A 71,273-nucleotide genomic window follows, 5' to 3' on the forward strand; every position below is an offset into this window, starting at 1 on the left:
TTAGTAAAGTTCTCAAAATATGATGTTGTCAGCGCTTATTTCTTAATCAGTACTCTCACGGAAAAACGAACTTGACAATGACGTTGATTTGGAGTCTGTACTAACACAGCCATCAAAGATTAGACAACCTTACGACTTTCATTTCATAAACTGGTAAGTGATGAGAATATAGTGAGGAATACATGTGAGGTTCTTGAGGTTGTAAGGGGCGAAGAAAACAACTATGTGCAAGGCGGAAACATTTTCTGGAAAAATATATGATGGCAAATTTTCCATCTCACGTCACAATATTAATTCAATATACTTATATTAATAAATCTTTAAATCTGACATAAAGAGAATATAGTTGCTTCACAGCTTGTGAAGTACACTTTTAATTTCTTTGAGTAACGCTCCCAACTTTTCGATATTTGCTCTCAACGTTTTCAAATAAACTATACGTGAATTTAAATTCTAAGCTTAATTCATATTTATTAATATTAATATTAATTTATATTGACATATAGCAAAGAAATGATTTCAGTGTAAAAACTTCACAATGTCCTACTGCATGTAATTAATTGGGAGTATAATATTTTCTTCAACATTTGTGCTCCAATGATCACAGTGAATAATAATGCCTGACGAACAATGAAAGAGTAGGGTCTATTACTTTAAAATAATTAGTACCTAGTACGTAAAATGAAATACTTGTTCGTCTCTTGTTGTTTCGAATTTACTGCAATTTTTTTTCTTCAAATACTGTATAAAAATCATATTAATAAATTATGCTTTACAAACCACTACTTTCTGAAGTATAACTGAGTAACCCTAAAGTTTCTTGTATTACAATTGTCAAATATAGACACTGATAATAAGTGTGTGTTTTTTTCGTTCTGCTAAGTGTGTTTATAATGTCCAAATGCCTATTTAATCCAACCCTAGAAGCGCAGAATAGATTATTGTACACCCCTCCAGCTAAGAACGGGTAAGAGCAACCCTTGAATGATGCAGTCCGCACAGACTGGCGATCCGCGCACATTACTGCACATTCAGAGTCTGATTTCTGACATGCCTGACCTATGCATTAGACTACCCCTCACTCTCCGGAAGTTAGGTTAGGTTAGGTTAGGTTAGTTCATGTTCGCCCTGAAACCTTCCAACCACACTTCCTCGAGTTGCGTTTTGCTATGTGTAATATTTGCCGCAATTAAAAACGAAACTGTTTCTATTTGAGGAGCATCGTTTCAAAATGTATTAAGTCCCCCTGTGAACGAAATTAAATTTGTTACTTTCTATTTATTTATCTTTCATGCTGTGAAGTCTGATGGTTCCAAGTCGTCATATTTGTAAACCGTGAAACCAGTACTTAAAAATGGTTTTGTGTAGTGTTTTGAAAACTTCTCCGGTTTATGAGTAATCCAGTTTTTCGTCGGTCGTGTAAAAAATTGTAAGTTGCACATAATACGTTTTGAAACGATGCTCCTCATTTCCTTTCACAGACTGTTTACAATATCCACATACCCCGGTTTATGAGTAATCCAGTTTTTCGTCGGTCGTGTAAAAAAATTGTAAGTTGCACATAATACGTTTTGAAACGATGCTCCTCATTTCCTTTCACAGACTGTTTACAATATCCACATACCCCGTTATCTATTACCGTACTTGTCTCTTGTTTATGGAAATGATTCAACAAATAGCGAACGACTTAAGGAATAACCCGTAGGCCAAGCTGCAGCAGTACAGAAAGCTTCCCAATACCAAGACGATTCGTCATGCACCATGAGAGTAGCAAATTTCATAATCCACAAAATCTTTCAGAAACGTTTTAAACTCTAGCCACACGAAATTAAAATAACTGAAGGCATTAAAAGTAGCAGACAAGGAAAAAAGAACGATTTTGGTCGTGTATATATTGTACATAAGAGACAAGGCATTTTTCTTGCAAAGCGTGTTGTTTTCTGATGAAGTGACATCTTATTTGTCAGAATGTTTGGTCGTCAAATTTAACTCCACTAGATTTCTTTACGTAGAGATATGTAAAAGGCAAGTTCTACAGAACGACCATAAGGAATCTTCAGATCTTTACATCAGAGATGCCATACAAATCTCACGAAGTAATTTTACAAAGCAAACAGAATGGAAATATGTTAACTGGTTTCAAAGTTATTGCTACCAGTATGTATTTTTGTTACATTATTTTATGTACATGGTGTACCTGTATCATTCTTTCCGTCCACACCTGTGGAGTAACGGTCAGCGCGTCTGGCCGCGAAACCAGGTGGCCCGGGTTCGATTCCCAGTCGGGACAAGTTACCTGGTTGAGGTTTTTTCCGGGGTTTTCCCAAAACCCAATATGAGCAAATGCTGGGTAACTTTCGGTGTTGGACCCCGGACTCATTTCACCGGCATTATCACCTTCATCTCATTCAGACGCTAAATAACCTAAGATGTTGATAAAGCGTCGTAAAATAACCTACTAAATAAATCATTCCTTCCTAATGAAGACTGCAGTTAATTGTACAAGAATGGTGTCGAGAAACATTTCTGAAACCAGTTTTACAACAGGTTTGATGATGGGTTATGGAAATTCAAACTGCTTGTAATCTTGGCATGGCTGTAAATGTACAGCAAACTAACCTGCACTCTTGCCTCAAATGACGAGGGCCTCTTCTTCTATTTCTTTTGTGCTTTCATTCCTTCCATCATTCTTCCTTCAAATATTTCTTCTTCCTTTAGAAATTGAGTGTGAATTTCTGCATCTAGGAAAGAGGACCAAAGCAACGTTGTGGCGTTGTGTAGTCATTTAATCTCTTCCAGCCCATTTTAATGTGAGGTTTGTCGCTCAGGGTACCAGTACCTATATATACAAAGCAAAATTTGTTACTTGGATGTCTATCACGTATTTTGAAAATGTTTTGTGCATACAAAAGCGAAAATCCAATAATCTCAATAAGACGAAGTGATGAACATCCTAGTTACCACTTGTACATATTTACACAAACAGGAAACAAAACACAAACATACCGGTATTTAAATTAGAGGAGTGAATACAAGGAATTCGTCTACAGTGAAAAAATTATGTTCAATAAAATATTTTTAACTCTTAAATGATTTCTAGTTTAAAATTGTTAGTGCAAGTGGTAGCCCACTGTGTAATTCAGCTCCTTTTTCTGTTATGCAGGTTGATAAGATATTAAATGAAAAGCGCTGTAACATGAGAACTGTTTTTATTTATTACATTTCAGAAGGATGGAAACTTTGCCCACATTATATATTATACAGTTGGTGGGCCAACTACGAATTATCCAGAAGTTTTGTAAAGATAAATATCTATGCAAGGATATTCATGATCTGAAAGCAAAAATTCCCTCATCTTTTGAAACATTTACACGTGGGAGGGATTAGTCTCATGATGTGAATTGTGTTGTGTTTACAATGATGATGCGTTGAGGTATAATCTGGGCAAAATTTCCATCCTTCTGGAATGTAATTGAATCGCACGTTTTAGAAAGGAACTAAGTCAAAATTTGTCATTTTTATTTCTTCTGATGAAATGATTAATACTTGCAAGACGCAAAGATAAACAAAGGAAGGAACTTAAACAAACCTTTCCCTGTATCTCTGACATCGAGTTGATGTTTATATTACGGCACTGGAACACTGGTATTTATTCATGAAAGTAAGTTCTTTTGCTCTCCTGAAAAATAGAACATTTTGACTTAGTTCCTTTCTAAAAAGTGATTCAATTACAGATTACTGAAAATCAATAGCAACAGTTCTCATGTTCTGAGTTCTTAATATTTGACAAAACATATTTTACATGATAATCCAAACGGGATAATTCTATCTTGTTTCTGTGTTATGCTATGCAGTTGAACTTTCCGAGTAAAGTTCAGAAATCGTGTATTGTACATGAAAAAGAGGATTTGATGAATGTTGACTTACTTCCTTTTTCATGCACACCCACGAACTGTAATAGTGATTTTATTCTGTACTTCCCAAACAGATCAGACTGTGTCTAATGCACGTGCTTACCGTTGGGTTGGGCATCCTGCACTGTGGCTACGAGTATCAGGATAATTAAGTTTAAATTTCTTTTTACTGTTATGAATAAGAGATACTGATTCTAGGGCAGGCCTGCACAAGGTTTGCGCTCTCCGAGCCGGCTCACAGCTCATGAGTGGAATGCAGATATTAGCTGCGCTCTGTATAAGAGTGGACTGGAAGAAGGGGTGATCTCGTACAAAATATACACAAAAGGAAGTACTATTACGAGTGTTTATGAAATGAATTCCCGTTCAGTGTTTGCAAAACTATCTTGGACTATTATTAATTAATAAAGAAATATTTATTTTATAGAAGTAATAGAAATTATATAGCTACTTAAATGTACAATATCATTTTGTTATATTTTTATTTATCAGTACACGAAAACGGGGTTTTATGCTGTTGACAGCTGATAGGAAAAGTAGCCTACTGATCATAATGAAACATCAGTTACAGATGTTCGATGTCTGCCTTTAATAAAGTTGATTATAGAAAACAGTTGCTCACAAATATAAATGTTCAGCCAAACATAGCAATCATTTTCACAGCCAGCCTGTGTAGTCGTGGATATTATTGCTAATGTTTAGTCTTGTAAAACTCAACCAGGCTAGTAGTATTATTCAAACGATCTTTAGCGCTTAGGTCACATTGAAGATCAATAAGTTCGAGCTGTAAATCGTTAAATGTTAAGGGTGGTATTCATAGACATTTCGCAGCACGCGCTACGAGCGTACTAAGCTAGACCCGGCTATCCACTGGTTACTAGTACAGAATTCAAATCATATCCTATCGCTAACACTGGTTTATGAATACGAAAAACGCTGATCATCCACCGGAAACCCGCGCTAAAAATGTCTATGAATACGGCCCTAAATGTTATGTTTCGTCTTTTAGATTCCTCCATACTGTACTGTAAAGTAGGTAAGCAACGTGAAACAGTTACTGAGAATAGGCCTACACACTGCACTCCACTAGATAGCTGAGTGGTCGTTTCCCTCTCCTCTACCTATAGCAAGTCTATGTCATTCTGACGTATCTTCCTCTCCGTTTCGGCGAGCGGTAAACACGGCTCTCCCACTCCGACCTGTTCTAGAGGATCATTCAATTGAATATGAATAGACATTACTAAATCTTTCAGCTTCTACAGTTTTAAAGTTATTATGAATTGTTTCAGCACCGGGCTGGTGACCAGTAATTACTAGTCTTAATGTGACTCAGCTCAAATGCATCTGACATCTGTAGCAAGGAAAAGTGCTCTGTGTTTCAATATGGAGTGTGTATTTTAAACTGGACGCGACAACCCATACAGGGCAAAGACCGACTCCTAACCTCAGCAGAGTTGAACGAGCATCCACCCCACAATGATCTCCCAGCTGTTATAACTGGTTTTCAGAACCGGGCGTTCGATAACTATCTATCGCTGCTGCCCAAATTCATCACGATCTTGGGTGAGCACTGATCCCATACGCGCAGCGTCCATTTCGTAACGAAAGCCCAGGAATGATACCTTCGACTACGATGATATGCCAGGAATGTTTATTTTGCTGTCAACAATTCCTTAAAACTATATAAAATTCATTTTAATCAAAATTTATACTAAAACTCAATGGCCAGCTAATTGTACTCATTACAGCAATAGCAGATATTTTCAACGGATTCAAATAACAATGTCGCAAGCAAAATGCTGAAAAAAGAAGAATGGAGAAAACAGCAATGGGACGTAAATCAGAATTTGAATTATAATGTGCATACTCTTTAAAAAAGTTCACAGGGGACTTAAAACACATAACAAGGTGAAGTGATACAATTTTCTGATAGAGGAAAAAAATTGCACTTATTTGAAATGAAAAAAAAAAAAAAAAAAAATGGAATTTTTTTGTCCAAACTTCTCAAATTTGTATCATAGATATCCTTAAAAAGAGGTTCTGTTAAGAATCTGTATTGCTACTTTCACTATAATTTTTATACTTTTCTTTTGCAGTTTAAGGATACAGTGAGATGAAATTTTGTGAATTTTGTTGAAAAACTTGATTTTCCGTTTTTAACACTATAGTTTGGAGAACCGGTTGTTCTGTATGGTTGTGAAACTTGGACTCTCACTCTGAGAGAGGAACATAGGTTAAGGGTGTTTGAGAATAAGGTGCTTAGGAAAATATTTCGGGCTAAGCGGGATGAAGTTACAGGAGAATGGAGAAAGTTACACAACACAGAACTGCACGCATTGTATTCTTCACCTGACATAATTAGGAACTTAAAATCGAGACGTTTGAGATGGGCAGGGCATGTAGCACGTATGGGCGAATCCAGAAATGCATATAAAGTGTTAGTTGGGAGACCGGAGGGCAAAAGACCTTCGGGGAGGAGACGTAGATGGGAGGATAATATTAAAATGGATTTGAGGGAGGTGGGGTATGATGATAGAGACTGGATTAATCTTGCACAGGATAGGGACCGATGGCGGGCTTACGTGAGGGTGGCAATGAACCTTCGGCTTCCTTAAAAGCCATTTGTAAGTAAGTAAGTATAGTTTGGAGAACCTCGCCACAGAGTTTCACGCTGATAGGTCCTTCAATCAGCTGTTTCGGGCTACGTGCTTTAAGTAGCCCTTTAACATTTTAAAATGCATTTTCTCCATTTGCATTTTTCTTACTACAAATGCCACGCCTCCAAATTTTGCACTATGTGCATGATTTTTATTGTAGGTCCTCTTAAAATCTGCATAACAAAACCTGTTTTAAGAATTTTCGAGAGAAATATATTTTTTTTCTGTTAGAGATCACAATGTTTACCTTTCTTTTGTTCTTAATATTTGACCATAAAAAATAATTTTTTTCTTAGCTCTTGAAGATTAATTAAAAAAAATTAAATAGAAGTTATGTTTCCGGGAACTTAAAGACATGTGGAGCAAGAATAAAAGAAAAAAATACATTCGTAGAAGGACTACTAAGTTTTCAAAATACAATTTAAATTTACACACGTTTTCGTAGTTAATTTATATTATTTTGGACCAAAATGAGATGACATTTTGTACATATGTGTATGAGTTTTCACAGCTCTAGCTCCAACATTCGAATTTGACTTCAGTGTACCATTAAGAATTTCCTTAAACCTGGATGTACCCTTCCCCAAAAAGTTATACTGCTCTGAGCCAAAACTGAATTAACACAACAGCTCTTGGAACAGGTATTTTTCCAGAAAAGCTAAAACAAAGAGGGCACAATATTCTTTCCCTTCACTGGCTTCTGCGAGCTTTAGCTACATACTGTATATTGATAAACACGGACCTAGTATCAGTCTGCAGGCACATGTATTTTCAATACGGAATAAAAATCGTTTAACGCCTACCTGTATATTCTAATGCACTGTTGTAGCCCCACCCCACTTGTTAATTAATTTATTTTATTGGGTTATTTTACGACGCTGTATCAACATCTAGGTTATTTAGCGTCTGAATGATATGAAGGTGATAATGCCGGTGAAATGAGTCCGGGGTCCAACACCGAAAGTTACCCAGCATTTGCTCTTATTGGGTTGAGGAAAAACCCCGGAAAAAACCTCAACCAGATAACTTGCCCCGACCGGGATTCGAACCCGGGCCACCTGGTTTCGCGGCCAGACGCGCTGACCGTTACTGCACAGGTGTGGACCCCACTTGTTAATTTACCAACATAACATGCGAGAGATTCAGGATGAATTACTGTATCCATGTGGTCAGTTTCCTTAGTATTGCTCCTGCACCTGTAGAGTATTATGTTTGTAACAACAAATTTACATATTTCTGAAAATTATAGAATTTAATGAACATGAATAATTGTTTTAACATAATTGCAATATCATTTTACGGTACCGGTAGGCCTACCTTAAAGTAATAGACAATTTCTCTCTGGATGGTTTTCAACAAATGAAGTAGGATTTCTCTTCACATTACTTTCAATTAAAGACAAAATAAAATTGAACTGCTCTATGGTAAGTATAAAATTTGATCAGTAGGCCTAAGTATATGTCTACAAATTAGCGCATTGAAACATCCTTCTGTACGTCTGGTATTAAACATATCATTGGTTTGGAGTCTTCTGTCTATCGGTGTATATTATATTTAATTTGATAATATTCTCCTTCCTCAAGAAGTAATACAGTCATTACTTTTCCCTATTTAAAGCCATTTTAACAACTTGTAAGTTCATTGTTAAACAGCTGGAGACTTAATCTGCGATGTCCTCGATCGACTGATTGTCGATTCTTAGAAATCGATTATTCTCTACAGCAAAGATGGCGATGTTCGCTACAAAAGGAAACCGCATAGCCGACGTTGAGCGATCATCGCCGTAGTGGAACCATAGCTTAAATGCATGCAGTACCATCATGGCCTAGATTCCGGACCAGACAATCTGGCAACAATGCAATTACGAGTCAAAACAATTGACACACCAATATGATGCCAATGAGTAACAATGTATCATTACAGTGAACTCGATTCGACTGAGAATTAATAACACAGTTAAGTACTTTAACACGAGAGAGTGTCAAATAAACTACCCGTGTTTATGCTCCCCGTATTTATAGGTGAATAATTTTTCATTATTAATTATCCTCGCTTTTAAAGTCATTGCACATATTAATAAAATCTTCTCGGTCTTTAAGACACGGCACAAACATCGAATGCAGAGTTACTTCTCATCTGAGTGCACCGCTAGAATATGTCGCTTGACGTTTCTGGAATCCTTAAACCGTTTACAACAAACGCCGCAGACGTATGGCTCCTCGCCCGTGTGCCGGCGCGCATGCACGCTGAGTGTTCCCGACTGCGCAAAACATTTTCCACAAACGTCACACTTATGCGGCTTCTCCCCGGTATGAAGGCGCAAATGCATTTTCAAGCCTCCGGGATGCGAGAAGTACAAACCGCACACATCGCACTTGTATGGCTTCTCGCCGGTGTGATGTCGAGAGTGAAGCTTCAGATTTCCCGACTGAGAGAAGCCTTTACCGCAGACCTCGCACTTGAAGGGCTTCTCGCCCGTGTGTTTGCGCACGTGCACTTTGAGACCCCCGGCCTGGGCGAAGCACTTGCCGCACTCCTCACACTTGAACGGCTTCTCGCCCGTGTGTTGGCGCGCATGCGCCTTTAAGGCCGCCGACACGGCGAAGGACTTGCCGCACGCGACGCACTTGAACGGCAGCTCCGCCGTGTGGCGGCGCGAGTGTATCCGCCTGCTGGACGAGCGGGAGAAACATTTGCCGCACACGTCGCACTTGAACGGCTTCTCGCCGGTGTGCTTGCGTGCGTGACTCTTGACGTTCTCGGAATATGCGAAACATTTGCCACACACGTCACATTTGTACGGCTTCTCGCCCGTGTGGTGTCGCAAGTGGATGACCAGCTTCTCCTTGGACGTGCACAGCTTCCCGCAGACGTCACATTGGAAGGTCTTCCGCTTCAACGTGGTGTCGGCTTTGCTCTTCAGACCTGCACGGCACGTGGCTGAACTGTTCAGGTTGTCGCCGACACTGCAGCAGTCTCCGTGGCCCAGAATGCAGCAAACTGACGTCCGTTTCCTGGTTTTCTTAGCAGTAACTGCAACACTTGAGTCGGCACTATTACATTAGTACGTGAATTTCTATGGCCGTTATTTTAGGTTATGTGGACTGACGATCGAAATGGAGCCGTCATCATAAATGGAAGTTTTCTAGGTTCCAAAGTATCAGTAATGAAAACAGTGACACATGAAGCAATCACGGAAATACTGCAACACATCGTCAGTTATAATTCTGAAGTTTAGAAAGCAAGCAATTGCTTTCTGATTAATGTAACATACAACATACAAGATTTCCAGTGGCGAGCCTCAGCCGGAGTGTGAAATGTGCCGTGTTCGACTTACGGTGGAACATTTTTTATTGCACTGCAGAAAATACGACCGTGTCCATTGGCAATATGGAATTCGGCCGACTCTACGTGACGCTCTTGGAAATGATTTTAATCGTACAAATGCAGTTCTGAGATTTTTATCGAATACAGGACTTGACAGGGTGATGGACTTTTTTAATGACCTGTTTTACTTATCCTCCGGACCCTTTACATCCGGAGGTTACATCTGTTGTTTAATATTTGATTTTACATTGTTGACATTTCGGACCTTATACATCCGAATATTTTATAAAATTTTATTGTTTTTGAAATGTGATACACAATTTATCTCTAGTGGCCTTAGTTTTATTATTTTATTGGTTCCTTTTGAACTCTACCTAAGGTCGTAGGAGTGCTCACTTTCATGATTGTTTAGAAATCATCTTATTTGTACTGCATTTGTGTGCCTCGTTTTACTGTGACAACGCTTTGTAGTACTTTTAGCTCCCGGATTATTGTATTATTTGTCTCTTTGTTTTATGACGAATTTTAGATAAGGGCGCAAATAGCCATAGCAGCAAAAAAAGAGGTTATTTTACGACGCTTTATCAACATCTTAGGTTATTTAGCGTCTGCATGAGATGAAAGTGATAATGCCGGTGAAATGAGTTCGGGGTCCACACCGAAAGTTACCCAGCATTTGCTCATATTGGGTTGGGGGAAAATCCCGGAAAAAATCTCAACCATGTAACTTGCCCTGACCGGGAATCGAACCCGGGCCACCTGGTTTCGCAGCCAGACACGCTGACCGTTACTCCACACGTGTGGACCCCCATAGCAGCTGACGCGCCCTTTTTAAACCCTACTACTACTACAAGAATTCCATCGGAAACAGTGCTCAAGTATTGACAGTGAAGAACAAATATATGAGCCAGGGCGAACTTCCTCACCTGCCAGTCAGGACGGCAGCCTCCTCTTCCTCCTTCACTGTGTCCACGGTGCACGACTGCTCCTTTAACAGAAGCAGAATACGGCATGGAGGAGCAGATCATAAATCAATACATAGAGACTTGCATGAGAAATGTGTTTAAGGTCGCAGCAAAGAGTCGATAAATAGGTAAAGCAGGGTAAATACATCACATTTAATGTACTTTCACAACATTAATAAAAATAAATTGCCTGTGATGTAGTAAGTTTCTGTAGATTTCCAAAGTTTCACATTCATGACATCAATTTTAAGAATGTGAGGAATACATAGCATTTCCATTTTATAATTTCAAGTGACTATTATGCTTGTACTACGTGATACTACTTTTGACCAATAAAACGGTAGAGAACGACGTGTTTCAAGCAATCATGGCTGCTTATCCTACAATTGTTATCCTTTTTTTAATTTTTTTTTAATTATGTTTTATTTAACGACGCTCGCAACTGCAGAGGTCATATCAGCGTCGCCGGATGTGCCGGAATTTTGTCCCGCAGGAGTTCTTTTACATGCCAGTAAATCTACTGACATGAGCCTGTCGCATTTAAGCACACTTAAATACCATCGACCTGGCCCGGGATCGAACCCGCAACCTTGGGCGTAGAAGGCCAGCGCTATACCAACTTGCCAACCAGGTCGACCCTTTTTTTAATTTTAATGTTGCTAAATTCTTTCAGGGAGATAAGAATTGCACATTACACACAACGCAGGCACTCACCTCATCCTCAGACTTCAATGCATAGAACTTCACTGGCCCTGGAGTTCCTTCAGACTTTATCTCTGATTTGTCGTCATAGCTGTCGCCCACACTCTCTGCTTTGATTCTGCTTATGTGCAGATTGAATATGTGTCCTTCCTACGCAACACAAAGAATTGCCAATTATAACATGAATGCTTCAATTCTGGTTCTGTCAGCATGCAGCAGTAACCATGGCAATGCTGCCATTCTCAAGTGAATATCTATCTTGGAGTCTAATTCGCATTAAACAAAATAAAATAATTTTTGCGATAACAAGGGCGCAGTAAAGTTGGATGTAACTATACAAGCAAAGGCTTTCAAAGCATAGCTGTATCTACAACACAATCACAATATTACATTGAAGTCTTCTTCATCAACTAGAGTTCAATGAGTTCACAAGGAAAATACTATGACTTATATATTGGTACATTAAAAGATTTCCTAGTTCTCAGGCTGAATTTTCTTTCGCCAAATCTTTCTCCATAGGCATCGTTTAAGTTTATTGATTTTTCTAAGTTTTATAATATACTATAATGACATAATTATACATCTTTATGAGAAACAGCCCCTTATTAGGCAAATTTTTTTAGCTTATTGATTAAGATTCATAATAAATTGTGCTGGAATTATCAATTTTCCCGAATATTTCCTCTTATTAAGCATTTTTTTTTAACTGACTGACTTTGCTAAGTTCGTTGACGCTATAATTACAGCTTCATATCCCTCATTAAGTCCATTTTACGTCTTACTGATTTATTGAGTTTCATCATTTTACTGAACTAATACAGTATTTTGCTGCGAATTTTCCTATTACATTAAGTTTTTTTTTCTTATTGATTTTGCTAAGTTATAACAATTGTTGTCGCCCATCTCTTATCCTGACCACTATATCAACTAACTGCTATCATTCACACGGTACATACTTCTGTATTACACAATACAATGCAAAGCGTTTCTCTCTTACAAGAGGGTAGATGTGGATCCACTGCTACTTCCTAACAGGTTCCGATCTTAAATGCCATGTACTGGCACATACATCTGGTTACAGTCACTGCATTGTTACATATCGATAACTACTGATAAATGTCTTTCAATTTACCTGTGATGGAACTTTATTTTCTTCAACATCTTCGTCGTTATCTCCTTCCAAAGCCAACGGGTCGACTTCCTCTGGCTCTGTCTTGATGACGTCCATCACAACTGACAGGGCTGGGTCAGAAGTAGCCATCTGCTTACACAAAGTGAGCTGCTATCATCGTAACAGCTACACCTTGTAGTTACTGTCTATCTCAGGTGAGTCTTTATTGCAAGCATAGTAAGCAGTCGAGAATGCTGAAATAAAACTACCAAAATATACAATATGCACGTTTTCGAAACTTTACTGCATCTCATAAAGGGAAAGAAAGTTGCTTAAATTCTTGAAAATAATCTTTAAGCAATGGCAAACCACTCCAGAGACACAGCGTGGTCACGGCGAAAGAAATAATCTCCAAATAGTTTCGATTCTTCTAAACTGAAAATGATGATTCTGTTAAGACGTTTCCACACACAGGATGTTGCACGCATTTCCTTGGTAAGACTTTCCTTCTTAGGATATGTACAAGTTGGAGCGACGATAAACGATAAAAGAAGCAGCAATGCTATATCAGAGAGAATTGAAGCATGCATTGTTATTGAGGTGTGCATATTGGAGTAACGATAAAAGCGACGAAAAACCAAAGTTCCATTTTCTTCGCTCTTGTCGTTCATATGATCTCTGATTAAGATAATATTAATCTGTATAAATACCGGTGGTTGTCAATATATCCGAATATTAATCGATTTATTATTATTTCGGCATATTAAATTAATTACTGTAGATATTGGCAAATTGATCAGTTGTGTATTTATTCATAATATGTTATGTGATCACAAGAACCAATCACAACACAACGAATTTATACTCTCTTTGGGATGAGAAACGGGTTCAATTTTGTACGTATTTAAGTTATATTAACCTTTAACTTAGCAGCCGATATTTCCTATATATCTTCTTTCATTAAGTGGATGTATAGAATATCTTCTACTGATAAATCAAAATGTTCGCTTCCCGCGTCCTCGTTGCTCCGATATGAACACTTGATTCCTTGATAATACCAAAGCGTCGCTAGGTCATTTCTCTTATCGTTTATCGTTGTTCCAACGTGTACGTACCCTTATGCTCCACAGTAAATCTATGTAGCAATAAACATACAAGGAACGTTTACCAAACGTGTTACTGATAACGAAAACTCGCTTATGGGCTTGTCCACAAGAAAGTGTCCTGTACACGTTTCTCTCTGCAGTGCACTTCATTGCATTTTATTCTTACGACATAGGTTTCATCTACTCGCACTTCTTTTAATGAAGGTACGTTCATAATTCAACATGGTTGCTCTGTTGAGCCTTTGCTTAGTCTTAGTGGTAGTGTACATTAGCGCATTTGCTTTTTTGTGTAGTGGTTAGGGAATTAACGTGGTTCAAGACTTTTCTGAATATTGACTTTAAACAAATGTTCTTTTAGAGATTTGTTGTTGTTGTCTAGTGCCTTGCATTTGGCAATGAAGCCATTAGCAGTCGTGCTTTCCAATACTTTTCTTTTAGAGATTTAATAAGTGGGTATTTTAACGTGTTAATACTTTATATGGACTTTGAAATAATCAAAAGTAATAGAAGAAAAAGTAGAAATTTTAAACGTTAACTGAACACGGTGTCATGACCTTGAAAACATTAATTTCATTAACTTATGTCTAATTGAAAAAAATTCGTACAACATTGAAAAGAAAGGCAAGAGGTCATTTATATGCAAAACTTTTAAGATGATTAGGATCGAAATTAAAGACAATAATAATTTTGAGATTGTTTCTTTTCTGAAATTGATCCATTCAGGCAGGCAGTTTACTGCAAAATCTGTAAAGAAAACTTCCTTCTGTTCCTTCTCCCATTGATGCATCTGCCGAAAATGTAACTACACACTTTGGAGAACAGTTTTCGTACGTGGATGGCAACAGTAAAATTGTCTTAGAAACTTCTAAAGCTAAAATAACTTTTCTCATGAATAATGGATGCGTCATTGTTTTGGCTGATGGTACTTTTCATAATGCTGTGAATCATTTCTATCAAATGTACACCATACATTCGTGTGATAATGCTTGCAGTATACCTGTGGCTACTTCTTTTTTTTTTTTTTTTTTTTTTTTTTTGCCAAATGCTAATACCCAAACATATAATAACATGTGGTGCTTCCTGAAGAAATCATGTCTCCAAATATTGGAAAGCAGTTAATCATTTAAAAAGTTTTCTAACAGACTATATGTGAAGTACTAAAAATGTGAGAAATAAAAACAGGAAGGACAGTAAAAAGGGGAATGGACAAACACGTAAGACACTATTCATCTTGAATGAGGATGAATAATATACTTCGAACAAGATATCCCATACTGTATACACGGGATATCAAGAATAGGTGAACGCACATTTAAATTTTCATTCCAGTGTTGCCATGCGACGAATTGAAAAATATTTATGTGCTTAAATAAAACATAACGAAAGTACGATTATTTTATTACACTTTAAGCTGGACACAATATATTTGAACCTCCTAGCTAGTTCTCTGAGCACGCCATTTTCATTCACAAAACTTGCTCATGTCAGGCAATCCATTAAGGTGCTGTTACTAAGGTATCTACGATTTCTTAGTGATGAAAATACATTTTCAGATGTACGAGTAGTTATAGGGAGAGTTGCCATTATTGTGAATTTCAGGAAATAAATCAGTTACAATGTTGCACAGCTTCAATATAGTTCTGAGGAGCTCTGAGTAGGATGAAGTTCACCGCCAAAATTCCTCTCTCTGCGCCAGTGTCTTATTTATGGTATGTTGAACAAGTTTCAGTAGTTTGCGGGACTTTACATTATATTTAAATGGCTGCAATCTTGAATTTTAATTCCATTCCAACTTTACAAGCTATTTTCTCAGCACATTTCGTCATGTTCACATTGTAAAGGCTCTTGCAATTTAGAGGCTAGGAACATGACACTTCTAGTGGCCTATTGGGCACGCACTGTTACGTATGTTTTGAATCCTGGTGCCGGAGAGAATTTTTCTCCGCTCCACCTACCCTTCACAATTGTATCATATAAGCATCCGACGGACGTTGAAACACATTTATATATTAAGGTAACGGCTTATCGGAAAACTCAAGATGTTAATAAAATTACCTACACTGACCAACTCTTTAATATGTTTTAAAACCAACTGACGTTCTAGCCTATATGAATTTTTTACATTCCAAATTATTGTTCCTCAGAAAATTAGACAATTTTTTACACTTTTTCGCAAAAAAAAAAAAAAAAAAAAAACCTTCAGTGTTGCGTCCTATAGAAAATCCCGGGAGCGTTCTGTCCCCACCAACAACGCTCATAAATGTACACTAATCATGTAAATGATTAAAGAACGATGTCTAACATACACCCTAACATACCTGTGGATGAAATACAATTGCACTTGTGCCAGAGAGTAAATAATTATCTTTCTTCGGTAGGGTGATAATTACAAAATCTGAAATAAAAGCACACAAATCTGCGAAGTATAAGGATATAATATATTATAACATCGTAAGGGGATTCCTGATTCCTCCACGATACTGATTTGCTAGAGACGAAAATTGGAATATTCACGGCCGTCTGGATTCCATCTGTGAAGAAATGTAAAATGTACGAGGAATGAACGAGCCAGAAATTCATTAATTCATTCGAGCACCCAAGTGGGAACTATGGATTTAGCCATATAAATTCTACTTTAGATGAAAAAGATTAAAATTATTAGAAAATCAATAATTGACGAATTATTTATATATCTAATAACTACTTAACATTAATTATTAATACACTATTGCTACTAAAAAGTGGGGCTCCACCTTCCTAATTAATAATCTTAATATTATATAATTTCAAGACAGACCTGTATTAAGGTATTATCTATTACCTGTATAAATAGGGAATAAATTAATTTTCTTCCTATATTTAATATTTAATTTGTATATATATTCTTTTTTGCTTGACAAAAACATTTAATTACCCATTGAGGGTAGCCCTTACGGACTCCGTATATCTTAAAAAAAAAATTAATATACATAAGTAAACTTATACGGCAATTTTTGTAGTTTAGAACCACTAAGAATTTGTCGCATTCTTTAAAAAGTTACTTTCGGACATCACTCACAATGACGATTTTCTGTGGTGAATATGATTTCAATGTCGCTTGGGCTTAAAATATGTAGGCTACTCACATATGTATCTTTAACCTTAATTACAGTATATACGTGAAGTATATGAAGTGTCGCAAAATAAATAAATGAAAAAAAAAAAAAAAAAAAAACTTACAATATTTCTGCCTGACGCACTTTTTAGAGCTTGGATAGGCCTATATCAGGGAATAAAATTGGAATCAGGATTTCGGGATTTCGAGAGGGAAATCATAGCATTGAAAGAAGGTAACTTCATCAGACCTAGGTATTTTATTTTCTTTCCGTTTCTCTTATTCATATAATTCTGTCAGTGATCTTGATTGCTTTGTAGACATGGCCACTGCTCTACCAGTCAGTAAAACATATTTCACTGCTTGTAATGAATCAGACGACTGGGATCCACCTTTCAACCTCGTTTTTTGACGTGAATATGTACGTGGAGAATCAATCAACAGAAATGCGTTACGAAATATCTAAGTGTGAGATCCATCTTCACTCCACTCTGTGTATTATGAGTGTCTGTGGTTTTTCGTACGCGCTAAAACAAATGTCAGAATGAGTCCTGTATGTTGTCGCACATAAATTTCGGCATTTTCCATATTATCTGCATGTGGCAGCCCCAATTTCCCTTGCAAGGATGTTGTTGGTGTAATTTTTAATCTATATCCCCCATCCTCTTTACTCCATTCATTCAATGCCGTCCATCTCACTGCTTTCTCTTGCATATTTGGAATCGTGGTTCAAAATCTCATATCTAAACATTAGAAACCACAGGCTAATAGTAATTATCTTACATAAGTATATCTATATCGAAGGTTCACTGTGTCTAAAAACTGATTTTAACAGAAGACATACCACGTCAAATTCTTGTACTGTCGATTTTTCTTCATAGCAAAATAGGAGGGAAATTTCCAATGATTGTAATTCGCTTTACAGCTCTTCTCCTCACATTAAATCAGGTGCGAGAGGTTTTAACATTACAAACTAATACAGCATTTCAGGCTCTCATAGTGACCAATTTTCAGGGGAATTTGAACCACGTGGTCACATATAATATTTGAAATACTGTTCTTCAATCAGTCTGAAAGGGGCAGGCAGGTCCATTATTTTACCTCAATAAATCGACTATTTATAATCTGGGGATATACATACGTACTGGCTTTTAAGGAACCCGCACAATACAAACAATACCACCTCCTTCGTCGACTACACACGCTATGATGGTGAAAATTGGAGGAAAGAAGTTATTCACAGTGGCGCTGATGCTAGTGTCAGTAAGGTTCTGCCACCTATCGACGTTCTCTCAAAACTCAATCAGTCCAAATTACACGCTGGTCCAAAATACACGGACTTCCCAATATTTGTTTCAGTGTATGTACCAATAAAAAAAATTCTTAGAAAGTAGGAATGAAGACAATTTCTTTAAAATCAATTTCATAATAATAAATATGTCCCCCCATTATACTTTAAAATATTTAGAAACCTTTAATTTCACAGTTAGTTTATAAAATCTGCAAACAAGAACTTCGAACATTCTTCAATCCTGACATACCAAGAAAAAACTAATGTGAACAATTATTTAAAATGTCCTTAAAATATGAAACAAAGGAGGTAATTTGTATGCCTTAAGTGGCATAACTAGTTACACGTTTTGGCAGTGTAAACATAAGCGCAAATATAAAACCTGATTTTTCCAAGCTCTTTGAATATTAAAAATGCATTTATCTCAAAAGTAAGATTTTGCACATTGGTGGTTTTGGCATTGGACTGACGTTCAAAATGTTTACAGGTTCGTATTGCTGCAGTCCTCGGCCATTTCCCTGCTGTTAATTTGGTTTCAACTTGGACAGTCAATAGCTTAAAAAAGGTCTGCAGACACTAAGAGTGTACACGGAAATTCTGAATGCTCCAAAACTCTTAATAATGAAAGTCATGTCACATCAGGCAATCATGGAAACAGTAATATTTGAGGAAAATGATCAGAGTTATAATTTTAAACAGTAGAAACCAAAATTTTCTTACAAGCTATAAAATAACAGAACAATTGCTTTTTGAAGAATGTACAACACAACAGTAATACAATGGCTTCATTTATACACAGACGGATCCTTGATCTCCAGAGAACAAGGTGCCGGTGCAGGTGTTACGTGCTGTCTCTTCTCACTTTATAGATCTCTTGGACATGGAACAACAAGTTTTGATGGAGAAATCATTGCAGTAAGTGAAAGTCTCAGGAATCTTCTATGCCACATCAATAAATTTAAGAATGCAGTTATATTGTCAGACTCCAAAGCAGCTATTCTATCAATAGTCTCTAAACACACACCTTCATCTCAAACAGCAGAAATAACTAAAATGCTCTCTCAATTAATATCAATCAATAAAAGAATTGTATTCCAGTGGATACCATCCCATTGTGTAATCCTGGGAAACGAGAATGCGGATGCTTTAGCAAAGAAGGGCAGCACTGCTACTTACAGACCTGTTACTAAATCTACGTATTACTCTGTGAAGAGATTTATTAAATCTACATACTTAGACTTCAACAAACAAAATTTGATAACACAACCCCAAGGGAAAAAATGGAACTCTCTGCATCATAATGCACAGTTAATTCCCGATTTACCACGAAAATCGTCTGTAGCTGCATTTAGATTGGCAACAGGCCATGATTGTTTGGCCAAACACCTGCATAGAATTGGAATATATCAGTCCCCTAACTGTCCATTGTGCAACTCAAACCAAGAAATGGATTCGGAACACCTCAAAATCTGTGCTTCAGTGGCTGGTCATGATAATATCTTTGAAAAATATTGGAGTGCAAGAGGTCAAATGACTTTATTGTCAAACACCTGGCATTAGAAAACAATAACAACACCAGATGAAACATTTCCATCTGAAAGAAGTGGTAAAGACAGGTACGACAATTTGTAATGGAAATTTGGACACGGTTATTGCTGTCTCAAACAACTGGTCCCATAATTATTTGTGTAATATTTTTTATGACTCTGTGGAGTTGTCCCAGACAGTTCGTACCAGTCTAATGGCCCTAAGGTATTTCGTAGAAATACACGCAAATAAAGAAGGTATTAAATATAGCGAGTTCATTTTTATAAGGTTTCCCGGCAATTGCGTATTGCAAATGCTAATATTCTGTCATAATTCTCTGATTTTTCTTCTTCTTTGGCGAACCTCCACGTCTAATACAGTTATGCTTCTTGCCACTGCCACGGGATGTGAAGCACATCTGAAATTACCGAAATTTCGGGTGCTTCGATGTACAATTCAATAACACAACAAAAATAAGTGGCTTTACAGCCAGAAACTTTGGAAGTGGCTGATGTGATATGTTTAAAGTTGATAATGATGGGAGAGTGGGGGGGTAAGCTGGCAGTTTCTGCCACGTGACCAACTGCAAAGATAAGGCACTGCACTTCCTGCACATTTGTAAGAGTGCTCCAAGTATTGTGTCAATGCAAGGGCAGTGATTCCTCTAGCTATGGCTGCAGTGCACAGCTTGTCACCTACTTTTGTCAACAAGATTATGAAATGGCAGCAATTAATGCCATGCGTGTCCCAGACTCACAGGCTGCTGGCTGTATATTTAATGTGGAGAGAACTTCAATACATAGGAACAGTAGAATGGTACATGTACTAAGGTTGGATAAAAAGTAATGGCAACAGTTCGATATTTCTGACATGGCTTTATTCACAAGGGTACAACATTTACGTACCTTCTATATAGTCGCCCCCCTTATTTATTACCTTTTGCCAAATGTTCGGAAGGCGTCGTACACCATCATCTTTGTTGATGTTCCATATTGACCGCCCTATAGCACGAATAAGTTCATCTCTGGTATTGTACCGGGTCCCTCGCAGTGGTTCTTTCACTCTGGTGAAAAGATCGTAATCGCATGGATCATATCGGGTGAGTACGGTGGATGTTCCAGTAGTCCGCGTTTGCCGTCTGCCTTGGAGGTACAGCGTGGTGCAGTATTACCCCATCAATGTCATGCGCCACAATGAACATCTCCTTCACAGCACTTTGGGTAGGGCGCACTTTCTTTGTACGAGGAGAACCGGGATGCTTCCATTCATTTGATTGACGTTTCAAGTTTGGTTGGTTTGTATGAGCGAGCCCAGGTTTCGTCCATAGCGACGATTCGTCCAAGAAAGTCGTCATCTTTCCTTTGGTACCAGTCCAACAAGGCCTGTGCGACTGAATAGCGGTGCCATTGTTAAACCTCGGTAACCCAGAATGTCTTGCAGAATGTGGAGCACAGTTTTGAGGCATACTCAGACTTCCGCTTCTAACTCACGGGCAGTCCATTGGCGATCAGCATCCAACAGGGGAGCATGGAGTTGAACTGTGTTGTCTTCCATGCGGGGTCGTCCTGTACGGAGGTTGTCCTGAATGGCATCCCTGCTTCCCGGAACACTTTAACCCATCGTACCACTGTGCGATATGGCAACGCTGCATCGGCACATGCTTCATGCAGTCCCTGAAAACATTCTTGTGCACTACGACCTTGTGTCACTTCAATTTTGATCCAGGAACGTTGCTCTAGTTTTGTAAACGTGGTCTTAGGGCGCTCGCACTATCCCTATGAAAGTCACGTTCTACACACTGCAGTAGATTGACAGAGTACTGTCGCCGCTGGCTGCACTAACTCATCCAACAGTTCTTGTTAATGTCCACACAGCTGGCAACTCTCGAACGCATCATCGTCACGTGACAGCAGTGTTGCCATTACTTTTTATCGAACCTATGTAATAAGAAAATTCAGATCTGCAATGCATTATCTTTCATATAGTACAGAAAATAATGGTAAGAAATAAAGGAATCAGCTACAACAAAGTTCAAGCAACACACTTGATCCCATCTTTCAGCAACTGGAGTCCAACTACATCTTAGAACATGGATACAAAAGCTGTGGAAGTGTTATGAGCCACAAATCTTGTTCATTATGATTTGAGCACTTCACGCCATTGACAGCTGAAAATTCACCTCTACTTTCATACCCACACTCTGTCTTCCTCTCATGGTCTCTGTTTGGCATAAGAATACAGTCTATACACTAGATTCCACTTCCTCTTTCTGGGGGTTGTGTTCCCTGAAGGATCCATCACTCGAGAATCTCACAGAAATGTTACAGTTCTCACAAAATATTAATCAGCAATGAGCACCTCTCTCTTGGCAAAGAAGTGCGTCACTTCAACAGTTTGGAAACATCCTATTTGACTGATTTGCTAGGATGAAGCTCTAAGCATGACAAAATATTATTCAGGTACGAAATGTCGCAGGTACGAATTTGCTGGTACAAAATGTCGGGACCCTGTGCTGAAGTATTGGTAGAAAGAGGAAAACGTTGAAGTGCATTACACAGAGCGACGCTTCTGATCTGCCAGTCAGAGACTCTTCTTCCTCCTTAACTGTGTCCATGTGAGATGCACGTTTATTAGGATATCACACGGGAGAGCAATCATCTAGATATTAAATATCTTTAAGATTGATGGTTAAAGACTTGCATGAAGAATATGTCTAGTTTCCTAAGCCATCACGTTCATCATGTCATTTTTAAGAATTGGAAAAAAAAAAAATTATAATAGCATCACCACTTCATAAAATATTTAAAACGATATTTTTTTTCACGGAGATGAAAAATGCATACTACAAAAACAAATGATAACAAATCGGCATCTGCACTCACAGACAACAGCCACTCACCTCATCTTCACACTTCACAGGGGACTTCACTGGCCCTGGAGTTCCTTCAGACTTTATCTCTGATTTGTCGTCACAGCTGTCGCCCACACTCTCTCCTTTGATTCCGCTTACATGCAGATTGAATAAGTTTTCTTCCTACGCAACACAAAAAATTGCCAGTTATTGTTTTTGGTTATAATATGACTGTTGAATTCCGGTTCTGCATGCCAGAGTGTCGGAAGTGACACTGTTGTTGTTGTGCCACGATATCTAGCTTGGAGTCTAATTCGTATAAGAGAAGATAAAATAGTTACTGCGGATAACATGAACACAGCAAAATTGGTAAACCTAGAATAGACTTGGAGTTACTGTAAATCAATATGCAGGCGATGATGTCAAGTAACGAAATAGGAGCCTCCAGTTCACAGCATATTCTGATCACCGTCAGAATGTTACACTGAAGCCTTTGTCATCAACTAGAATTCAGGAAGATCGTACAGAAGTGATCGCCAGTAAAAGCAAAAAACATAAACATAGATATCACATCACAGGTTGAGAACTGGGAGAGTAAGTGTAGGAAATTCGTTATTAAAATTTATACACTCAAATACTCGATACCACAACCGTTTTACTGAAGAAGTTCATTAAAGGATTCTACCTGTTTTAAAAGAAGTAATTTTAAATCTAGAAAATGTAAGATATCTCAAAAACAATACTGTTATTGCAAGTTATCTTGAACCTTACATCCCCTAAGTCTGTCTTTGGAACTGCTCGGTACGGCGTGTACTCATCAACGTAACGGCACGGCAAGGATGCCCCTCCCTCGGGTAGCGTGACTCTTTTCAGAAAACGTTGGTTCTTTTACCTTACGGCTCTCTACTGTAAAAGAACTTGGTTCAATACAGACATCATCTTCTCTCGATACTCCGGTTTTGAGAGGAGAACATAGTTTCGTAGCAAGCTTTAATTAACCTGTAATGAAGAAATATTTAAATATAATCGTGTGAACACTCCTCTCTCATCCGGGCTGGGGACCGGCAATGGAGGAGTTACTACAGCTACTTCTATACATTATATAGGCCCGCATGACTTACGCCTTTAGCTAATATGTACATATTCTTATAACAATATTTTACAGGCTTATTATTTGAATTTACATTATACACAATCTATATCGCTATCATTGCTGCCATCATCGCTTGGTTCAAAATTAATTATTATTTCGTCAATGGCATCATCCATTCGGAATTATCTTCTTAATCGTAGGTACTACTTTCTGAAAACGATAGAATTCTTAGATTGTATCCCAAATAACATGTTGATCGAAGTCGTCCACTTCAATTTTGAACAAGTCTAATTCTGGAATGAAATAATATGTTTAGTAGAACTATAAGAAAATAATAACTTACAACAGTAATTCATTATGTCGTTCACAGTACACACACTATTGTACATGACTATTATAGCAATAATTTCTAAACATTACATACCTATTCTTTCCCGGAGTAGTGTGAGGTTCATTCGGTTGTAATTCAATATTATTTTTAATTTTCTTCACGGAACTAATACTTTTCCCAGAGTATTTAGCCGCTCTCTCATATTCCTTAGCAAGAGGTTCCAGCAAATATATGTTTAATTTTTTCTCCTTGCAACGCTTACTTTTATTATATTTGCGATAATTTCTCTTTCTCCGCTGTGGATAACAGCGTTACTTTTTCTCCGCGGTGGTGTGATTTCACCATAATTACTACCCTGTGGTTGCTGCTCCATGGTAACACTACTGGTACGCAGTGAAGGAAATAGCTCTATGTTTCTTGACAAGAGGTTATGCTGCGAAGCATGTGCAAACAACTCAGTTGGCTCCACCCACGTTATGTGCTTCCTTCCCTCTGCCTCTCTGTCCCCACTCAGGAGGTTCAAGATAACTTGCATTAACAGTACATCTGATTGTAACTGGACTCAATTGTGATGCCTGCTAATCACAATAGACTGTGGATCATTTAAAAACGGTGGAGGTGCGTGTTTAACAAGAGCTGCTGCTTTTTACCAGTGATAAAATGTAGGCCTGTGGTGGATGTTACTCATACTAGGGCATGGATGATCAAGTTGAAATGAATGAATAAGACAACAATAAACATTTTTTAATTCTACAAAATAACAACAGCAATATCAAAACCTGAATGTTTCGTGATAAAACAGGCCTTGTTAATAACCCCATCTGTTACAGTACTAAGCTCGTCTAATTATACGATTGGTGAAGTGTTGCGTTGGAATGGAATGCACTGCACTTCTAAATCTTCAGCACCCACCCAGTACACTGATCAATGTCCTATAACTTACCTGTGATAAAACTTTATTTTCTTCAACATCTTCGTCGTTATTTCAATCCAAAGCCAACGGGTCGACTTCCTCTGGCTCTGTCTTGATGACGTCCAACAGGGCTGAGTCAGAAGCAGACATCTGCTTACACAAAGTAAACTCCTATCAGCATCTGTACAACACGTTGCCAGCACCATAACAGCTATGCCTCATAACTAGCGGGAATCCCATCTCATGTGGAGAGTAAGCAATTACCTATAAGAGGACAGCAGTGTCCTAAGCTAATGAAGAAAGCAATTAACGCACTTTTGCCCTTTTCAACATCCTATCTCTGCGAGCTATGGTGACGATAAAACACAAAGCTAGACTGAATAATAATGACGATTTGCGCGTTTCATTGTCAACTGGAAGGCCCGATATCATGTATCTGTGCTCTAAGCATCAATCACAAGTTTCACTGTATTATGTTATGATGTATGTCACTTATTATACCATCTTTCAAAAAATCAACATGTTAAACTACAATTTTTTTTAATTCAATGAAGGGTGTCTCAGTTTGTAATGTTATTCCCAAGGTGCCGCGAACTTCAAAAGGTTGGGAACACTTTTATAATTGTAGCAGAGAAGAGGACTGTGTGTCAAATTACGTACCTGGTATTGAAGAGGGGACAGTGCTCTCATTGTCCCAGTCTCGCTTGCGGTTTCTGTTGAACTCCCACTTGTAGTATCTGTGGAGCTGTCATCATCTTCCCAGACATTGGCAATGGACGTGTTGCCTGCATTCTCTTCATCGCTGCTGACCAAACCCACATCGGTTATTATCCTCTCTATTTCTTCTTCCATCAAAGCATCGCGATACCAATATTCTTCTTGTATGGCTTTAACTTTGGCACACGCTCGTTTCCAGTCCTGTTCCGTGATGTCACTTATACACTGGCTAGTCACTTCTCTGAGCTGCTTGAATGTAACAGAACTAACATTCTTGTCTGCAGTTCTTTGCTTCAGCAAGTTCCATATTAACTCCATAGGATTGAGATCGCAATTATGAGGCGGAAGTCTCAAAACAGTAAACCCATTCTCTCTTAATATTCTGTCCACCGAGTACACTGGCTCCAGCTTATTTGCCTTCACTATTTCCAGCAACTCCCTCTTAGTCAAGTCCTCGGCATATTTCAAACCGTTCTCTTTCAGCCATGCCACAATCTGTTCTTTTCGAGACGCCATGGTGGGAGCTCTGTTTTCCTGGACTGTGTGGTAAGGAGCATTGTCAAGGACAACAATGCTCTCAGCCGGAAGATTTGGTATCAGCTTTTCGCGAAGCCATCTGTTGTAAGTGGCGCTGTTCATCTCGTTGTGGCAATCATCCGTTGCAGATCTAGAATCGTAAATCAATTCCGCCCCGTGGATGAAACCCATCTCTCCACCAGCATGTACCACTATAGCTCTTTGTCCGGCACAATTATTCACCAACACGCCAGGAATTTCATCACGTTGCCAACACTTCTTCACTGTAGAATGGGTGTGTACCCACGTTTCGTCAGTGTAAACAATCGGTTTCTTAGGCCCCTTTTCATTTTTTCTCAAAGCCCGCAAATAGGCTGCTCTGCGAGCAACAATGTCATGGCGCTCTATTAAAACGTGTCGCACATTTTTACACTTTTTGAAAGTATAACCCATGTCTTTCAATAGTCGCCAAAACGTTTTCTGTCCACCATTGAAATTAATTTTTTCTTTTACGGCACTAAATAGTTTTTTCACTGTTGGGATTTCCCTACGCTCTGCATAATATTCTAAAAATGTTCTGCGAATGACACATTTCTCAAACTCGTCAAGTTCACATTTCTTTTGTCGTTTCCGATTTTTGTCGGGTGTTACAATTTGCGTGCCCGAAAGGCTAGCTTTCTCGCATTCTTTTGCTATATTTCTCACTGATTTTTCACTCTTTCCCACTGATTTCGCTGTTCTTTCCACAGCTCTTTTCAGAGGAATAACTAGACCATTCTTTTTTTCTTCTTTACAGAACTTAAATACATTATATATTAACTTTCTACTTTGGGAACGTATTTTTTCCCGCGGTGCCTTCCTAGGCGGAGTTTCCATGTTTCACAACTATACGCAATGCTACCACTACGTACAGAACGCTTCCGAAGTAACTTCCTTTCCGCAAAGAGACAGAGCAGCATCAATTTATTGTCGAGTGTACTCCCGACATCGCAGTGCAGTCGAGTTGGTTTATAAACAGACCGCCGGTAAAGATACTTCGAGGATGGAAAGACAAGAGAGAGCATAAGCTTCAAATGGTGGAATCAAAACGGTGTACTAGTATGGCCGTCAAATTACCCATAATTCATCTCTTTTTCCAGTGTGTTTATCAGCTATTTTGTTCGTATTATTACGATTACGAATTGTTTCGTGTTGTAAATATTTCAAAAGTGTAGTCAAGTTCAGCAGGTGTTATTTTTTTTATAAATAAGCTAATATTATGTTCGGCTCAACTGTAGAATATGTCCGTTGATAGAATGCCAACATCCTTCTTGATAGAAGAAAGAATGTGGAAATGAAGTGTTCACTCCATGTCACAGCCATAACATTTTTAATAAATATACAATGAAATGTACATTGATATAATAATATGCTAATACTCTGTTACCTCCACATCCCTTCTAAACCGTTTACGTATGAGCGAAACGGATAGTACCAATTGAATATTTGGCAGTATTTCGCGGATTATGGGGCGTAGATGGTGAGGTTGACGTCATATCCATCACACCGATTTCAAGCATATTTGCTTGGATTGCCACCTTCTCTCTTTTTATTCTCTCAGTATAGATAGCTGTCTCGAGTAGTACTTTCAATCCAGACTCCCTCTCGTGTTCTCTCGCCTCATCTCGCTCCACAAGAGATCCGTGTCCTGAAATTTTTCCAAAAAAATTATCTCCTATAGGCCTAAACTACTGAGATTATTCTGAATGTCGTTTATAAATATCACCTGGATTTTCACATTAAAAATATCCTCTAAAATAATAATAGAACGCACCATTAAAACATTTCTGACTTTTGTTTTCTTTTTGGAACTACGCCACAAATACTATGTTTGTTTTCATAATACGATTTTGTAACTTAGTTGTGAATTATGTAGTATATACTATGTCGTTAGGCAGAGTAGAAATCTAGAGTTGAGTTATTATGGTACCAGAAATTCAAAAGACCATGCCAGGTGCCACAGTAATTAAAATAGATATTAACAAGACGTACGGTACCTATGGACGTAGCTCTGTTCCACTTGTAGCGGATAGTAAATAATTACTGGTGTCTTTCTTCAGTAGACTGATAATTCCAGAATATGAGATACAGGCACACAAAACATGTATGAAGTAGATTGCTATATAATATAACTTATTTAGCAAAGGGATATACAAACATACTGCATGTTCCCCGATGATAAAATTTAATATTCACGGCCATCTTGATGCCTTATGTGAGAATTCGATGCGTCACAAATACGAGCTTTCAAATGGAAACTATGGATTTGGCCATTTAAATTCTGATTTATATGTAAAGAAATTAAATTGACATAAACTAAATGAATTATATTGGTTAAACTTCAGTACATAGATTTCTTTCTTTCCCCCTTACTTCAAAATTCCAACCTTGTGCACACAAAATACATTATTAGCACTGAAAAGTGCCTTTTCGTAAGTATGGTGATGCACAAACGACAAACGCAGACAAATCTGCCCTTTTTGGTATTTTAAGATTATAATTGTCAGTGAGGAACCCGTATACTGAAATTTTTCCATTATAGTAATAACCTGAACAGAAAAAAATTAAAAATGGCCACTTACTTACTTACTTATTGGCATTTAAGGAATCCGGAGGTTCATTGCCGCCCTCACATAAGCCCGCCATTGATCCCTATCCTGAGCAAGATTAATCCAGTCTCTACTATCATATCCCACCTCCCTCAAATCCATTTTAATATTATCTTCCCATCTACGTCTGGGCCTCCCCAAAGGTCTTTTTCCCGCCGGCCTCCCAACTAACACACTATATCCATTTCTGGATTCGCCCATACGTGCTACATGCCCTGCCCATCTCAAGCGTCTGGATTTAATGTTCCTAATTATGTCAGGTTAAGAATACAATGCGTGCAGCTCTGCGTTGTGTAACTTTCTCCATTCTCCTGTAACTTCATCCCTCTTAGCCCCAAATATTTTCCTAAGCACCTTATTCTCAACACCCTTAATCTCTGTTCCTCTTTCAAAGTGAGAGTGCAAGCTTCACAACAATATAGAACAACCGGTAATATAACTGTTTTATAAATTCTAACTTTCAGATTTTTTGACAGCAGACTAGATGACAAAAGCTTCTCAATCGAATAATAACAGGCATTTCCCATATTTATTCTGCGTTTAATTTCCTCCTGAGTGTCATTTATATTTGTTACTGTTGCTCCAAGATATTTGAATTTTTCCACCTCTTCGAAGGATAAATCTCCAATTTTTATATTTCCATTTCGTACAATATTCTTGTCACGAGACATAATCATATACTTTGTCTTTTTGGGATTTACTTCCAACCCTATCGCTTTACTTGCTTCAAGTAGAATTTCCGTGTTTTCCCTAATCGTTTGTGGATTTTCTCCTAAGATATTCACGTCATCCGCATAGACAAGAAGCTGATGTAACCCGTTCAATTCCAAACCCTCTGTGTTATCCTGATAAAAATGGCCACTTCTACAGAAAATCTGAAATGTGTATGAAGGAACTAGACTATATACTAGTGATAAAACGTGGTTTTGGTTTTCTATCACATATATTTCAGATATAGTTTGATACTTAAGCACGGTTCAGACGGTGCTAGTTTCTGGATGGATTCCAAGGTGGCTGCGCTGATGGCTACCCTACGTGCTCACTTGCTGGCTACGGTGATGGTTGTTGTTACTATTAGGCAGGGCTTCAACCCAGCAGCCTTATGGGCGCACACCGCCGGTGTACATCAATGAGCATTACAACCTCTTGCGTTCATCATAATGGCATTTTACTCACGGTACCGCTCTCGACAACAGTGAACAAAGTTGCACTAGGAAATTCCTTCTTATGAAGGAAGCCTCTTTATAATTTTAAGCGAACAACTAGTAAGAACTCTTTTCGAAACGGAAATCAAATTGTTCAATTACACAGTTAGCAACCGGAATTGTTTATCCTGACAACATTAAATTACGTCTTACATAGGCAAATTTGTCTCCTGTTGAAAGTAGACAGTTGATTTATTCATAGCACATGACCACATAACTTGACTTCATGCTGAAGCAGTAGCTTTTTCTTTTTAATGGATATCCTTACCGAGAAGTAATTTTTTCCGTATTCGTATATATTTTTTCGACGATTTTCAGTACTTTACTGCCTCCAAAATGTAATTTTCAAAGACATTGTTTCAGTACATGTAGTTTTCTCTGAAAAATAAATTGACGTAAGAGTTAAAATAAGGGTTACATGCTTTTCTTTCTCACGAAAGCAAATCGCAGTGTCCAGTGTACCAAGTACAACTGTGTGATAGCAAAGCAGCGATACAACCAACTAAACCGTACGCATTTCCAGGTACTAACAGAAGATAAGCTGTACAATCAAGACTCAATTAAAACACCTACCAACATATTGTTGAGAATAGATAGTGCAGTGCCAAAATTTTCTAACCAACTGTCTACTTTGTTTTCGAGAGTACCAGACTAGGTAAAATTGCGTGGAGGAACAGCCATGTGCAAATCTGATCTCACCATTACTGTGCTGTTATGTCAGCCGTGAAAACTAAGACCCCCCCTAACTACCTTCACACACCGCATGTTACTTATGCATGGTTTCACTTCTAGGCTACAGCACTCTATGCGAGATGTTCTCCGTAATATTTGGAACACTTCTGAATCTCGGTTGCTCTGAGCCTACTCACGTACTTGTCAACAGTAGTATGGTGAACCTGTAGCAATATCGGGCCCTATATATTATGTAATGAAGTCAAACCGAAATACATAGGAATCTGTACTGTGGTTATCTTATAGCAAACCAGATAAATTTTGGGACACAGAGATCAGTCTACTGATGGAGAGAGAGTGTTTCCATCACCCACTGGTTGAACCTGACATAGTTATCACGCAAATGTTTGAATATCAGCAATGACAAGCTCATAGCAGAGATGTTTCTAGGGCGGCAAATAAGGATGAAATATGTTGGAAATAATTTGCAGTCCTGTGAATTGGGCTCTTGACCAATGAGAAGAACCGACATCACAATAAGGTGGAAAGGAATCAGGTTCAGGTTGCCCAACATTGTTGAAGATGTGTCCTACAATGCCATCCAAATTTTCTCATAACGATCTGACTGACATGAGTGGCAAACATGAGCAGCTATTCTACAAGGGAACTGCGACAATAGAACGACTGTACTAAGGGAGATGGGACGTTTCAATAATGAGCAACAACTGCAGGTTTAAGAGGCAAGCAGTTCATCGTGTATGTGAATATTTCCATGTGCCAATTCTAAAGCACTAAAATTGTTCCTGAACATCCATGGGTCAAACTTTGTAGTGACATCCGTAATTAAGCTACAAAGCAAATGCAAAACAACCAAGACACAGCACTAGCTCAACAATGCGACATGAAACACCAATTATAAAAATTTAATTGACTTCAGATCCTTCGAACGACTAAGAACGGACAATATTACCCCAGCTGTCTAGTGTGACTGGCAAAATCCGGTAAGCAGTCATTTTATAAACCGTGCTCTCCTTTTTTATACCAAAAATTAAAATTTAGTTATCGAAGGAACAGCGAAACGAACCCTCTGACAAAACAAGATCACACAGAACAGTTGAAAAGTAAAGCATTTGTGGCTGCAAATAGTGAACCGTATCTTTGGAAGCCCAGAGATTTAGATGTACGAATATTTAAGGCCTTTAAGATACCTGTTTTCTATGGTGCTGCTATGAGTTAAACACTTTTTGAAGTTAAATGATGTGTACAGGTCGTTGGTGAGTGCAGTACACCCACACTAATTAGCTTTATAAATATTTTTATTAATGGCGGGTACTTTACTGGTCGTTATTCACACAAGTGAAGGCAAACTAAGTAACGAAATTTACAGAGAGAATTGTTGACCAGGAAGTGCCATAGGACACTAGCGATGAGATGAGTGCAAAGATCTTTATAGAATTACTCAGATCTAGCTTAATAACATATATCAGCAATAACAATATTATACTCTCTAAACCAGACGTGTCCAAAACCTACTCGCGAGTAAGCCCCTGAACAGAACCGAAGCCAGTACGTAATGAGCGCGCTCCGCCTCACCCATCCCCACCTGTATTGTAGTCAATGTTTAAGAGCAAACGGAGAGCAGTGGCGGACTCCCATTATCACTGTGTTCGTCGAAGTGTTCCACCGTTTCACAATGTCTTCTAACCATGGACGTAGTACAATCAAGGATAAATAGGAAGAGAAATTTTTTTGTATTAGTGGGGAGAATGTGAAATGCTTAATTTGTTCGAAAATTCTTAAGCGTGTGTTAAAATTCAACACGCGACGACACTACTCGACTCTTCACAAAGAATATCATACAATTACAGGCATGTTGGACATGTGAAAATAATTTATTTTGGGGCTATCCGTATAACTGTTCGTTATACATAATAATCAGTATATTACTCAGTTCAGCATGATAAACATATAGTTTTTCGTTTAATTCCAGGTGAAATGCGTAGGCCTATAAATATTTTGATAAATATAAAACAAGAAAATACAAACACAAATCACACACGTGTCCTCAGTCTTAAACAAAAAAAACTTCTTGCCAACTATGTTCTAGCTTCGAATATTGGAAAATCAATGAAGCCCTTTATAGAAGCATAATTTATAAAATCGTGCATACAGGACGTTGCTAAAATACTGTGTCCAGAACAAAGTCAGAGTTTAAGAAAATTAAATTGTTTCCAATTAGAGTTCAGAGAAGGAATTTCAAGATTGTAAATGTAATTGAATCTGAAGTCGAAACCATAATTAACCAGTTTGTAGCTTACTCACTTGCATTGGACGAAAGCACAGATGGAAATGACAAAGCTCACCTAACCATTTTCATCCGAGGAGTTAATGAACATTTACTGTGTCTGAATGTCTTCTAGATGTAATTACAAAATATAACTGGAGAAGATCTTTTCCAGACAATAAAGGTACCATAGAACAGAAGAGGTTGAATTTGCAATGGCTTGTGTCAATAGCAACAGACGGGGCTCCAGCTTCATAGTATGTCAAAATAATATACAAACGTATATTTCTTATTCTTTTGATGATATTGGTTGTAAACATAAACAGATCGTTGCAGTGAACCTTCACTGATCACTCCCATCTGTTGAGGTACGAGTCTCTCCCCCTTCTCTCGCCTTACAGCACACTGTGTTCGGCGGGCAGCATCGAGAGCACGAATGACGACACGCTTTTTGGAGACCTCTGCTCTAAACGTTCTAATACGAGTCGTGTTAAAAGAACTTATAGAAACTGGATATTTGAATAGAAACAATTGTAAAACACAACGCTTTTGCACATTACACAAAGACAAAAATATTTCACATATATAGAGTGAAAAGGACCAAAACTACTTCATTTGCAAGGTGACAGTCACTCTGTATGTAATCGTAAATGCACTTTTAGGTTGCCGGAGAACGCAAAGTACTTGTCACAAACATGGCACTTGTACGGTTTTTCGCCCGAATGGATGCGCAAATGTAATTTTAGACTACTTGATGCGGAAAAGCATTTACCACAAACCTGACACTTGAATGGCTTTTCGCCTGTGTGATGACGTAAGTGAACTCTAAGATTTCCCGAGTCATAAAAACATTTGCCACACACTTCACATTTGAATGGCTTCTCTCCTGTGTGCTGCCGTGCGTGAATTATGAGATCCCCGGATTTCGAAAAGCTCTTCCCACAGTCGGTGCATTTGAAAGGCTTCTCGCCCGTGTGGGTGCGGATGTGAGCTTTCAGCGTTCCCGAGCTGGAAAAGCGCTTTCCACAGATATCGCACTTGAATGGCATCTCCCCCGTGTGTTGCCGCGCGTGGATTTTCAGACAGCCGGATTTAGAGTAACTCTTCCCACAGTCAGTGCAGATGTAAGGCTTCTCGCCGGTGTGGCTGCGGATGTGACCTTTAAGCGTCGCACAGTTCGTGAAGCATTTGCCACAGATATTGCACTGGAATGGCTTCTCTCCGGTGTGTTGGCGAGCGTGGTTCTTCAGACACGCCGAATCTGAAAAACTTTTCCCACAAACTTCGCATTTGAACGGCGTATCGTCCAGGTGCAGGAGAGCGTGACGTCTGAGGTATCGAGATTCTCTAAAGGTCTTCCCACAAACTTCGCATTTAAAAGACTTCTCGCCCGTGTGATCGCGCTTGTGGGCCTTCAGTCCCTGCGATCGTGAAAAGCTCTTACCGCAAGTGTCGCATGTGAAGGGTTTCTCGCCGGTGTGGGTCCGCAAATGTTTGTGGAGGGCGTCCAAGCATGAGAAGCACTTCTCACACACATCACACTTAAACGGCTTCTCACCTGTGTGAGTTCGTGAATGTCTTCTCAGAGAGTGAGTACTTGCTAGAACCTTGCCACAAACGTCGCACTTGTTGGCATTGTCTACGCCACTGTCTTGTCTTGTAGCCAAGCTGTCAACAGAAGACGAAACATGTGCAGCAGTGGTGCCCTCGTGTATCGGATCACAGTACCATTGTGCGGGCACTTCGTTGTCTTGGTTGACTGGAGAACTATGATAGAAATGCAGCAACAAATTATACAACACTGATAGATGTAAGGAAAGTCACCGAAAATTGAATTCCTTTGAATTAAGATAATTGCAATTGCTGCGAAATATAATTAATAACTCAAGACCTGCGTACAGAGACAACAGACAGGAGCTGGGGACCGTTAGACTTTATGTAAGTAACATCTCTGTGAAGACGCGCGACTAAATCTATATTGCAGGAAGTGACGGGAAACAGGAATTCTAATTATATATCAAGCACAAGTGTGCAGATGCGATATCTCTGGTGCTAAATGATGTTCTCCACTGAAGTGGGCAATTATTACAAAATAGTTATTATTCACTTAAGCGATGGTAATTAAATAACTGTATTTATCTATGAACATAAGCACAAAACATTTTATAAATTATTTTAATGTACCGAAGTACATATGATATTTCCATGCAGATATTCTGCGTCATCATACGATGAAAGAGTAATGGAACGAAGAAAAATTCTCCCCGGCGCCGGGACTTGAACCCGGGTTTTCAGCTCTACGTGCTGATGCTTTATCCACTAAGCCACGCCGGATACAACCCCGACGCCGGTTAGAATCGTCTCAGATTAAGCTCCAACTCTTGGGTTCCCTCTAGTGGCCGCCCTCTGCACTACGTCATAGATGTCTATGAACGCAGGACCGAAGTCCACACATGTGCTGAGGTGCACTCGGTATGAGTGACTAGTTGGCCGGGATCCGACGGAATAAGCGCCGTCTTAAATCACGAAGTGATTTACGCATATCATATATATTATTTTAATGTACCGAAGTACATATGATATTTCCATGCAGATATTCTGCGTCATCATACGATGAAAGAGTAATGGAACAGAGAAAAATTCTCCCCGGCGCCGGGACTTGAACCCGGGTTTTCAGCTCTACGTGCTGATGCTTTATCCACTAAGCCACGCCGGATACAACCCCGACGCCGGTTAGAATCGTCTCAGATTAAGCTCCAACTCTTGGGTTCCCTCTAGTGGCCGCCCTCTGCACTACGTCATAGATGTCTATGAACGCAGGACCGAAGTCCACACATGTGCTGAGGCGCACTCGATATGAGTGACTAGTTGGCCGGGATCCGACGGAATAAGCGCAGTCTTAAATCACGAAGTGATTTACGCATATCATATATATTATTTTAATGTACCGAAGTACATATGATATTTCCATGCAGATATTCTGCGTCATCATACGATGAAAGAGTAATGTGTGGACTTCGGTCCGATGTTCATAGACATCTATGACGTAGTGCAGAGGGCGGCCACTAGAGGGAACCCAAGAGTTGGAGCTTAATCTGAGACGATTCTAACCTGCGTCGGGGTTGTATCCGGTGTGGCTTAGTGGATAAAGCATCAGCACGTAGAGCTGAAAACCCGAGTTCAAGTCCCGGCGCCGGGGAGAATTTTTCTCCGTTCCATTACTCTTTCATCGTACAAAACATTTTGCTAAGTAACAAAACATTTGTCGTATAGAGGAAGTTGACAGTTCCTGCAGGCTTTTCCAGTCTTACTTTTGCAAACTCTACAACTTTTCTTTACTTGACCCAATCCTGGGTATTCGCGAACAGGGAATGAGAAATCTACCAGGGGCTTAGCTAGATGCAATTCCGTACTGCACTTCGCGATCAATGCAGTAGCAGCAGGCCTATGGTGACGCTAGGGTTGTACGATCTTGCTAAGAGACAAGAATAGCTCAGCAACAAACTATACTTCCAAAGTATAAAATGGGAATATTCCATTTAGTGCCTAATATTGATATTCTATAAGCAGCGATATTGGAGACTAGTCATACTACATCAAGTAGGGGGAGTTCTAGTCTGACCAGTGAGTATGATGCTGAACCTCTCCACAAAGTGGAACAATATTGTTTTGCAGCCAAGGCAAGAGTCTGTAGTGACCTAGCATTGTAAAATAAGGAACATCGTACATAACCACCCGAGTGTATTGCTATTCAATACATCTGAGGTGAGAACAGTCGGAAATCTAGCATCCAAAGAATTATTTTCACGTTATAACTGAGGCAGAGGTCAGCAAAACTAATTGGTCGTATAACTAAACTATCAAAGAATCGAACCCAGGTTTGTAGACAGTAGAATATTTTCATAACAGAACAAACTGCTGACAGCTGCATAACATTAGCAGTGTAATGCTTATATAATGTACTGGTATGGTATCTCCCCAGGGATCGTTAGTGACACGTCAAAATACATGCCAGTTTTGTGCTCAATTTATAACTTTGTAATTTTGGACAATTACGCACAACTATTCCTAGTCCTTCGTGATTATATTACCACTAATGAGTATAGTCAGTAAATAAAATTCAAAATAAAACTTTCACTTCTTCCTTAGACTGCTACGCTTTGCAGTCCACAAAGGTACGGCAGCCATGCAATCGACAACTTAGACCAAAACTGGACAACATGATTTACAAGACTATTACACTCTTACTACGTCATACTACTTTTGGCCAATAAAACGGTACGAAAGGACGTATTTCAACCAATCATGGCTGCTTATCGCACAATTTTATCGCGTCCCTAGCATTTGTTTAATTTTATCGCGTCCCTAGCATTTGTTTCTTTGTTTGCCAACATTTGAAACTGCGCTGGTCTGGACGTCAAAAAAAAAAAAAAAAAATATATATATATAATTACAAACCACTCCAGTCGATGCACAGCAGTTTCAAATATGACTCGCATTGGCATTCAAGAACAAGAATTAATAATAAAAATCACTGATCATACCTATGCATCTTCTGAAATCCGATTTACAAATAAATGAAGAGCACCATTCGGAAATCCTGAATACACCATGTAGGCCTAAATCAACGAGTTCCACTTCTATTACGCACACGTCCAATATAACATCAATTGAACCACCAACCACATTGAAATTTGAAAATTGTACATTCAGTAATTATTCCTTTTAAAATTATTCATGTTTATTTTTTATGTCATCGTCGTTAATTAAAACTTTTCTAACACTTGTGTATATTAGTTAGGTTATGTTATAGCTTCTGCTCAGAGATAGTTTAATATTAAGATTTATTGAATAGTAATCATTACAGTGTCTGTATAAAGACACTACTGCCATCTAGCATGCATCTAGCGTAATATTTGTAATGTTGAGATGGTACAATAATACATTAGAAGACAGTTGTATTTTCGTAAGTCAATTAATATTTTATTGTATTGGAGTACTTCGTTACTTCTAATCTATATATACTTTCTTCTAATCGTGTAATAGTCAATTAAATCCCACTCGAGTTTTGATTTTCTCTAGATAAATCAAAACGTCTAGTGAGATTACTGTTGATAAATTGTGCCCAATATCAACTAAAGACAATAATTATTACCAACCTTAACAATGCATCGGTTTTATAATTTGAAACAATATATAAAAAATTCTTTGAGTGGGTCATTATCGACCCCTTGGAAGCAAATAAAGATTACCCAAAGGGATAGATAACCCTTATACTTGTTAGGTGATAAAAATGTTTAGATAGAACGGGTAAAGACTTCTATAATGTCATAAGCAATACACCCTATGTCTTCCTTATATATAATAATTAACATAACAAGTCCTCAACAAAAGATGTGTCATTAATTTTTTATTTTACGACGCTTTAACAACATCTCAAGATATTTATAGTCTCAATAAAATTAAGGTGATAATACCGGTGAAATCAGTCCAGGGTCCAACACCGAAACTTACCCAACATTTGCTCATATTGAGCTCAGGGAAAACCCCGGAAAAAACCTCAACCAGGTAACTTGCCCCTATCGGGAATCGAACCTGGGCCAAGTAGTTTCGCGGACAGACGTGCTAACCGTTACTCCACGGGTGTGGACTGTGTCATTAAAAAGATGCAGAGGCCATTCTGTTTGTAATATATAGGTCTACATTTGCAACAGCATATGACGCAGTGTATTACAAAGAGCAGGACTTCTTTCCATAGCTTAATTTTAAATGAATTGGCAATGTTTGGAAGGTAAGTTCTAACTTCGCCTGCAGGTGATAAAATGAGGGTGGGGAGGGTAGCGTACTCGTTGGGGTCGTTATTCAACGATAGCTTGCAGAGTGTAGATTATGCAGCTAAAGGATTGAAAATCAATTTGGGCATTCACAACAACAGAAATATAAGGAAATAATAAACTACGTAGGAACACTACCTATACACCATGTAGCACACAGGAAGGCTTTAGAGGCTTGGTATCCAAAAAGAAATATATTAATTGAAATATTTAGTGTGTACGAGATTGTTGGTAATGAGGAAAACCTGAACATAATTTGCAAGAGAACGAAAATTTTTAAGTTTGCAGAATTACGTTGAACCGAAGGTGCTTATACTGTTGCCCTTGTACTTGTAATGTTGGCTGTACATAATTTTGGTCACAGACATTTCAAAATCAGCTATTCAAGAAACGTAATGAAACATATTAAAAATATATTGGTTAGTTAATTAACTTAGTGGGGTTTGAAAAGGGCGCGTCAGTTACTATGGCTATTTGCGCCCTTTTAAAAATTTATTTTCTACATCATTGTTTGAATAAAGTGATGAAGAAACGGAAGGACGTGAAAACTCGTATACCACTCACCTCTCAGTAAAGACGTCATCATTCTCTTCTGTTAATTCCAGCTTCAGTTCTTTCATAATTATGTTCGTATCACGTGATTCCTCCTAAAAAAAAGAGTAATTAAAACAAAGATGAGAATGGAAGAAGTAAAAATTTTGGTGTAGAAAACGTTTCCCGCTCACAATATAGCTGAAGATTCCCATACTTCGCTGCAAGACTCTGATCAAAGTCCCTTCTGTGAAACAGACCGAATGGTATAGAATGTCCCGTGAAAACAGTAAACTATCTACTAGTAAGCACTGTTAAGTCCAGAGATGCTAGACAAACAGGGTTAGTATTTGTAAATCCACATCCATCTAAAATCATCCTCATACCTCGAAGGTTCTGCCTCTGCATTCAGAGTTTGTTCACTCAGAAAGAATTTCATCTTGTGGCAGAGCAAGGTAATGTGTGTTAAGATTTTATCGCACATTTTCGCTTCAACTCCGAAATCCGGCACATGTTTTGAAAAGATTTTACAGGAGAATGAAATAAGCATTGTCACTTTTAATTTCCTTGATTATCAAAATTACTTTCGGTATAATTTCAATAATTACAAAAAAAATTATGAAATTATACAGAGAGTAATTTTTGAAAATCAATTGAATTAAAAAGATAACAATGCTTTTTTCTTTGTCCTGGAAAATGTGTCTAAGAACACACAGAGAGAATATGGAAGATCTTTATGGGCTCGTGGAATAAAGGTACAGACATCTTCATACTGATATTTGTACTGCCACATGGCACCTACATCATCAGCTGCACCACGCATGCAGCAAAGGACAATTATCTCTTACAAATATCTGAACATCACCAGTAGAGACTCATATTGCAGCTTCACTGTCACATGCCTGTGAAATTAACTTGTGCTCACTGTCATAAATTCCTGTTCTTTCAAGATGGCATCGAATACAACAGTCAAAATGTTGGCGTCACGATTAGAATCAGCAATGAGTTGCAAAACCAGTCACCAGGATCACCGTTCACAATGTGTCAACGGTAAAAACTACTACCAACTAAAATCATTAAGACAGCACTGGCTTTGTTTGTGATGACAGATAAAAAGGGATCCTCTGATTTCTCGTTTTACCACTCTACTTCTTAACTCCAACATGATTTTTGGTACTTCATTATCCATCATTTTAGAAATCTTTTAAATGCAATATCCTTCTTCGTGAGATTCTTTATCGACAAATAAAATTATGCACTAAAATGAAAATACTGGAGTTAGGAAAGTTTCGCCCTGTTACACAATGCTAGTTCAAATGTGCCCAAAATCAAACGCAGTTAACGATATTCAATCTAAACGTACTACCCTTTATACTTACTGCGGTACATTTAATAACATACAAAGCGCTCGGTTCAGGACATCAGTCATGTAAGACTTGGAAAATTCGAACATTTTATTCTGTCCATCATGTGGTTGTATCAGCCACTCTCAATTTCGTTCACAGTCTGCTCAAGTGAGCAACAGACATGGAAAACTGAGCAAACACACAAACTTTCCTTAAACTGTCTGGTTAAAAGTATTTCTAAGCATTAGGTTACCAATATCTCCTCTGTACAATGTAGTGGAAAGTGTTTTAATATTATCCTACATCAATATCCAATAGTATTATCTGACATTGTCGAAGATATCAAGCAAACTGACACTCCAAAAGATGTCCTAAAATTCTTAGCATTGCAGACTATTCCATAACAAATAACAGCTTCATATTTTCAGTGCTTGTCCACTTTTCTCGCTTTATAACTCTCTATGTTATGGAGCTACAAATTTTGATGGCGAAGTTGAAGCCATCTACTCAATACTTCAAATTCTGTTGCAACTGACCCTTTATTTAAAAAAAAAAAAAACTGTTACATTCCGTGATTCTAGAGCACCTATTAACGCTGAAACAGCCAATAAGTCACCGAAAAGTAATGAAAATGATCATTGTTGCAAAATTATACATCGTCTGATAAAGCTTTCAACGGGTGTCATATTACTTAAAACAAAGACTACAGTAATAACAGCATTCGTTTCATAGCACGACGTGCATAGACTAAAGGCAGCAACAGTTGTGCAACTGACCAGAGATGTGATCAATTCAAGTCTTTCGGTGGCTCACCATCTGGCTGGCTTGTTTCTCCCTGTTGCACAGGAAAAATAGTGAAATGAAATAACTATGAAAAGAACTGGCGTTACCCAACCCTGCAACATGGCTAACTTCACCTGGAATCTGATCCATTCAAACGAATTAAAGAAATTAGCGGTGTTGTTTGATTTAAGGATATTTCAACTGCAGAGGCTATTGAGCATTTAAATTGAACGTAACATAATAAACGGTCGACTAGTTTCTTCTGGAGACAGTATGGACAAAGTTATCTGAAATGTATACGAGGAAGGGTATTGTATTACAAGTGCAGAAAAATCAAAATGCGCTTACTACAGTTTTAGAAAACAAGTTACTCTGAGATTTCATGAAACGTTATAATTATGGCAAATAAACTGCATATGCTAACATTTAGTAAATACCCACAGGCTATTATTTAGACACTTTGGTAAATTTGTGTTTGCTGAAGATTTCTTCACTTCAAAATTGATAATTCCCTCCCCTCACACAATGACTCATTTGTTGCCATGACTGTAAGGAAAGCTGCACTCACCTCAGGCTCACACTTGACCCCAAAAGACATAAATGGCACTGGAGCTTCCTCAACTCTGACGACTGGCAGCTCACACTTCTGGTCCACACACTCCGTTTTCATATAGAGACTCAGTAAGTTTCCTTCCTGAGAACACACGACAAACAAAACATACATATGAGCCGTTCAGAGCAGAAGTGGTGTAAGTCAAAATTGGGTAATGGGGTTTAAAGTAAACATTCTGTAAAATACAGCGCAAAGTAGCAGTTAATAATGCCTTCGTGCTATCAACTGACTACTAATAGTGTAAATAAATTGAATATTAATTTAATTATTAAACAAAAGTTTCCCCTTTTCAGCCACAAACCTGTCTGTAGGAAACTCGCGAACCCTTTGTATCGCAGTTACAGATGTTTTCGGTATGCTGGTATCAAATAGATGTGAACCCTTCTGATTCAGAGTGTGAACTGGCCATGAAACCGTGAAACTAGTACTCTGTAGTTATCTTAATTTTTTTCCTGTTCCTCACAGAACTACAAATATAACTTAAATTCTTAAGTTTGAAATTTCCCTAGTTGAAAAACTAGCTTCTCATTGTTAATGTATTTTTAATATGTTGGCCACAATTGTTATAAATTGTGCATTGAAGCATGCAGTTCATTTTCCAAGAATTATGCTCTATTTTAAATAGGCCTATTATGCTTTTATGTTTATTTTTAAATTGATTGATTGATGGTGTTTAAAGGGCGCGTCAGCATCTATGGCTATTTGCGCCCTTGAACAAGAGTCAGTACAACTCATTTGAAAGATGGTAGACGTAAAAGCGACATCAATTAAAATCTCGGTATTAAAACCGAAAGGTACAATAAATATACATATATATCTCCAGGAAGTCGGTTACTAAAACAGTCACCAGATGTAAAAAGTCTGGTGACCAGAAATATTAATGCATAAAATGTAAGTAGTGTGTCCCCTAGATGTAAAGAGTCTAGGGGTCGATAAAAATTAAATGACGTTGTCAAGATATGTGCTGGATAAAAACTTTAAAACTGCGTTCACACGATTAAAATCGTTTCCAAGAGCGTCACGTCTATCGCATGTTGACGTCGAAAACGGTCGTATTTCCTGCAGTGCAACAGCACGTGTTCCACAGAAACTGGAACATGGCACACGTCACACACCGGAGGAGGTTCGCCATTTAAAAGATGGCCGTGTGTAAAACGGCAATGGCCAATCCTCAACCGCGTAACTAAAACTTCTTCGCGTCGTGACGTTCTTTTAGACGAATCCCATTCCCGAACACTTTCCTTTATCATTCGTAATTTATTCCCTTGTTGTGCAGACCATTCTTCCTCCCATTGCCGCCAGATTAAATGTTTCAAAGTGTTGAAGACGCCTCACCACCTCTCACGATAATACACCGGTGTACCATTTAGTGCTGCGTCCTTGGCTGCAGCATCTACCTCCTCATTTCCTGGAATCCCAACATGGCCCGGGATCCACACTACTCCGACTTCGGAACCCGTCGACAGGAGTGAGTGGAAAAGAGCCTGGGTTCGTAGAATAAGAGGATCGTCAGAGTAGAAGCACTGTAGAGACTGTATGGCACTTAAAGAATCGGAGCAGATAAGATATCTGCCCCGAGGTTCCCTGATTAAAAACAATAATGCCCGGTAGATAGCATATAACTCCGCGCTAAAAACACTGGTATATGACGTCATCTTAAACTTGTACGTTTGACCATTTGCGATGAAGGAGCAACCTACACAATCATTAACACAGGATCCGTCAGTAAAAATTAGGCTAAAATCTGGGAATTGTGATAGAAATTCATTAAAACGTTGACGATAAATAAAAGAGGGTGTAAATGATTTAAAACTTTGGCTCAGGCATAAATCAAATAGGGGACGAATCATAATCCACGGCGGAGTGGGAGGGCGTTGAATCCCCATAACTGTTGGGAGTGTGATGTCCAGATCAGAGAGAATGTCACGAAACCGGACACCAGCTGGACGAGGACGCCGTGGGTTCTCTCTGTACCGATAAGCAAACGGGGAGTAATGAAAGCTATCGAATGTATTGTGCTCAGGCTGAGTGAGCAGTTTTAGCCCATATGCACACAACAAAATGTTTCGTCGCCGATACAGAGACAATTCCCCAGACTCGCAGTAGAGACTCTCTATCCGACTGTTTATTTTTAAAAAGTATGCTTTATTGTGCTTCTAACATTTGTTTCATCGAGAACGTTTGGTAATTTCATAGAAGACGGGCACCTGGTTGGATGTACTAAGTATTACCAACTTTTTTACTTTAGAGTTAAATGTTAGTGATTTTTAGTGACTTTTATATGTTAGTTCTAGGTTTTTATACGAGGTGTCGCATTGATGATGTTTCAATTTGATTGGTTATAGTTGTCATTTGTTCTAGAATTTTCGTTAATTTTGAATGGGTAATGACGTTGTTGATTGTTCTTGGTTGTTTGAAGTGAGTGGTGTTATGCTGTTTTGCTGGCTAAAGCTATTGGAAGTTTGTCATTTTATGATTTTCCTTCGATTTCAATGGTTATAGTTGTCATCATGTGTTCTAGAATTTTCGTTAATTTTAAATGGATAATGACGTCAGTAAGTTGTTCTTGGTTGTTTGACGTGAGTGGTGTTAAATTGTGTCTGATGGGTAAACCTATTGAAAGTTTGTCATTTTATGATATTTGTGAAAGATGTGTGAACATAGAACAGAGTATTACATTTTATGTCGATTTTGGTTCAGTTCTTTCGCTGGTGAATAAAAATTGTATCGATTGTTGACGAGAAAACTGTTCCTGTGATTCCAAGGAATTGTTCATTGAATTCTCCATACAAGTTAAGGTGTAATAAGAGTTCAAAGAGAATTTCATTTTGTGTAAATACATGGTTTAGTTATGTAAACTTAACTGTACGACAAAGTGGTGGTTTAGTTCTTTGTTGGCTGCATGCTTTAAGTTCAGATTGCCTTGAAGCCTGTGTCATAATGCAAGTGAAGTGGTTGTCTTTGAAGACGTCAATGAGGATTGAATTTTGTTTGATTAGGTGATAAAATATTGTTTTGTTTTGTGTTTTAGTGATTTGTGGGGGTAAAGTGCGGGCGAAAACTGCCAGAAAAGTACTACCAACTATGAAGTTCAAATGCCACCAAACACCATAAAAATCAAAGATGAAAAATTAAACATATTTTCATTTTTTGAAAGGCTTTTTCTTTCTTAAAAATATGAATATATGTTTAATTTTCCATCTTTGATTTTGTAATGTTTGGTGACATTTGAACTTCATAGTTGGCAGAACGTTTTGGTAGTTTTCGTCAGCCATGTTGGATTTTGCCCGTCTTCTAGGAAATTACCGAACGTTTGATAACGAAAATCATGTTTGGGGCAGCAACCATGTCTAAGGTGCTGTTATGCTTTTGGGTTGCACTAGTTATATAATAAAACGTCAAGATCATCAGACATGAAATCTCCGGCAAACTAATATAACAGTGAATAAAATATTGAGATGTCCAAGGTCCGAAGTCTAAAGTTTTGGCGAAATAAACAACTGAATTATTCTTCAGATGCATATTGTCTGGAGGATGAATAATATGGCGCCAGGAATATTCCAAAGCATAAATCATATTGATTATTACCTTTACGTATACAAATCATATTGTCATACCCTGCGCAGTTACGTAGAATTATTTCTAAGGGCGTTAAATATTGTCGGCCATATTGCATGTAGATGGCAAGCACGATTGCATTTTCTACAACAGGCCTATTGTAAACAATGTAATCGACAGACGGTACAAACCACAGTCCAGTGGAAGTTGCCAGTAACAAGATGGCCACGTGTAGGACAGCAGTGGCCCAACCTCAACCAGGTCATTTGCTTCATGATGCTATCATGGACAAATCCCATGCTGGTATTTTGTTATAATATTCTTGCCTGACATTTTCTAACTGTATGAGTAATAACGTGTCATCACTGGATCGTATTGAAAATTTTAACAAGTTCAAATCTTTCAAATTAAACAAGAATGCCATATATTAGCACCAACACGTCTGTTTGATTTCAGTTACATTGCCTTCACTCTCACCCACTATACTGACAGGTATAGTACATACCGATCACTACTAATAAATGTCTTTCAATTTACCTGTGATAAAACTTTATTCTCTTCAACATCTTCGTCCTTATTTGCTTCCAAAGCCACCGAGTCGACTTCCTCTGGCTCTGTCTTGATGACGTCCATCGCAACTGACAGGGCTGAGTCAGAAGTAGACATCTGCTTACACAAAGTGAGCTGCTATCAGCATCTGTACAACACGTTGTGCATACCAGGGTAGCTATGCTTTATTAGTTGGGATCACATCCACCACAGCGCTAGTGTGTGTGTTAAGAGCAGAGTAAGCAGAAATAACAATAACAGAATAGGATGGCGCTGTATACGAGTACGTTTCTAAAACTAATTTCTACTGAAAGTGCTACGAAATAACAACAAATAAATATTTATTTTTCTTCATAAATATTTCCAACATAAACTACGGTACAAAGAAATATTATAAAACACTGTGATGGCACAGAGGCGGAGCAATTGTCACGCTATGCAGGAGCAGCACTAGTAGAGCAGTATTTTATCAAACGATGCTTTAGGTTGAAGAGGTTATTCTAAATACAACGTAGAGAAGCAAGACTTGCATGGAGCCCTTAATTAGGACGAGAGTTGTTTCACGTGTTGTAACCTGCCAGAATCAATTCCCTCCCACAGAACTCGGTGAAACAGTAATTAAAATGGATATTAGTAACAACCTACCTATGGATAGATACTTGTAGCGGATAGTAAATAATTACTGGTGTCTTTCTTCAGGAGGTTGATAATTTCAGAATCTGAGATACACGGACACAAAATATATATGAAGTAGATGACTGTAATATAACTTAGTAAAGGGATACATAATACTTATAAACATACAAAAGTCGTTTTCGTTGACGAAAAATTTTACTATTCACGGCCATCTTGAAGACTTACGTGAGAATTAACTCCATTGCGTCGCAAACATGACTTGTTACATATAATATAAGCCTAATACTTTCCCTATTGAAGAAAACAAAAAGTTTACATATCCGTAATCATATGAGATGTTCCGTTTTAAAGAGAAAAGATAAAAGAATAAAAAAAATCCATTCAAAATTCGTACATTTATAAAGAATTACCAATGAAATTAAAACTATAATACAGCTTCTCAGAAAATCGAAAAAATTGGAATGGATACAGTTTGAATCGGTGTGCAGCCTGACAGCGTACAGGCCTACCATTTTAGATCAAACAATTATAAAAAAAAAAAAAGAGAAATACAAATTTTCACCCAAAATCCCATCTCATTCCCCATAATACACTTGTCTAAGCAGAAAGTGGACCCCTGGAGTGTCTGAGTGGCAGGCGCCCAGTTTGCAGTCCAGCTCAGATCTGATCCATAGCGACAATTGTGGCGGGCAAGATCGCCATTGGGGTTTCACCATTCCCCATATTAGGCAACTACATCACTCCGTCATCACTCCATAGAATATCCTGAACGCAACTGAGGGGGCTTGCCAATATGTGGACGAGGGGCGTTAAACCAGCGAAAATTAGTGTGAGTTACGAATGCGCGTAGTTGAAGGGTTAGCGCAATAGATCATAACAGGTCGCAGTGCTGGGCCATAATGTCCCCCCTCCCATAAATTTCAATTATATTTCAAGAAGAAATGGAGTCACAATATCCGTGTACCAAGGTACAACTGTGTGGTAGCAGAGCAGTGATACAACCAACTAAACTGTACGCCTTTTCAGGTACTAACACCTACCAAAACATTGTTGAGATTAGGTGGCTTGGTGGCAGTTTCTCTAACCACATGTCTATTTTGCTTTCGACAGCACTTGAATTGGGCAAATAACATGAGGGAACAGACATTTGCAACTGGGGACACAAAATGTGTCTTTCACTATTTCCTGTGCATTTATTTAAAACATGAAAACGAACTTCCGTAATATCTGCAACACTTGTGATTCTTGATTGTGCTGAGTGCGTACCTGCAAGCTTAGTTACGTAGCTTGGTGAACCATGTTGCGTTTGGTGAATAGCAATATCTGGCTCTGTAATGAAGTCAAACCAAAATCACAGGAAAATCAGGCATTAAAAATCAGATTAAACTGTACTGTGGTTGCATAGCAAACCAAGATAAACTTTGGGCTCCATTACTACACACGCAGATCATGGAGAGAAAAACTCGTTGAATCCGACGTAGTTATCCTGCTAGCATGCACTTAAGGGGAAAACGTTCAAATATTAGCAATGCCAAGCTCGCAGCAGAGATATTTTTTGGGTCGCAATTAAGGATGCTCCATCGTAACACAGATTTGGAATAAGAATCAAATCTGTTGAGTTGGCAGCGTGGAAATAATCTGCAGACCTCTGTACTGGGTTCTTGGCCAATGAGAAGAACCGAGATCACAATATCGTACAAAGGAATCAGGTTCAGAGTTGCCCAACATTGTTGAAGACGTGTCCTATAATGCCATCTAAATTTTCTCATAACAATCTGACTGACATGAGTGGCGAACATGGCCAGCCATTCTACAAGGGAACTGCGCAAACAGAACGACTGGACTAAGGGAGATGGGACGTCTGACTAATGGGCTGTAGGTTTAAGAGGCAAGTAGTTCATCGTACATGTGACTATTTCCATGTGCCTATATTGTTTAATTCAATTGGGTACCATATTCTCTCGAATTTAAAGCATTAAAATTGTTCCTGAACATTCAATGGTCAAACTGTGTTGTGACATCCGTAATTAAGCTACAAAGGAAATGCAAAACAACCAAGACACAGCACTAGCTCAACAATGCGACATGAAACACCAATTATAAAAATTTAATTGAATTCAGCTCCTTTGAATGACTAAGAACGGACAAAATTACTCCAGCTTTCTAGTGTGAGTGGCAAAATCCGGTAAGCAGTCGTTTTGTAAAGTGTGCCCTCCTTGTTTATACTAGAAATTAAAGTCCCTGGCCACATTGTGAGACACGCCTTGATTTTTAATAAAAATTCATACTTGCAGACTGAAACAAGGTACGAGCTATTATTTTCACATGCCCAAAAGAAGGCACTTAGTTTCTTTTATCTTTTGTGACCACCAGTACACAAATTTGGTAAAAAAAATAATAGGAGGTAAATACTAATTCACTGTAATACAATCCCTATATAAGCAATCAAATACATTTCTTTTAATTTTTAGTCAAAATACTTTTGGCAGCGAGTAAAACATTAATTGACCATGGCATACTATTATATTGCTTCTTTTGACAGAGGTGGTCGTAGGTGCCACCTCCGTCTTCATGAGCTACTAAACATTTTCACTCAGGTCGATATCTGGCGAATTTCCTCGCCAAGACAACATTCTTCCTAGAAAAAGGCTTTTATTGTTCGGGCAGTATCACAAGGCTCTGCATCTTATGTAAGATTCCATTAGATGAGGCAGCAGTCCTTGCAGTGATCCTGCCACATTGTGCAGAGCCTCTGCCACTTGTAACAGACCAAATCATAACAGAGACCCGATTGAAGTTCAATGAAACATATTACACACTCTGCCTGACATGTTCCACCACCGTGCCTTCACACAAACTGAGGATTTTTAACTAAGATTTCAAATGTTGACTCATCATTAAAACAAATCTGAACTAAAATGGAAAATTATGTAGTTCAGTTTAAGAGTGGACAGAGAAAAATAGCCTCTAATTGCATTTACCGATTCCAGAAATTCAAGATCCTTTCGTGGATTCTATCACAAAACCAATCAATGGAACAAGACAACTGTTCTATTTTCTCTTTATATAAGCAAGGTTTCCAAAAGTATCTCCTCCTACATTCCTCTTTACTGGAAGACTGAATAATTCTCTACAAAAATTGAGTGCATTAAGCAGCGCCACTGCTAAGTGACCTCGTCTGCAGGGACCCTGAGTGAAATTTGTAATTTTTTAAAATTTTCTACCAATTATTTTCAAATTTTAACCATTTATATATGTCATTGCCAGTAGGTTCTGTACAAAATTTTACGTTTCTACCTTAACTCATTTCAGAGTGATTGACGATTTTGTTATTTTTCAATACCCGACATAATACCTAACCTCTAACTATGCCAACTCTAACTCCTTTTTTTGAGATAAATACTTGTTTTGGACTTCCAAATAACACTGTGAGTGCTGTCATTAGCATTCTGAGTTCTACCTTTTGCGCAGCACTGGAGCCAAGCCTCTGGTGCACTGGCATAAGTTTAATTACAGCTTCAGGTGTCAGTGTTACTTTCATTTTAGTGTCACTCTCTGGAGTCTGACCTTGTGTTCGCTGTCCGCTGTAGAAGCACCAAGATGTTTTGCCTGCTGGACATTTCCCATGTTGAGGGTCGTCTTCGGTAGACATATAGGTAATGACCGATGGTGACATTTATGGCTGAATCATTTTCACGACATCAGGAGCATTGTCAGTACTTGCATTTCTATAACTGGTCAGCCTTTTAGACTTCTACCTATACATCCGCCCAAAATTACATTTTTTACTGTCCATTCTTTTACATGAATTTTGAAAACAGTTGCAAGCCTCTTAGAAACATAGTTTGCACTCTTCCTTTGAAATACAGATATCTGGACCAAATACTTTGATATCATCCAGGTGTACATGTATTTCGCACAGTAAGTGGGCGTGTCGGACATTTAAATGCCTGTACACAGCCCTTTAAAAATGGCGACACAACAACAATAATTTCAACATATTTCGATTTACGAAAGTCTAAATAATTTTTTACTGTAAACTTAAAAAAATCAGTTTTTTTTTTTTCAAGTAAAGTTATTAAATTTCACCCCTGTGTTCCCTTAACGCATTTAAGGTAAGTATTTCTTAATGTGTTGCTATGACTTGAATTTAAATGACTATAAAGATTGCTGGTGAATCCAATACACCGATGTAACTTAGGTTTATAAATCTGTCTATTAATGGCGAGTACTTTACTGTCCGCAGGGTAAACAGCAACGTTGACAGTAAGTGCCATAGGAGACAGGTCTACGCTATGAAATGTGTACAAAGATATTTACAGAATTACTCTACTCTGCCATGTCAAGTGTATTAGTGTCCTGTACCTCAACAATAAGGACACATAAAGGCTCTGTAATGACTTGTGTTAAGAGGATATAGAAACTGCATATTCAAATAGAAGTTAACTAAAATACATACATAACGCTTTTGCACATTACACAAAGAGAAAACAGTGAGAACTACAATAAGTATTTCATTTGTAAGGTCTTAATCCGTGTGTGTTCGTAAATGCGTTTTCAGTCTGTGAGACACTGCGAAGCACTTGCCGCAAACATGGCACTTGTGTGGTTTTTCGCCTGTATGCATGCGTAAATGTGTTTTGAGAATATTCGAGACAGAAAAGGATTTATCACAAACCTCACACTTGAACGGCTTCTCGCCTGTGTGCACACGTGAGTGAACTCTAAGATTTCCAGATTCATAAAAACACTTTCCACACACTTCACATTTGAACGGCTTTTCTCCAGTATGCTGCCGTGCGTGAATTTTGAGATCGCCAGACTTCGAGAAACTCTTCCCACAGTCACTGCAGCTGAAGGGCTTCTCCCCCGTGTGGCTCCGGATGTGCATGTTCAGAGTTCCAGAGCTCGAAAAGCACTTTCCACAGATATTGCATTGAAACGGTTTCACACCAGAGTGCTGGCGAGCGTGGATCTTAAGATAAGCCGGATTTGAGAAACATTTTCCGCAAACGTCGCAAGTGAACGAAGTCTCGGCGGAGTGCAAGAGTGCGTGAGTTCTGAGATGTCGAGATTCTGTGAACGTCTTTTCACAAACATCGCATTTAAACGGCTTATCGCCCGTGTGCTGGCGTAAATGGATTTTGAGATTTCCCGATCTCGATAAATTCTTCCCGCAAACTTCACACTTGAAAAGTTTCTCGCCGGTGTGAAGCCGTTGGTGGCACTTCAGTATCTGGGCTCTGGAGAAACACTTCCCACAAACGTCGCACTTGAATGGCTTCTCGCCGGTGTGCGTGCGTGTGTGGACCTTAAGAACATCCGAAGTCGAGAAACTCTTGTTACAGATTTGGCAGCTAAACGGTTTTTCGCCTGTGTGCGTCCGCAAATGTTTTTCCAGACTTTCCACAGATGAGAAGCACTTTGCGCAAACATCGCATTTGAACGGCTTCTCACCTGTATGAGTTCGTAAATGTCTTCTCAGGGAGTGAGCAGCTGCAAGAACCTTGCCGCAAACGTCGCACTTCCTGGAGTTGGTGCCAACTCTTGTAGGCAAGTCAACACGCCCCTCACAAGACGCAACCTGCCTTATGATGCGGGCCTTATCTTGCTGAGTTGAGTGGCATTGTGCCGACACTTCAAGGTCCTGGATAACTGCAAAGCTACAATACAAACGTAGCAACAACTTATACAACGCTGAAAAATAAATCACCAAGAACAGAGTTCCCTTGAAACTATTTCTTTATAATGTTCTAAAAAACCACAGATAATGCGAATCGAATCTAATATATAATTAATAAGTGGACATTTATGATCTACTTACTGAGAAAATAATCCGAGAGTTGGAAGGGTTGCATCACTCATTGTAGCTTATCTTCCAAAACATTAGAGAAAGTGAATTATTTCAAGGGAAAAATTGTTCCGGGGCCGGGCATCGATCCCGGGACCTCTGATTGAACATACCAGCGCTCTGCCAACTGAGCTACCCGGGAACTCCACCCGACACCGTCTCAACTTTTCCTTTTATATCCAACAACTCACGTGGACTGACGAAACGCCAGAGACCCACATCGAGTGCACACAATCTCTGTGTGGCTTGGAATTGTGGTTTTCTGTTAACGTACACAGTGACGTATATATTATGCAAATCTAGTCTTTCAGGTGAAGGTCCCTGTAAAGCAGATTTGAATAATTTCAAGGGAAAAATTGTTCCAGGGCCGGGTATCGATCCCGGGACCTCTGGTACGTACGCAAATCTGCCTAACAGGGAGCTTTACCTGAAACACTAGATTTGCATTAGAGAAAGTGGTTTTAAATTAAGCAAGTAGTTATAGATTTTTGGATAACCAAATGCAGCAGACCCAAAAAAATAGGTACCGGTAATCCTTTTACTCTTCATAAGTGACGAAAAGTTCTAGGTAGAAAGTGTAAAGAGTTCTATAATGTCAGAAATATTAAGTCTTATTTCTTTCTTATACAGTAGAACCTCTATTATCCGTGGTAATGAAGGGGATGGGCTGAACAGTTAATCGAAAAAATCGGATAATCCGTATCATAAAAGGTTTTCGTAAATTTAGTGAATAATATACTTTGGTAATTTCCTCTATGGACTTGTACTTAAGACGCAAGGCAGTGGATCACAATTGAAGTCTCGTTGTCAACGACGGGTTTTTAAGGGCAAGGAAACTCCTTGTAATGGCCAAGTGGGGAAAGATATTAGTGAAGATCCTGTATTCTGCACTTACATACTTTATGTACTCCAAACTGGAATTCTGTTCTGAGGTGAGCCACAGTTTCTCTTTCCCCAAACCATTCAATTATTTACACTTTTTTTTTATATTTAGCAAAACACGATTTCTTTTGACCCGTTGTGCCGTTTCTTTTCGGCACACAACCATTTATTTCAATTTTATCTTTTCCTTTCTATGCTAGTTAACTTTCCACTTTTGTTCTAGTTCCTCTTTCTCCTCATAGATGGCTCACTTCCTATCCATTTTCTGTCTTACCTTCTACTCTAGTTTAGTTGTTTGTTTTCTTTTCTTCAATTTTCACGTGATTGCGTTTTGATTTATGATTGGTCGGAGGCCAGTTAATATTTTTACGGGGGCCAGTTATTATTTTGTAATAGCGTCATTTGATTGGTTAAGACCGGGGCGCATAAAATATTTTTCGAGGGTGCATTAAATATTTTTGGTAGTAGTCAGTCTGCGTCGGACTTTCGTTGAGGAAGGTTGTGTAGAGTTGAGTCAATGGGGAGCCTTCGAGTAGGAAGGGTGTAGAGAGTGTAGTCTGAGACTACGACTCGTTGAGGAAAGAAGTGTAGCAGAGGGGTTTACTATGTGGAAGTAAAGCCGGGTCTACAAACAGTATCATTGAGGAAGGACGTGTCGTATACGGGAACCAACTGTGTGAGAGTGGCGCCAGATCTGGAGATAGTTAGAGTGTGGTAACCGTAGTTATCGGTTGCTAATAATCGTGACTGAGTTGCGAGAAAGTATATTTAAATATCGCGAGCGTCGTAATTGTATAAACATCGAACTGGGTTCGAGAATTTTTCAGGGGAGAGTGCAGCCAACTTGGACTAAATAACGGCGATATTAGATTTGTGTTCTGGCTCTAGCTGTGATGTGACTTTCGAACCAACTGGAAACTTGAAGCAGTGTGGGTTATGTGCGAGTTATTTTTACGAGTAAGATGGCAACAATGTGCAGTCTTTACGAATGTAAGGTAACAAGCTATTTCCTTTATTGATGCTATTTTTCAGTTACGAACATTTTACTGTGAAGAAGCAGCAGCGTTATTGTTTGGTGAGTATATTCTCAATAAATGTTTTATTGAGAGAGTGTGTGTTGTTACTCAACTACATAGACAAGCAGATTTCCATCCCGATCATAACGTTTCATGGCAGGGTTTTTCTGTACTTTATTACAACCAACAATACTAGATAGGCCGAGAACGCCTCACCGTAGAAGACATTTCATATAGAAGTTATACAGTACGACAATTCGAACAGTAGACCATACCGTGTAAGAGAAAGGACTTGTAGTAACAATCTCTAGATAAAAGTAACGTGCTAATACAAAACACAATATTTCATATATTTCTGAAGCAAAAAAAAGAAAGTTACGGATAATCCACCAATCGGTTAATAGGGTGACGGATAATCGGGGTTCTACTGTACACCAATAATTAATATAATCATATTGTCAACAAGATGTATCATTAAAGAGATGGACAATGTTTATGCATATAGGCCTACATTTTAGACATGGATTTGCAACATCATGTGGAGATATAGTATTACAAAGAGCCGGTGTGGATAGGCCTTCCTTCCATATCTTAATTTTAAATGAATGGGCAACGTTTTGAAGATAAGTTCTAACTTCGTCTGCAGGTGCTAAAGAGGGGGATGATAAGGTGGGGTCGTTACACTCACTCAACAATAGCTTGCAGAATGCGATTTATGCAGCAAAACGGCTGAGGGTTCACAAAGACAGATATATGAAGAAAATAATAATCTATGTAGGACAATAAAACAATGAGATACTTGCAGACAGTCTAGCAGCTCACATTTACTAAAGCTAAGAATAAGACCCAGTGAGAAGGTTCATAAGCCAGGTTCACAAGATTCCGCAATGTAACAACAGAGAACTTAGTACAAGGACTGGACTATGCATTTTCCGTTGTGTGTGATAAATTTTCAGCTATAAGCAAAATGTGTTGTGTCATTAATAATATACAGCTACATTATCTGCTTAACATTTGATCTGGCACACTGTCTACGTAACTTCACGCAATGTAATGCAAAATGAACAAATTTATTTAATGTAGCACACAGGAAGGCTTTAGAGACTTGATATGCAAATAGAAATATATTAATTGGAATATCTACTAACTGCGTGCGAGATTGCTGCTAATGAGGAAAACTTGAGCATAATTTGCAAGAGAACAAAAACGTTTAAGTTTGCAGCATAAGAAAATTATGTTGAACCGATCAAGCTAAACAAAGACAGAGAACGGCAGGTCATGATGAAGAATACTGGACTGGCCAGCTGTGTGGATCAGCCGAGACATGCAGGAGGATAAGATGGGAGCAGTAGTGGAATTATGAGGAGACACTTTAAGTGATAGAGGTGGGTATATTGTATTTGTAATGGTTGTTGTGCATAATTTAAGTCATTTCAGACCCCACAAAATATTGTGGTGTGTATTTTAGAATCAGCTGTTCAACAAATGTACTGATACTTACTTACCTACTTACTGGCTTTTAAGGAACCCGGAGGTTGATTGCCGCTCTCATATAAGCCCGCCATTGATCCCTATCCTGAGCAAGATTAATCCAGTCTCTACCATCATATCCCATCTCCCTCAAATCCATTTTAATATTATCTTCCCATCTACGTCTCGGCGTCCCCAAAGGTCTTTTTCCCGCCGGCCTCCCGACTAACACTCCATAAGTATTTCTGGATTCGCCCATACGTGCTACATGCCCTGCCCATCTCAAGCGTCTGGATTTAATGTTCCTAATTATGTCAGGTGAAGAATACAATGCGTGCAGCTCTGCGTTGTGTAACTTTCTCCATTCTCCTGTAACTTCATCCCTCTTAGCCCCAAATATTTTCCTAGGCACCTTATTCTCAAACACCCTTAATCTATGTTCCTCTCTCAAAGTGAGAGTCCAAGCTTCACAACCATATAGAACAACCGGTAATATAACTTTTATAAATTCTAACTTTCAGATTTTTTTACAGCAGACTGGATGACAAAAGCTTCTCAACCGAATAATAACACGCATTTCCCATATTTATTCTGCGTTTAATTTCTCCCTGTGTGTCATTTATATTTGTTATTGTTGCTCCAAGATATTTGAATTTTTCCACCTCTTCGAAGGATAAATCTCTAATTTTTATATTTCCATTTCGTACAATATTCTGATCACGAGACATAATCATATACTTAGTCTTTTCGGGATTTACTTCCAACCCTCTCTCATTACTTGCTTCAAGTAGAATTTCCGTGTTTTCCCTAATCGTTTGTGGATTTTCTCCTAACATATTCACGTCATCTGCATAGACAAGCAGCTGATGTAACCCGTTCAATTCCAAACCCTGCCTGTTATCCTGAACTTTCCTAATGGCATATTCTAGAGCAAAGTTAAAAAGTAGAGGTGACAATGCATCTCCCTGCTTAAGCCCGCAGTGAATTGGAAAAGCATCAGATAGAAACTGACCTATACGGACTCTGCTGTAAGTTTCACTGAGACACATTTTAATTAATCGAACTAGTTTCTTGGGAATACTAAATTCAATAAGAATATCATATAAAACTTCTCTCTTAACCCAGATGTTCCTGAATTATTTTTTTGTTTGAAATTTCGAAAGATGGTGTGTATATTGTTCATAGTGATCCTTAGGAATGGACAAGTATGTTTTTTAAGTAATAACCTTCCTAGGTTTTGCAGAAAAGTGCGTTCTTCTGGAAGGACGTCAGGATAATGACTATAATTTCATAAGAAATGTGAAGAAAGATTTTTCGTAATAGACAAGCGAATTTCAGCAGTTCGTACCACAAAATTATACTCGTGGTCCTTCAAAAACTATAAGAAATACTAAAAATAACATTTAGGGCCTAATAATGTTAAAACTATAGATATCATTCAGCACAATTACATTTATTGCTATTTATTTAGGAATGATAATATGTTGGAATACCACAAAACAATTGAGAACATGCTGACATAAATAAATATCGCAGAGTATAGCATGAATTAGCTGTAGATATCCAGTCACTCATGCTTATCACTAATCCAGTGACTATGTTTTTTTACTAATCCAGTAAATAATGTTCTTTCACCAATCATTTCACTTGATGTGAAAAGACACAAAACAGCTGACATGAAGAGGCAGATCATACTTGAGGCACATTGTGGTTGCTTTTTTTTGGCATATCCTGCATTTCAGTTGCTTCTTATGCGTATGAATGTCCACTGGCAGATCAGAAACGTAGTGGTCCCGTCCATCATACCAGGATGCAATTTTTGATACCTTGGAAGGCCTACCTTTGCTGGTGAGAATCCCTTTTGTTTGATTTCAGAATAGCTGTCGCAACTCGTCTCTGAAGAGACAGATTATCTATATTCTCTTCATTAGGCCTGTACAAAAGACAGGCGTTCTGTTCAGCGACATCTATAAGATGAACGATGATTGGAAAGTACCATTTCTTCCCTCGGATGGACGTCCGATAGAGAGACACGTTCTGGTCCCCACGATCGATGCCTCCCATATGATTGTTGTATGACTCAAAAAGACGAGGTTGAGGCACAGCTATCCTTAGTTTCTTCTCTCTTGAAAAGCGCCCAACTTGTCTCAGAGGAAAAATTTATCTAGGTCATCGTTATCACACACATACCACTTCATCATGATGAAATCGAATCTGTCTCTCGATATTGCTTTTGACACAAGTTCATTGTGACTGTCTTGTTCCCCTTGCCAGTACATTCTTCTTCTGGTAACTACTACTACATAACCACTAAGCAGGACTACAGCTAGAAACATCATCATTTCATTTTCAGAGCAGTCTCCTACTCTGTTCTTCTTTGCTGCGTACTGATTGATATAAGTGACCATCATGTTTAGAATTTCTTCATCGGGTTTGAGTGGTACTTCACACATCAGAGGTCATTCCGTGCTTGGAAGAGTTGAGTCTTCATTTTCAGGTTCCCTTGTAGTTTCTCTCTCGGCAGCTTGTGTCCCAGTAATACCTTCCTTGTTTGTCTGCAGAGTTGGAGGGACCAATGTAGAACTGGTGGTTGGGAGTGTTGAGCCTGCTTTTACAGATTCCTCTCTATCTTATTTCTTGGTAGCCTTTGTCCCAATAACGTCTTCCTTGTTTGTTTCAGGGCTGTAGAGGGCGTTGTAGATCTTGTCCTTCTACACTTTCTAGATAGCGGAGATGGACCAGGTAACAGACGGCAATCCTATGTCATATGATGAATCCTCACAGTCATTGTTGATAGCGATGTCAGTTACAAACACATCGGCACTCAGCTGGCTTGCTCTCAAATTATCTACACATGGGTTGTCTTCTGCACCCGAATCCTCATCAGTCAAATCATCATTTGCATTTAGAGGTAGCAAAAGTGCGACATCTACACCACTGTTTGGAATAGTTTCACTACTATCCATGATTTCCAGAAGTTCATGCAGTGTAATTTTTCTCCGGGAAACACAAAGAAAATACCATATTATCCTGACGTCCTTCCAGAAGGACGCTAGAAAACATAACGTTATTACTAGTTATGAATGTACGTTCATGCAAATTTCACATAAGTGTATTGGAAGCCCTAACCTTTGAGATACTGCACCATAAATTTCAAAAAAATAATCCGTAAATTACGGTAAATATAATTACCCATTTATAACAAGGTCAGTCAAATCAACCATCGCTACTGAAGTCCAACATTCAGGTCTTAATTTCTCGCTCACAACTGACGATTAACTTGCAGCTGCTCTGCAGTCGTCAACAATGGACATTCGAAAGGCAGCGTGACTAACAATAGTAACATTTGGAGCCTAATATTAATTATTACGTCATTATTTCTTAAGCCATGCATTCCGTCCTTCTGGAAGGACGTCAGGAACATCTGGGTTAACCGAGTCATATGCCTTTTTGAAATCTATGAATACCTGATGTACTGTACCCTTATACTCCCATTTTTTCTCCAATATCTGTCGAATACAAAAAAACTGATCAATAGTCGATCTATTACGCCGAAAACCACACTGATGATCCCCAAGAATTTCATCTACATATGGAGTTAATCTTCTCGAAAGGATATTCGACAAAATTTTAAACGATGTCAACAAAAGTGATATTCCTCGAAAGTTACTACAGTTAGTCTTGTCCCCCTTCTTAAAAATAGGTACGATTATGGACTCCTTCCATTGTTCTGGTACAATTTCCTTTTCCCAAATAGCAAGTACAAGTTTATAAATTTCGCTATATAATGCACTTCCACCCTCTTGTATTAATTCCGCTGGAATTTGATCAATACCTGGAGACGTACTTTTTTAGATTTTCTTTTGCAATTTCGACTTCAGAAAGTGTGGGTTCCGGTATAAATGGCTCAGCAGTTTGTATTTCAATTTCGTCCCAATCATTTCTATTTGGCCTATGTACATTTAGTAGTTGCCCAAAATAGTTTTTCCATCTGTTCAAGATTGAATGAGAGTCTGCAAGCAAGTCATCCTTGATCACGTTTACCCTTGCCTGATATCCGTTTTTAAATTCCTTTATACTCTTATATAAATCTCGAATGTTTTTATTCTTACTATTTGTTTCTACCTCATTAAGTTTTTCCTTCAAGTAATCTCTCTTTTTATTCCTAAGTGTACGACTTACTTCCCGTCTTTCATTGAAATAATTATCTCTATTCTCCTCAATTGGATTCTGTAAGAATTTCAATTTTGCCTGTTTCCTTCTATCTACTACAATGGAACAATCTTCATCAAACCACGGTTTCTTTTTCTTAGTTTCATGATAGCCTATGCTCTGCTCAGCTGCAATTTTGATATTATCTCGGATATTGTCCCACACGCTATTAACGTCTAACTTTTCCTCAGCTTTGTCGGAAGTTGCTAAAGCAGCAAACCTATTTGAAATTTCAACCTGATAACATTGCTTAGTTTCGTCGTCCTTTAATTTCAGAATATTGAATCTACTAATATTAGTTTGTTGCTCTACTCGCTTAGCTACTGATAGTCTTTCCCTTAATTCTCCAATTACCAAATAATGGTCACAATTAAATTTATATTCTACATCACCACAGGACTAAAGCGACGAAGAAACGGACGGAAGTGAAAACTAGCAAACCACTCACCTCTCGGTGAAGACGTCATCATTCGCTTCTGTTAATTCCAGCTTCAGTTCTTCCTTAATTGTGTTTGTATCACGTGACTCCTCCTAAAAAAATGGAAATAAACCAAAGATACAGAACGTCATGTTTGGGAGCAGCAATGAAATTCGAAAATTTCTCCAGGTTTCCTGTTCACAATATACCTAAAGATTCATGTCCTTCACAGCAAGAGTTGGATCAAGGTCATTTCTGTGAAGTAGACCGAATGTCATTTCTACATGTGGAAATATGCCATGAAAAAAAAGGGAAGTAGCCACTAGTATAGGCCCATTCACAATGAAAATTAAACACAACCGTAACATAAACACAGAAGTTTGCGCCCAGGCTACCAAATGGGATCATTCACAATGATTCACATAAACATTAACATAAACATTACCGTAAGATGTTAACATGAAAGTTTGCAAACTCCAAACTTTCATGCTTATGCTTACGTCATTTGCAAACAGAACACAATCGTGGAGCGCTGAAGTATGCGACAGAATATGAGGAAATGGCGTCGTTGTTATGTTTCCATAGTTACCAAGTATGACTGCTGTTATGTTTATGTTCCCATAATGAATGATGGTATGACTTCTTGATTTTACTGTAACATTTATATTCTTAAGTTAACGCTTACGTTATGTTTAATTTTCATTGTGAATGAGCCTTATGGGTTATGTGCCCAGATGATAGACAGTTAGTATTTCTAAATCCATCTTCATCTAAAATAACCCTCATGTAGTCGAAGATTTCTTCCATGGATCCAAAGTTTGTATCCCTCAGTGTGAATAAAAATTCCACTTGTGTAAGGGTAAGCATGCTTCTATGATCTTTGTGGTCTGGTACAGATATATAGCGAATCAGAAAAGCTGTACTGATGTTCGTATTGCACACGCAGCCTTCAACATCATGAGTGCCATGGCAATGCACGCATGCAGCAAGAGGACAATAATCTCTTACAAATATCTGAACATCACTAGTAGAGACTCATATGGCAGCTTCACTGTCACATGCCTGTCAAATTAACTTGTGCTCACTGTCAGAAATTCCTGTTCTTTCAAGATGGCATCGAATACAACAGTCAAAATGTTGGCGTCACGATTAGAATCAGGTACGAAGTTGCAAAACCAGTCACCAGGATTACCGTTCACAGTGTGTCAACGGTAAAAACTACTACCAACTAAATTCATTAAGACAGCACTGGCTTTGTTTGTGATCACAGACGAAAACGGATCCTCTGATTTCTTGTTTTATCACTCTACTTCTTAACTCCAACATGATTTTTAGGACTTCATTATGCATCATTTTAGAAATCATTTAAATGCAATACCCTTCTTCATGAGATTCTTTATCCAAAAATAAAATTGTGCACTGAAATGAATTAAACCCCTGAAAATACTGGAGGTAGGTGAAGTCTCACCCTGTTACACAATGCTAGTTCAAATGTGCCACAAAATCTAACGCAGTTAATGGCATTCAATGTATATGTACTGCCCTTTATACTTAGTGTGGTACATTTACTAACATACAAAGCGCTTGGTTCAGGACATCAGTCATGTAAGACTTGGAAAATTCCAGCATTTTATTCTGTCCACCAAGTGGTTATATCTGTCTCTTTCAATTTCGTTCACAGTCTGCTCAAGTGAACAACGGACATGGAAAACTGTGCAAACACACACGCTTTTCATAAAAACTAACTGGTTAACATTTACTTCAATCCCTTCACGGACTGATCCATTTGTTCTCGTCACTGTAAGAGAAGCTGACTCACCCCAGAGCAAATAGTTGGCGCTGCAGGTCCCTCAGATGTGAGGTCACACTTCTGGTCCTCGCTCTCTGCCTTTATTCCAGCCACATGGAGACCCAGTATGATTCCTTCCTGCAGAACACGTGACAAACACATTTATAGTTTGCAGAAGTCCATTTCATGCATTACTGGTGGTGCTCTGGACCTTGACTGTCTCTGCAGCAGCTATAAAAAACTGTGAGGAGCAGTAATACAGTGTATAGCCACGAAACCTTAACAGCTACATACACATTAGGGTGCAGTGGAAATATGACGTTTATGGAATGAAAATGTAATACCAGGGAAAAGTTGTGGGGTGATATCATAAAGAACAATGCAAAATATATTATTTTCTCTAGATTAATATTTAGAGGTGCCCCAGGAACATCATATGTTGAAATTTTCAGAAAATTTTGAGGTTCAGATTTTTTAGCGAGAGAACATTCTCCAGTGATTTAATCTGAACAGGATACCAGAACATGTTAAAAAATAAATGTTACAAGACTCGGCATATTTTCGGTCTCCTGTTGTTTCATCTTGAAGTGCCACAAAAACCTCAATTTATAAGAAAACTGGGAATCACAAAACTCTTAGGTATTATATATTATAATAAAATTAATGGAAATTCATTCTTTTTATGTTGCAGGGTATTTAAATCAGAATATCTCTAATTAATGCAAGAAATCTGACCTTCTACCTGTATTCGCAATGCCAGAGGGGCTGAACCCATCACAATTATCCACCTATCATGACGTAATGAAATATTACCTACGGGTCAAAAATGAATTAAAACCTGACTTCAAATCAAAAGAATCTACTGTTGGACATATTTCAGAAAGAGTTGCTATCAAACTAAGGAAATCCAGGTAAAGGCATCAATTCCGAAAGTCAGTCATACAGAATATTACAACTGATTCGTGCTTACCATGATCAATACACAAACTTAATGAAGCCTTGTAAGAAACGACAACTAAAATGACGACATTGCAAAATTCAAAGAAGCAGGAAACAAATTATTTGATAAATGCAGTTGCAAATGCAAAAAAAAATTAATACTGTAGGCTTAATTGCGATAAAGACTGCCGTGCTCCAAAACAAGAAAGAATACAGCAAAGAACAGAAAGAAGGATGATCATTGGACCTGTTGATATAGTTACCACTGAGAAAGAAATGAAAAAGAAAACAAGAATAAATTGTAACAAAAAAAAAAAATAAATGGGATGAAATGAAATTTTTGTCACACTTTATGTAAAAAACTAGGCCTATATATTGTGTCCTTTTGGTCCCGTCAAAAAATAGGCCTACTGTGTACTGCAATCCCAGTTTAGAGTGTTCCAAATAAAGTTTAAATATGTGATTTTACAGCAATTCATTAACTATGTAATGAAAAACAAAATAATAGAATAAAACTAAATTTTACGGGAGAGACAAAACACTATAGTAAGCAAGTTTGCTGTATCTCTCACTTATAGCAGAAAGCAAGTTTTGAAAAAACGATCACACTTTGACACACTGCAATGAGGAGAAATAACCCAATTTTACTACGACGCTTTGAACATCATGTAGAGGCCTGCCTTTTGTTAACGAATCCATCAAAATCTCAATTTTGCAAATTTTGCAGTTAGCAAGTTTTGCAAAAACGGTCCTCAATTGGACGCATTATAATCTGCGGCTATTTGCGCCCATTATCTAAGGTTCATAAAAATAAATAAATTTAACGGCAGCATAAGCGAAATATAAACACAAACCACAAACATATTCATACTAAACATCTAGACGCGAATTCCTTACCGGAAAAATGATTTGTTACTCATCATAAAAGGAAAAATTTAGTCAAAACAACAAAAAATGTTAAAATAAAACAGTGATCGCCAGACGTGAAATGTCCGACAATCTTATATAACAAAAGTGAATAAAATATTGGGATGTCAAAGGTCCGAAGTCTTAGGTTTTGGCGAAATAAGCAACTGAACTATTCTGCAGATGCAAATTGTCTGGAGGCGCCAGTACTAATATTCCAGATTAAACATAAATGTCATTTATTAGCACAGAGACACTTCTGAGATTACATTGCTTTAACTCTCACCCACTGTACTGATACATACTGTTAGCTGCTGATTATTGTCTTTCAACTTACCTGCAGTAAAACTTTATTTTCTCCAACACCTTCGTCGTTATTTTCTTCCAGATCCAACGGGTCGACTTCCTCTGGCTCTGTCTTGATGCCGTCCATCACAACTGACAGGGCTGAGTCAGAAGTAGACATCTGCTTACACAAAGTGAACTGCTATCAGCATTCGTACACCACGTGTGCGTGTCATGAGCAGAGTAAGCAATTACTAGTAGCATCAGCACATATTACGGAACTATACACAATGTAGGCTATACGTTTTCTCAACTAATTTTTACTAAAATTGGTATGAAATAACGATAAATAAGTATTTACAACAGACACATTATAAAAAATTGTGTGACAACTGGTTACAACACAAGCATGATGGTGCAGAGTCTAGGAGTAGGGCAGTATTCTATTACACGAAGAGGTTATTTTGTATCTAAATCCAACACAGATGAGATATGGTCCAGAAAATTTACCCAGAGTCCTCTGGCAGGAAGAGGGTTGTTTCACATATCGTAAATGTCACAACTTCACTTCCCTGCCACACAGGGTTGCCATACGTCTCGGAAAATCGGGACTGTCTAGGTTTCGAAGGTTGGAAGAAGTGTCCTGGGCGGTTTGGTAAAAATCCCGGATTTACAGAATATATCTATTGTCTAGTTCAAAAGTGCGACCACTCAAAAAAACATGTTTTGAGATATCTTCAGTTGAAAGTTTCAAATAAATCACTTAGAAAGGAACGGAGTTCCGGTTCATAACCACGACAATTAGAAATGAGTCAATATTCAGGACGAGTGTATCACAAGCTTCCAGTTCATTATTAATACATTTCGAAATGTATTAATAATGAATTAGTAAAGTCCATAATTATAATTATTTCTAAAGCAGTTAATTTAGTTTCATTTTTCTTTTTGGTTGTAAATATGACTTATCTCAATACTGAATCGGAAAGAGCTCCGAAAGGGGCTTTCAGTAGTATAAATAACTAAAAAATGGCAATTTTTTAGTTGTCAAGCTTTTGAACTGGTCAATTGATATACCGGTACATTTTACGATAATATGATGTCACGTCCACTATGAAAAGTATTCGAAATTTTCGCCTCAGCCGCCATATTCAAATTCAATTGTTAACAACTGGAAACTTGACTACAATCGCCTTGGTTTATGTTTATTGATTAGTCTTGGCAAGCTTCATTGTACTAAAATAGCTTGGCTAAACACTCTCACTGTTATTATTATTATTATTATTATTATTATTATTATTATTATTATTATTACTGTGACTACGCTACCAAAACGTAAAATTAAACTTAAAGACGAGTATTCAGCAGAATTGCCTGCAATGCAGAGAGGTTGCAACGAGTATAAAGCGGAATGTAAATTCTGCAGGTAGGTTTAACTGAAATTATTTTTAATGTTAGAAAAAGAACAGATTTCCATTCTTTTAGAAATATTACAAGTGCGGTATTCTAAATGGAAACTGTATTTGTTCACAGCTGCTGCTTTTCAATTGCACATGGAGGGAAAGTGATATCAAAGATCACATTGTTACGGCTAAACGCAGAGATGCCTTAAAGTCAGTGGCCTGCAGTAAGCAACTAACTACTTATTATACCACCAGTCCTACAACTCCACCACATGTACAAGCAAGTTGTTTACAGAAACGTTCAATGATTCAAAGGTAGTCAAAACATTTTTCAGTGCAAAACCAAAACAGAAGCTACTGTAAATATGTAATTTCTCCTCTTACACAGGCAGAACAGAAAGAACATATTTCAGAATCGGACTTCGTGGGCATCAGTACAGATGTCAGTTATCACAAATATCATATTTCCTGTGATAGTGCAGTCTTTTTGATAAAGTTGAGGGCATTGAATCAAAAATGGTAGATACAATCGAATGTCAAAATGAAAATTCTGATACAGTCTCACAATATTACGAAGCAGAACAATGAAGGTAAAATATCTTCCTTTGGGGGGGGGGGGGGGCAGCACTAATACAAATTTTGGGGGTCTAGGTAGAAGAGGTGAAAATAACGTTTTTAACAAATTGAAATGTAAACTGGGTACATCATTTTGCACAATTCTTTGCAGGCTGGTGCTGACAGACACTCTGTAGATGTTCGGACTATAATTGTGAGTGTATATCAGGACTGTTGCTGGGTAGAAACCTGAACATATATTTCAAAGTCATATTGTTCACATGTTACGCCATCAGCACTAAGATATGCTAGAGACAGAACATTCAAGACGCTAAATAATAATAATAATAATAATAATAATAATGATAATAATAATAATAATAATAGTAATAAAATAATAATAATATAAATAATAAGATAATTATTTACTTCTCTGCTAAATTGATAAATTATTGCATATATAGTTGAAACCAACTTATCAGAGGGGAAAAAAAATATTTCAGCTCACAGAACTTTTACAGTTGATGTGTTTACCATAGCACCATAACTCATTTTCGGTAAAAGTGGCGTTTACGATACATTGCCTTGCAAGGGTCGATATCGGCACAGAAGACAATGTCTGAGAGTGGGTAGTAGTAGTAGGGTTTAAAAAGGGCGCGTCAGCTACTATGGCTACTTGCGCCCTTATCTAAAAATATAACAAAGACATAAATAATATAATAATCAGAGTGCTAAAAGAACTAAAAAGCGTTGTCACGATAAAACGAGGCACACAAATGCAGTATACATAAGGTGATTTCTACAGAATCATAAAAGTGAGGAATTCTACCACACTAGGTGGTATTCAAAACGAACAAATAAAACAATAAAACTAAAGCCACCAGAGATAAATTGTGAATCATATTTTAGTCTGAGAGTCGGTGATCGCTTAGAAAATTCAAAACTAGAATTTTATTTACGTTGATTCTTTCACAAACCATAAAATTAGACTTATAGTGGAAAATTATCAGAAGAGAAACTTCCATCATTCGTCATAAGTTTTGGATACCAAATGAAAGAAATTTGATAAAGAAAGTCGATCATCACTGTTTGATGTGGTGGACTAAACACTGGCCAACACACATGTTAGACCTGTTCCTGACTATATTCGACTCGCTGATTCCAAAATGGCACCAGTTTTTCCCTATCAGCTCTAGTTCTTGAGACACAGCTCAAATGCCATATTCCTCTACGGAACACTCCACTGTCATGTATGGGACAGTTGCTCACAATTTTATTTTGAAATAATTACTCTTACAGCTAGTAAAGTAGTTGCAAAATAATTTGGCTTGTTATGAGACCTAACAGGACACTTCAGGAGGTTCAGAGTGCATTTAGACTTAGTGCAAGCCCTATTACTAGGGTTACTAAATTAAGATTTTATTATCACTATGGGACACTCGAAGTCCACCGTCATATTGCTTTTGTAAGACTACTATCAAAATTCAGCTAAACTATCAATGTTAAAAATTTGACATATTTTTTATGTTTTCATTGTGAAGTTTGCTTATCGACTAGAACATTCAGATTAACTTCTTGCTCTTCAACGGAGTAGAATTCACCTTTAACAGTGTTGCCACGTTTGGGACATCGGCTGTCACGTATGGTAACTGTGCATTAAACTATGAAAAATGAAATCAAGAACATGGTTCCTTGGCATTCTCAAAGCAATGAGTTAGACAGCAACACATTTAACGTATAACAAACAACAATACGACAACATTAGCATGAAAGATTACAGATATCTCAAATATGAAACTTCCTTCTTGTTCACCTGTCTGGGTGATCAATTTTACAATGTCCCCCAGATCATAGATGATGCAGTCTGAATCCTTTGGACATTTGTACTCACAATCTGACATTTTAATTCTATTACCTGAATTAATCCTTTTGACCTGGTCTGCGTATACTTGCTCTTCATATTTAACAGTTACCCATTCTCCTACTTCTTACTTGAGGTTCTCCGGACAGGGAGTGTACTTTGCAACTTACATTTACGTTAAGACATGAAAGGTAGAAATGCCTGGAACCACGACCACTGTGTTCCATGGATTGCCTTTTGTATTTCAGTTCTGATATCGTCTTCATTAATGTAGAAAATACAAGTTTACGGTACTAGCTGTGTTGCCAAATATTTTTCACACTGCACAAAGTTGAAATTTCTTTTATTTTTTGCCTCACTAAGCGTTTATAATTTAAATATATTCTACAGCAATTTTATTGCCACTCAGTTATCACTATTATATTGTGTTGTCCAATAGAACAAACCTTGTCTTTCTAGTTTTTAGAAGAGCAAAGTTTGCCATTATTGAGTATGCATTTAAATAAATTAGGATTTTTCAAGTAACTGTACACTATAACCCCTACATACTGTACCTGTACAATAAATCCACTTGTACTCGATAATCTACGGAGATAATCTGCACGTAGAACCCGCAATTACTGCGTAACTCGTACAGAGATTCCTAAACACTATCCGATTCAACATACATAGCGAGTATCCGAGTTTTTAAGGAAAAAATGAGATTCCGTATTCACGGCCATCTTGATGAGAATCAATTTATTGCATTTCAATCAGGGTTGCCATACGGACTATAGTCGTACGCATACGACTATTTTGACTAATTGTACGAGGTACGACCGCATTCTATGTCGTACGCAATTTTGTACGACTATTTCACTGAAGGGTAAAAATAACTTATGTGGGTTTATAATTAAAATAAAATTGGTGGTTAATTCGTCCCTTTTAGACAAGTTTTCTTCATTTAGTATGTCCTGGACTAATACGAAAGAAACATGCTTTTAAGGGGGGGGGGGATTTGCTTAGAAAATCGATCTGTAACTATGCTTGTCATGCAAGTCATAATTTGTCATCTTGAGCTCTAGGTTTCACGTAGACGGCGCAGTTATATCAAAGTAATACGAGTTTAATCTTATTAACTTCCTTGTTTGCTCGATAAAGGAAATCTCTTATCAATTAAATAGTACACGGTAGCATTAAGAAGTCTGAACGCGCCGACATTATAGAGGTGTCGGGTTTGAGTAGACTGTAGATGAATTAATTTGATATAATTTTCAGCCGCCGCATTTATTGATATTAAAATAGGCCTATCTGCCGCCGCGCCGGCCAAAGATCAAATTTCTGCTGACTTTAAATATAACAAAGTTGTTTCTAACCAAGCGTCATCGTGCACGCCTTATTGCGATGGCAGTGTTGATGATGAAGAAATGGGTGGTGATTTGTTTCAATGCTGAATGTCATTGTGGATGTGAACAATAATTAGTAGTATTTTTAATTGGAACTAAAAATTTATTGGTAGACATATTTATATACAATATGTATGTATTATCAACTGCGTAATGACATGAAGGTGATAATGCCAGGGAATGATTCTAGGGCCGAAAGTTGCCCATCATTTGCCCTTAATGGGTTGAGAGAAAACCCGTAAACAATCTCAACCAGATAATTCGACTCATCCAAGATTTGAACTGCAGCCCGCTTGTTTCACAGTCAGACTTGCTAACCATTACTACACAGCGTTGGACTAGAAATATATTAGGAAGTTGCGAAATGTATGACAATTTTATGCTGAAGTACGACAATTTTCATAAGTTAGTACGACGGTTTCGATTCCTTTATCTGGCAACCCTGTTCCAAATGAATGAGAGTAAATGCGCACAAATGTGCATAAGGTGAGTTAATCAGTCTGAGCAAAACTTATCAAGCAATGAACGTCTTTCAGCGCACTTTTCGACGTGGTGTCGTTCACATGGGTTGATGCACAATTCGCACACGCATTATTAGTTCAACTCATGGAAACTCTTCGTGCTGCATACCTTGTGATGAAATCCACGGATTGCGTATCGTATCGTAGTTGGGTCGCGTCCACTCTCTCGTACACATGGCCTCTGTTGTGCAGAATTCGCTGCGGATGTCTTTCCTCTTCTCCTGCAGTCCTTGGAGCTAGTCTCGTATGCGCTGGTGGTCAGTAGTAGTAGCTGTCGTCTGATGTCTTCGATGAAGAAGGTCTCTCTCATTAGTGCATACTTCATTGTCGATGGTGCCGTTTTTCCAACTCCTAGCACTCTTTTCATGAAGCTTGCTTTCACTGTTTCTATTTGTGCCATGTCTCTGCTTGTAAGTTTGTCCCAAATGATGTTCATTCCATATGTTGCTATGGGGTTATGAGTGTCTTGAAAAGCGTCATTGCTGTTTCTGTGGATAAATAATTGCTGGCGATGGTTGATGCTGTATATTGCTGCTGACACTTTTTGTTGTACGTGTATTCTGAAGGATTTTGTGGTTGTTTGTAGGGTGATGCCTAGATAGGAGAGTTGCGATACGACTTCTAGCGGCTCGCCGAGAAGCGTTAATCTGTCATTTGCTTGGGCTTTCCTCCCTTTCTGAAGGTCATTTGCTTGGTCTTTTGATGATTTATTTGCAGGCAGTTTTCGTCAGCCCATTTCTCGAGTTTATTGAGTGTACACTGCAATTCCTCTTTGTTAGGCGATCCCAGTACCATGTCATCAGCGCTGTCCTTGGTGATATCTACGATGTCAGCCGTCATGATGTTGAAGAGCACCGGGCTGATGGGGTTCCCTTGCAGTACTCCATTTGTTTGCCTTATTTTCTTTGAGAGTATGCACTCATCGTGTACTTGAACGTAGTTGCAGTCCAGGATGCTTGCCACAAGTGTTGCTAATTGGCTTGAGTCTTCTAGAAGGGTATCTCTCTGT

The 71,273-nt window shown here is 38.2% G+C and overlaps 3 protein-coding genes across 6 annotated transcripts; all 3 read right to left on the reverse strand.

Annotated features, from left to right (window-relative positions):
* Positions 1-7,675: 7,675 nt before the first annotated feature.
* LOC138695712 (zinc finger protein 234-like) lies at positions 7,676-46,988 on the reverse strand. Its single transcript, XM_069819827.1, has 12 exons — positions 46,784-46,988; positions 46,127-46,286; positions 41,987-42,112; positions 39,323-39,405; positions 33,558-34,691; positions 33,324-33,399; positions 22,594-22,728; positions 21,185-21,367; positions 12,698-12,847; positions 11,578-11,715; positions 10,825-10,886; positions 7,676-9,612 (listed from the first exon to the last, which is right to left on the reverse strand). The coding sequence occupies exons 2-12, from the start codon at positions 46,253-46,255 to the stop codon at positions 8,697-8,699; spliced, it is 3,132 nt and encodes a 1,043-aa protein (XP_069675928.1). The 5' UTR covers positions 46,256-46,286; positions 46,784-46,988; the 3' UTR covers positions 7,676-8,696.
* LOC138695715 (uncharacterized) lies at positions 19,063-28,500 on the reverse strand. 4 transcript variants are annotated; one of them, XR_011331184.1, is made up of 5 exons: positions 28,152-28,498; positions 25,543-27,802; positions 24,913-25,032; positions 22,594-22,728; positions 19,064-21,631 (listed from the first exon to the last, which is right to left on the reverse strand). XR_011331184.1 is itself a non-coding variant. In XM_069819834.1 (3 exons), exons 1-2 carry the CDS (start codon positions 26,989-26,991, stop codon positions 24,955-24,957), a joined length of 1,527 nt encoding a protein of 508 aa, XP_069675935.1. In that variant the 5' UTR covers positions 26,992-28,498; the 3' UTR covers positions 19,063-22,728; positions 24,913-24,954. The 4 variants fall into 4 exon arrangements, 2 of the variants coding, with proteins under 2 accessions (XP_069675935.1, XP_069675936.1); XR_011331183.1 differs by having other exon boundaries at positions 25,543-28,498; XM_069819834.1 differs by having other exon boundaries at positions 19,063-22,728; positions 25,543-28,498.
* Positions 46,989-51,182: 4,194 nt separating the features above from the next.
* Positions 51,183-69,093, reverse strand: LOC138695716 (oocyte zinc finger protein XlCOF6-like). The gene is made up of 5 exons (XM_069819836.1): positions 68,913-69,093; positions 64,595-64,723; positions 62,443-62,550; positions 60,654-60,736; positions 51,183-52,437 (listed from the first exon to the last, which is right to left on the reverse strand). The coding sequence occupies exons 2-5, from the start codon at positions 64,721-64,723 to the stop codon at positions 51,303-51,305; spliced, it is 1,455 nt and encodes a 484-aa protein (XP_069675937.1). The 5' UTR covers positions 68,913-69,093; the 3' UTR covers positions 51,183-51,302.
* Positions 69,094-71,273: the final 2,180 nt, after the last annotated feature.

Source organism: Periplaneta americana, chromosome 3 (assembly GCF_040183065.1).
Source record: "Periplaneta americana isolate PAMFEO1 chromosome 3, P.americana_PAMFEO1_priV1, whole genome shotgun sequence".
Lineage (NCBI taxonomy): Eukaryota > Metazoa > Arthropoda > Insecta > Blattodea > Blattidae > Periplaneta > Periplaneta americana.

What these genes read in the sequence shown, in the direction of transcription:
- LOC138695712 (XM_069819827.1), bottom strand. Translation starts at nt 46,255, where the DNA reads ATGTCTACTTCTGACTCAGCCCTGTCAGTTGCGATGGACGTCATCAAG. An exon ending in AGAATAAAGTTTTATCACAG is followed by an intron (nt 42,113 to 46,126) that starts GTAAATTGAAAG and finishes GTGTGTTCTCAG; the next exon opens with GAAGGAAACTTACTGAGTCT. An exon ending in GCTGCCGTCCTGACTGGCAG is followed by an intron (nt 9,613 to 10,824) that starts GTGAGGAAGTTC and finishes TGCCGACTCAAG; the next exon opens with TGTTGCAGTTACTGCTAAGA.
- LOC138695716 (XM_069819836.1), bottom strand. Translation starts at nt 64,723, where the DNA reads ATGTCTACTTCTGACTCAGCCCTGTCAGTTGTGATGGACGGCATCAAG. An exon ending in AAAATAAAGTTTTACTGCAG is followed by an intron (nt 62,551 to 64,594) that starts GTAAGTTGAAAG and finishes CGTGTTCTGCAG; the next exon opens with GAAGGAATCATACTGGGTCT. An exon ending in GATGACGTCTTCACCGAGAG is followed by an intron (nt 52,438 to 60,653) that starts GTGAGTGGTTTG and finishes TTTGTATTGTAG; the next exon opens with CTTTGCAGTTATCCAGGACC.
- LOC138695715 (XM_069819834.1), bottom strand. Translation starts at nt 26,991, where the DNA reads ATGGAAACTCCGCCTAGGAAGGCACCGCGGGAAAAAATACGTTCCCAA. An exon ending in TGTCCCCTCTTCAATACCAG is followed by an intron (nt 25,033 to 25,542) that starts GTACGTAATTTG and finishes TTGTGTAAGCAG; the next exon opens with ATGTCTGCTTCTGACTCAGC.